Source organism: Anarhichas minor, unplaced genomic scaffold, assembly GCF_050575085.1.
Source record: "Anarhichas minor isolate MPS153535 unplaced genomic scaffold, ASM5057508v1 ptg000024l, whole genome shotgun sequence".
Lineage (NCBI taxonomy): Eukaryota > Metazoa > Chordata > Actinopteri > Perciformes > Anarhichadidae > Anarhichas > Anarhichas minor.
Genome location: NW_027466470.1, coordinates 3220500 through 3275903, shown reverse-complemented (window position 1 = coordinate 3275903; position 55404 = coordinate 3220500). Strand labels below are relative to the sequence as shown.

The 55404-nt window shown below is 41.3% G+C and overlaps 7 protein-coding genes and 1 long non-coding RNA gene across 8 annotated transcripts; 5 read left to right on the top strand and 3 right to left on the bottom strand.

Moving 5' to 3' along the window:
• Window positions 1-1598: 1598 nt before the first annotated feature.
• Window positions 1599-4138, top strand: LOC142956309 (tripartite motif-containing protein 16-like). Its single transcript, XM_076097833.1, has one exon. The coding sequence runs from the start codon at window positions 1727-1729 to the stop codon at window positions 3401-3403; it is 1677 nt and encodes a 558-aa protein (XP_075953948.1). The 5' UTR covers window positions 1599-1726; the 3' UTR covers window positions 3404-4138.
• Window positions 4139-8859: 4721 nt separating this feature from the next.
• Window positions 8860-11340, top strand: LOC142955925 (tripartite motif-containing protein 16-like). The gene has a single exon (XM_076097187.1). It carries the CDS (start codon window positions 8965-8967, stop codon window positions 10354-10356), a length of 1392 nt encoding a protein of 463 aa, XP_075953302.1. The 5' UTR covers window positions 8860-8964; the 3' UTR covers window positions 10357-11340.
• A 2716-nt stretch (window positions 11341-14056) lies between these two features.
• On the bottom strand, window positions 14057-15679 carry LOC142955926 (uncharacterized). The gene is made up of 2 exons (XR_012955980.1): window positions 15124-15679; window positions 14057-14961 (listed from the first exon to the last, which is right to left on the bottom strand). It is a non-coding gene; the product is annotated as an uncharacterized LOC142955926 (long non-coding RNA).
• Window positions 15680-16025: 346 nt separating this feature from the next.
• On the top strand, window positions 16026-22783 carry LOC142955967 (uncharacterized). Its single transcript, XM_076097234.1, has 3 exons — window positions 16026-17843; window positions 20178-20196; window positions 20349-22783. Exons 1-3 carry the CDS (start codon window positions 16168-16170, stop codon window positions 22047-22049), a joined length of 3396 nt encoding a protein of 1131 aa, XP_075953349.1. The 5' UTR covers window positions 16026-16167; the 3' UTR covers window positions 22050-22783.
• A 3702-nt stretch (window positions 22784-26485) lies between these two features.
• Window positions 26486-29083, top strand: LOC142955923 (tripartite motif-containing protein 16-like). The gene has a single exon (XM_076097186.1). The coding sequence runs from the start codon at window positions 26674-26676 to the stop codon at window positions 28351-28353; it is 1680 nt and encodes a 559-aa protein (XP_075953301.1). The 5' UTR covers window positions 26486-26673; the 3' UTR covers window positions 28354-29083.
• Window positions 29084-30397: 1314 nt separating this feature from the next.
• On the bottom strand, window positions 30398-37646 carry LOC142955966 (uncharacterized). The gene is made up of 9 exons (XM_076097233.1): window positions 37541-37646; window positions 35758-35798; window positions 35533-35608; window positions 34282-34890; window positions 33851-34013; window positions 32975-33339; window positions 32588-32664; window positions 32253-32315; window positions 30398-31827 (listed from the first exon to the last, which is right to left on the bottom strand). Exons 2-8 carry the CDS (start codon window positions 35773-35775, stop codon window positions 32259-32261), a joined length of 1365 nt encoding a protein of 454 aa, XP_075953348.1. The 5' UTR covers window positions 35776-35798; window positions 37541-37646; the 3' UTR covers window positions 30398-31827; window positions 32253-32258.
• A 781-nt stretch (window positions 37647-38427) lies between these two features.
• Window positions 38428-50247, bottom strand: LOC142955965 (uncharacterized). Its single transcript, XM_076097232.1, has 9 exons — window positions 50033-50247; window positions 44708-44859; window positions 43271-43326; window positions 41965-42140; window positions 41675-41865; window positions 40107-40289; window positions 39402-39488; window positions 38990-39081; window positions 38428-38443 (listed from the first exon to the last, which is right to left on the bottom strand). Exons 2-9 carry the CDS (start codon window positions 44810-44812, stop codon window positions 38428-38430), a joined length of 906 nt encoding a protein of 301 aa, XP_075953347.1. The 5' UTR covers window positions 44813-44859; window positions 50033-50247.
• Window positions 48267-54506, top strand: LOC142956861 (arylsulfatase I-like). The gene is made up of 11 exons (XM_076098623.1): window positions 48267-48496; window positions 48623-48678; window positions 48900-49039; window positions 49220-49369; window positions 49662-49736; window positions 50055-50229; window positions 51211-51447; window positions 52016-52162; window positions 52850-52990; window positions 53155-53712; window positions 53794-54506. Exons 1-11 carry the CDS (start codon window positions 48379-48381, stop codon window positions 54214-54216), a joined length of 2220 nt encoding a protein of 739 aa, XP_075954738.1. The 5' UTR covers window positions 48267-48378; the 3' UTR covers window positions 54217-54506.
• Window positions 54507-55404: the final 898 nt, after the last annotated feature.

Sequence of the window (55404 nt, the reverse complement as noted above, 5' to 3'; positions counted from 1 at the left end):
GGTCCTGATGTCAGATAACGGATCACAGTTTTCTGGACAAGCCTTCACTTCCTTTGCAGCTTTGTATGGGTTTAGGCATGTTACCAGCAGACGGAGGGTTCCGCAGAGTAACGGGGAGATGGAACGAGCAGTTCAGACCGTAAAGAATCTACTGAAAAAGGCAGGAGACCCCTACCTGGCTCTGCTGGCCTATAGAGCCACACCACTACATAGTGGTTATAGCCCAGCTCAGCTACTCATGGGGAGACGTCTACGCACCACAATGCCAACTCTTCCTTCTCAGCTGGACCCTGCACTGCCTGACAGCGTCACGTTTGCTTCGAAGGAGAAGGATAAGGGGATATCAGATGCTGAGAACTACAATAGCCATGTCAAAACTCTCAGTGTTTTGTCACCAGGAGAACAGGTTTGGGTAACTGATGCAAAGTTATCTTGAACTGTGCTTCAGAACCACTCCACTCCAAGGTCTAACTTGGTGGATCTACCTCAGGGGGTGGTGAGACGCAACCGCCAGCACCTGATACCTCTAAACACATCTGCACGAGACAGAGGTTCTCCATCACAGCAACAAACTCCAGAGACTACTCCTGAACAGACTCCTGTGTCACCTGCTGTGATACCCCAAGTCACACCTGCAGAGACTCCTACACTCAGATCTAGGTCTGGGAGAGCCATCGTTAAACTTGTAAATGAAAAAGAAAAGTGATGTGGTTGTTGCTGAAAGAAAATAAATTCAGTCGATGTTAATTTTCTAAAAGTGCAGTTTTGAGCACTTGTGAAATATAAGGAAATGTATCTTTGGTTGAATAATCACGGAGGTTATGTTAACAATGTTCTTCTTTCCAGGATTTATATAGGAACAGACCTTCCAACAAAAGAGGCAGAATAATCCTCTGCGGTCTGAGGAGACAAAGGCAGTCTACCCTTTGTTCTCTGGAAAGAGGAGAAGTGGTATTTGTTATAGATGTATGTTGGTACATAGATGGATATAAGCAGCTGTACATGTAGGCACTTAGGACCCACAAGAATGTAGGTGAAGCATGGCAACCTGGGAGAGAGTCCAGTAACGTGCCTGTGGAATTAAGCAAATAAAGAGTTGAGTTAAGAGCAGTTTGCTCTCACGTACTTATATGTTTATTTCATAACACGACAAACTCTTTTGTCAAAATGTTTAAAAGTTGATCATTAAATAAGAGAGAAAGGTATTATACGACAATTTAAATGTTTCATATTAGTTTAATTTGATAACTCTTTTGTCAGCCAGCTGTTTTTAAGCAGTGAAAGAAAGCTGAACAGAATTAGTCTTTTGATGGCTTCATGTTTGTCTATAACTCTTCCTCTGAGGAGACAAGAAATATTTAACAACTAAAGAAATGAAATGTTTTCAAACGTGGAGCAGGTTTTAACCGAGGCTCTGTTTGTAAATGAGGAAACAAAGTTCACATTCACAGCGCTGCTCCTCTTCCTGGAATGAAGCACAGCTTGATAACCCCTCCTTCTTCCTCCTGCTCTCAAACACAGCCGGCTCCACTCTGTCCACATATCTCCTTGTTCCCTCCCCTTCAGATCTACAGTTTTAAAGATGGGTGTAACCAACATGGCGGTGAAGCGATAGAGCTGACAGCCTCCATTCACTGAACAAACACATGTTGTTCAGATCAGAAGTCAAAGCAGAGTCGCTTCTAGTGAAGTGAAACTCAGACAGTCGTTGTTACTGAGAGGTGAAATGGCGCAGAAAGGAGTTCAGCTGGATCGGGAAACCTTCTCTTGTTCCATCTGTCTGGATCTACTGAAGGATCCGGTGGCTACTCCCTGTGGACACAGCTACTGCATGAACTGTATTAAAACACACTGGGATGAAGAGGATGTGAAGAAACTCCACAGCTGCCCTCAGTGTAGGCAGACCTTCACACCGAGGCCTGTCCTGCTGAAAAACACCATGTTAGCAGTTTTAGTGGAGGAGCTGAAGAAGACTGGACTCCAAGCTGCTCCTGCTGATCACTGCTATGCTGGACCTGAAGATGTGTCCTGTGATGTCTGCACTGGGAGGAAACGGAAAGCCATCAAGTCCTGTCTCGTCTGTCTGGTCTCTTACTGTGAGAAACACCTCCAGCCTCATTATGATGTAGCTCAATTAAAGAAACACAAGCTGGTGGACCCCTCCAAGAAGCTCCAGGAGAACATCTGCTCTCATCACGATGAGGTGATGAAGATTTTCTGTCGTACTGATCAGCAGTGTATCTGTTATCTCTGCTTAATGGAGGAACACAAAGGCCACGACACAGTCTCAGCTGCAGCAGAAAGGACTGAGAGGCAGAGAGAGCTGGAGGTGAGTCGACTAAACATCCAGCAGAGAATCCAGGACAGAGAGAAAGACGTGAAGCTGCTTCAACAGGAGGTGGAGGCCGTCAATCGCTCCGCCGACGAAGCGGTGAAGGACAGCGAGAAGATCTTCACCGAGCTGATCCGTCTCATGAAGAAAAGAAGCTCCGATGTGAAGCAGCAGGTCAGATCCCAGCAGAAAAGTGAAGTGAGTCGAGTCAAAGAGCTTCAGGAGAAGCTGGAGCAGGAGATCTCTGAGCTGAAGAGGAAAGACGCTGAGCTGAAGCTGCTCTCACACACAGAGGATCACAACCAGTTTCTACACAACTACCCCTCACTGTCACCACTCAGAGAACCTACAGACTCGTCCGGCATCGATATCCGTCCTCTGAGCTACTTTGAGGACGTGACGGCGGCTGTGTCAGAAGTCAGAGATAAACTACAGGACGTTCTGAGAGACAAGTGGACAAACGTCTCACTGGCAGTGACTGAAGTGGACGTTTTACTGTTACATCCACGAGCAGAGCCCAAGACCAGAGCTGAGTTCTTAAGATATTCAAGTGAAATCACACTGAATCCAAACACAGCAAGCACATGGCTGTTATTATCTGAGGGGAACAGAAAAGCAACATTTAGGAGAAAACAGTCTTATTCTAGTCACCCAGACAGATTCACTAAATGTTGTCAGGTCCTGAGTAGAGAGAGTCTGACTGGACGTTGTTACTGGGAGGTGAAGTGGAGAGGAGAAGTTGGTGTAGCAGTCGCATACAAGAATATCAGCAGAACAGGGAGCTCTAATGAATATGGATTTGGATTGAATGACAAATCTTGGGCGTTAGATTGTAACAAAAACAGTTTTACATTTTTGTACAACAATATCCAAACTCCCGTCTCTGGTCCTCAGTCCTCCAGAGTAGGAGTGTACCTGGATCACAGAGCAGGTATTCTGTCTTTCTACAGCGTCTCTGAAACCATGACTCTCCTCCACAGAGTCCAGACCACATTCACTCAGCCTCTCTGTGCTGGACTCAGGTTTCATTATGGTTATGGAGACACTGCTCAGTTCTGCAAACTAAAATAGTCAGAAGTGATTTAATGAACAGCAAATTAATTTTTGTGTTTTAATCTTGAAACTCATTTTGTCTCCATCATTGTCGCTTAATTGCTGATTGTTCTTCACCTGTCAATCAAACATTGTGGGCGGTGCTTTGACATCTTCTCATTATTGTTGTGTAAATGTTTGAGTGTCTTTAGGTGGAGCTCCTTTCTGTGTCTGTTTAGCCATGGAGGCTATCACTGCTCATGATGATCTTTGTTGACCTGAACTGATATTTCTCTTCATGAAAATGTAAACTGCTCTGAGGTTTAAATGTTTGATAAATATTAGTATTGATGTATTTGTTAGTTGTTGTTTCTCTTCCACTGCATGGCTCTTAAAGAGAGAAATCACCAGAGCTTCTTTTATCAAAGAGATTTAGTTCTCAGCACTCTTTGTAAAGATTTCTTTCAGTGAAATTATGTTTATTTTCTATAACAGATTAAATGTTGTTCTTGTTGTTTTCTTAATCGTTATACAAAAGAGGTACTATGATGTATTATATAACTAATTATTATCATCATAATCAATAAGTAAATCATTCATTATTCTCTTTTACATAACTGAGATTCTGGTCAAACAAATAGATGATGAGGATGAAGTGAATGTGTTCATGAAATCATTGAACAAGAGTCATTGAACAGACTTTACTGATGGGATGTGAACAAACTGAAGGTTTACATGATGAATAAAGTATTTCTTGATTCAAGAATGAACAAAGTCTTTTCTTCTTGTCTTATTTACAGGGTTTCATACAAAGCTGATGGAGAAAATGTGAAACTAATATGAGAGAATAACTGAGTCAGTTTTCCTCCTGAAACACCACAAAGTACAGAGTTCATGTTTAGAGCAGAAGAACATTAGTCAGTCAGTCTCTGTCCTTTAAACTGTCCTCACTAAAACATCTTAGTCACAGAGAAATGAGCAGAGTTTTATATCACGTGTCGCTTCTTACAACCAACATTCTGTTTGTGCACTTAGTCAATAAAGAGGATTTATTACACAGACATGAAATAATATATAAAGATAGTGAATTCATTTGGTGAAGTTTGGGTGTGAAGAAGTTGTATTGAGTCCTCCTCACACACATGAGACAACAGATACTGATGAAAGGTCAGAATGAGGTCATGTTGTTTCAGTGTTTATCTGTCACCTCACAGTCAGACCATGTTGTAAAGTTTGAATCCAGACTCGACTCAAACTTCTTGTGACTCATTTTGTCCAGGGTGAAATCTGTGGACCCAACAAACAGCCTGCTGAGCTCAAGAGTTTCTCTAATTTATCCTCAGTTAGTGTGGCACTGGCTGTTTGAGAACACAGGGAAGTATTAGCCCCCCCCTATTGTTTTGAATTCAGTAAAGCTATGGTCTCAGAAACATGTACTATGTCTTTGTCACTTACCTGTATCATGCTGTCATTAGGTCTTTCACTGGGATGTGTGGTTATTGTATTTCTGCTAAGCCCACCATTGTCAGCAGAGGGCGCTCTAGGCAGTATACTGAGCATCAGTAGCTAACGGAAGTAGAGCAGAAGAAAGCCGTCAGGACGTGATGAGCGAAGTGTCATCAGAACAGAGAGCGCTTCTCACCTGACCTCATGTGTTTTCATATATTTACATGTAAACTGACTTTAAACACAAACATGTTAGATATAACATCTGTATTCACTTGAGAAGCCTTAGTAACTATTAAATAAAGACATTCCGTTGTGGTCCGTAAAGAGTTTTTTTCGCGCTTCTATTTTTAAAATGGCGGAGCTCATTGAAATAATTCTGACATTCCGTTGTGGTCCGTAAAGAGTTTTTTTCGCGCTTCTATTTTTAAAATGGCGGAGCTCATTGAAATAATTCTGCTGACTAAAGCTAATCTAAAAGACAGCCCGGTTCTATTAGAGCTGAAGTTCTATATATATATATATATATATATATATATATATATATATATATTATTTGAGGGAATGTTTATAGCAACGTAGTTAAGGAATGAGTCAGTGTCAGGCTGGAGAGCTAATTACATGTACTGCTATTTGAATGCTAATCTCTGCTAGCATGCTAACGTATTAGCTTATGTTATTAATGCTACATGCTATCCCTCTAAAGCAGGGGGGGGGGGGGGCAATTACTTTTCCCAAGGGGCCACATGAGAAACAGGGACTGTTGTGGAGGACTGGACCAATAGACTGAACTCAATCCTGCTCAATATTATTCCACCTCTTTATAAAAAGCAGTAAATTGTATGGTTTTGATGAGCTGTGAGTGGTAAGAGTAAATATTATGATCAGTGGTGATATAAACTAGTATATTTGAGTACTGTACTCAAGTACAAATTCAAGGTGCTTTACTTGAGTATTTCCATTTTATTCAACTTTGTACTTCCACTACATCTCAGAGATAAATATTGTTCTCTTTACTCCACTACATTTGTCTAACAGCTTTAGTTACTAGTTACTTTGCATATTATAATTTCTCAAATCCTTCCTAACGACCCAAACTGAACAACAGTGTAAAGGAGTTATTAAATCCATATATGATAATAAAACACTGGCAGGGTTGACTGACATGTTTCTGCAAAATTAGTACTTTAATCACTATTGTTTGTCGTCCAATCACCTCATTTTCAGTTTTTCCGTTCAGTGCGAGAAATGTAGTCTGTGTTGATCTTGAACGAGTTCACTGAAGTCAGGTTGAATGTCTGAGCTGAGATGTGAAGGACAGCTGACAGGTGGTCGTCAGTGAGAGAGGATCTGGATCTGGATTTGTTAAACTTCATCACAGAGAATGTTTGTTCACATATGGAGGTCGATCCAAAGAGAACCAACATCTTCTGAGCATGTTGCTTTTGCAGCTTAGCTAGCAAAGCCTCAGATGTCCGTGTCCGCTCTGCATCAGTCAAGTGTTTGTATTTCTCCGTGTTTCGTCTCGTAATGGAGATTCAAATTGTAATCCTTAAACTCTGCGATCTGTTCTCCACAAACTAAGCACACGGCTTTACCTTTGACTTCAGTAAATAAACACTTAGAAGTCCATGTTTTACTAAAAACTCTACACTCTGTGTCAATCTTTCTTTTTTTAAACATAGGCTGACATTTTTAAAGATGTTAACAGCAAACTCACATCTCCCATAAGATCAGTTCACCAACACATTGCAGTGACGCTGCTGCTCGCACACATTCACTAACAAACATTAACTGAGAAAAGAAAACAGCAGCACTCTCCTTCAACATAAAAGCAATGCAGCTGTATTCTGTGCATGTTGCACACTTATTTATGTTTTATTTCTAATCTCCCGTTGACGTCCCGCAGGCCGGTCGGCAACAGCCAAAGGGCCGGGTATGGCCCGGGGGCCGTACAATGCCCAGGTCTGCTCTAAAGCCACGGGGTCAGATGAGAATGTTTTAAGCTATATCTTTTACAAAATAAGAGTTCAGTCAATATTCACTGTTGATATTTCTTTATTATCATTTCTGTGAGAAATCCTGTGAAAAGAGAATTTAGACTGGTATGGAAAGTAATGTGTAAGAGCCATTTTGTTATTGTTTTGTTTCATACAACCTCCCACCACTTGGGGGCGTAGTGCCGCTGTCAATGAGGCCACAGGTGAATATAATCAGTGGGGTCACTTGAGACAGGTGGTTGCTAGTGAGCAGAAGCAAACTGTTTTTGACCGTGCGACATTTAATGAATGTAAATGTTAGGATTTATTGGTCTATGTAGAGGGAATGGATAACGACAGATACAGTGGTTGGCCTCTGTTTATGTGAGAAATAAAATGCCTATATTGGAACCTGGACTTTGTTATTTATGGCACAAGTCAGAACAAACAATCAGCAACCGTGGTGACTTTTTTGATGAGCAACAGGGTCACTACAACTGTAAACTTCCACTAAATACACATTATGTTTTTCACATTGAAAATAATTTTAATGGTTTCTCCTACTTTTTCTATGTATGACCAAAAAAGACCAATTTTTTTTGTTTGTTTTACATTTCCATTGTTTTTCCATATTGTTTGTTTAACTATTTAGGTCCTGAAGTACATTTCCAATCCCATATTTCAATACATATTGCGGATACTTTATTAAATTTAAATCTATGTACATTTACAACAGCTGACAAAGTAGTATTAACAGCGTTCATGATGTGAAGAACAGACAGAAGCCAAAGAAAACCTCTACTGACTTCTTTCTGTCGTTGAGCTTCGGGCTTTCTCCAGTCGCTCCGGAAGTGACGCTGCTCTTCTTCTTCGCTTGTTTCAGGATCCTACATCTCTTCTTCCGGCTGAGTTTCGTCCTAAAACGGTGTTTCTTTTTGTCCGAGGAGAGCTGAGAGGAGTCTCCGTCTAAAGAGGAGTTAAGAAAGAGAAAATGTGCAAATCACTTAACTTAGATTATTACTCCATAACCAGTAGTGGAATAAGTTATTCTGATGTTTGTCGGTTTGTGAAACACAGCGTTAACAGTTGGCCCCTCCTCCCCGGCTCAACAGCAGGTGAAAGACAAACCCTGATTCACTCTCATGTCAGAACGAGCTTTGTCCGCTCGGCGTCTCGCCCCGCTGTGTGTCCGCCATTTTCATAGCTTCCTCTTGGATGCACCATTTCTATCTGACACCTGGTGGCTCAGTTTATTTAGAGGTTGACGCTCTCTCTCTGCAGAGTAAACCACTTCTAGTGGGTCAGAAGTGATCATTGAGACACATTGTTGTTATATGAGTCCATGCATTGTTTTTTAGGAAAGTCCTCCTCATTCCTGTCCACCAGTTTATGGTTGCTGGAGATTCATGTTGTTCCTGAGGAGTTTTCTCAGTCGTCACTCAACCAGTGAGTGACTCAGCTTTTACAACAGCTGGAATATTTTAACATCCACAACAAATGGAAAATGTGCAGATTATATCAGGTCCAGTCATGACGTCATGAAATGAATAAATGTGAATCTTGAAACGCTGCTTTGCATCAGAATCATATCTTGAAACTCAACTCTTTTGAGACAAATGTTTAAAAGTTGATCATTAAATATGAGAGAAAGGTATTATACGACAATTTAAATGTTTCATATTCGTTTAATTTGATAACTCTTTTGTCAGCCAGCTGTTTTTAAGCAGTAAAAGAAAACTGAACAGAATTAGTCTTTTGATGGCTTCATGTTTGTCTATAACTCTTCCTCTGAGGAGACAAGAAATATTTAACAACTAAAGAAATGAAATGTTTTCAAACGTGGAGCAGGTTTTAACCGAGGCTCTGTTTGTAAATGAGGAAACAAAGTTCACATTCACAGCACTGCTCCTCTTCCTGGAATGAAGCACAGCTTGATAACCCCTCCTTCTTCCTCCTGCTCTCAAACACAGCCGGCTCCACTCTGTCCACATATCTCCTTGTTCCCTCCCCTTCAGATCTACAGTTTTAAAGATGGGTGTAACCAACATGGTGGTGAAGCGATAGAGCTGACAGCCTCCAATCACTGAACAAACACATGTTGTTCAGATCAGAAGTCAAAGCAGAGTCGCTTCTAGTGAAGTGAAACTAAGACGGTCGTTGTTACTGAGAGGTGAAATGGCGCAGAAAGGAGTTCAGCTGGATCGGGAAACCTTCTCTTGTTCCATCTGTCTGGATCTACTGAAGGATCCGGTGACTACTCCCTGTGGACACAGCTACTGCATGAACTGTATTAAAAGCTTCTGGGATGAAGAGGATGTGAAGAAACTCCACAGCTGCCCTCAGTGTAGGCAGACCTTCACACCGAGGCCTGTCCTGCTGAAGAAGACTGGACTCCAAGCTGCTCCTGCTGATCACTGCAATGCTGGACCTAAAGATGTGTCCTGTGATGTCTGCACTGGGAGGAAACGGAAAGCCATCAAGTCCTGTCTCGTCTGTCTGGCCTCTTATTGTGTGAAACACCTCCAGCCTCATTATGAATCCCCTGCCTTTGAGAAACACAAGCTGGTGGACCCCTCCAAGAAGCTCCAGGAGAACATCTGCTCTCATCACGATGAGGTGATGAAGATTTTCTGCCGTACTGATCAGCAGTGTATCTGTTATCTCTGCTTAATGGAGGAACACAAAGGCCACGACACAGTCTCAGCTGCAGCAGAAAGGACTGAGAGGCAGAGAGAGCTGGAGGTGAGTCGACTAAACATCCAGCAGAGAATCCAGGACAGAGAGAAAGACGTGAAGCTGCTTCAACAGGAGGTGGAGGCCGTCAATCGCTCCGCCGACGAAGCGGTGAAGGACAGCGAGAAGATCTTCACCGAGCTGATCCGTCTCATGAAGAAAAGAAGCTCCGATGTGAAGCAGCAGGTCAGATCCCAGCAGAAAAGTGAAGTGAGTCGAGTCAAAGAGCTTCAGGAGAAGCTGGAGCAGGAGATCTCTGAGCTGAAGAGGAAAGACGCTGAGCTGAAGCTGCTCTCACACACAGAGGATCACAACCAGTTTCTACACAACTACCCCTCACTGTCACCACTCAGAGAACCTACAGACTCGTCCGGCATCGATATCCGTCCTCTGAGCTACTTTGAGGACGTGACGGCGGCTGTGTCAGAAGTCAGAGATAAACTACAGGACGTTCTGAGAGACAAGTGGACAAACGTCTCACTGGCAGTGACTGAAGTGGACGTTTTACTGTTACATCCACGAGCAGAGCCCAAGACCAGAGCTGAGTTCTTAAGATATTCAAGTGAAATCACACTGAATCCAAACACAGCAAGCACATGGCTGTTATTATCTGAGGGGAACAGAAAAGCAACATTTAGGAGAAAACAGTCTTATTCTAGTCACCCAGACAGATTCACTAAATGTTGTCAGGTCCTGAGTAGAGAGAGTCTGACTGGACGTTGTTACTGGGAGGTGAAGTGGAGAGGAGAAGTTGGTGTAGCAGTCGCATACAAGAATATCAGCAGAACAGGGAGCTCTAATGAATATGGATTTGGATTGAATGACAAATCTTAGGCGTTAGATTGTAACAAAAACAGTTTTACATTTTTGTACAACAATATCCAAACTCCCGTCTCTGGTCCTCAGTCCTCCAGAGTAGGAGTGTACCTGGATCACAGAGCAGGTATTCTGTCTTTCTACAGCGTCTCTGAAACCATGACTCTCCTCCACAGAGTCCAGACCACATTCACTCAGCCTCTCTGTGCTGGACTCAGGTTTCATTATGGTTATGGAGACACTGCTCAGTTCTGCAAACTAAAATAGTCAGAAGTGATTTAATGAACAGCAAATTAATTTTTGTGTTTTAATCTTGAAACTCATTTTGTCTCCATCATTGTCGCTTAATTGCTGATTGTTCTTCACCTGTCAATCAAACATTGTGGGCGGTGCTTTGACATCTTCTCATTATTGTTGTGTAAATGTTTGAGTGTCTTTAGGTGGAGCTCCTTTCTGTGTCTGTTTAGCCATGGAGGCTATCACTGCTCATGATGATCTTTGTTGACCTGAACTGATATTTCTCTTCATGAAAATGTAAACTGCTCTGAGGTTTAAATGTTTGATAAATATTAGTATTGATGTATTTGTTAGTTGTTGTTTCTCTTCCACTGCATGGCTCTTAAAGAGAGAAATCACCAGAGCTTCTTTTATCAAAGAGATTTAGTTCTCAGCACTCTTTGTAAAGATTTCTTTCAGTGAAATTATGTTTATTTTCTATAACAGATTAAATGTTGTTCTTGTTGTTTTCTTAATCGTTATACAAAAGAGGTACTATGATGTATTATATAACTAATTATTATCATCATAATCAATAAGTAAATCATTCATTATTCTCTTTTACATAACTGAGATTCTGGTCAAACAAATAGATGATGAGGATGAAGTGAATGTGTTCATGAAATCATTGAACAAGAGTCATTGAACAGACTTTACTGATGGGATGTGAACAAACTGAAGGTTTACATGATGAATAAAGTATTTCTTGATTCAAGAATGAACAAAGTCTTTTCTTCTTGTCTTATTTACAGGGTTTCATACAAAGCTGATGGAGAAAATGTGAAACTAATATGAGAGAATAACTGAGTCAGTTTTCCTCCTGAAACACCACAAAGTACAGAGTTCATGTTTAGAGCAGAAGAACATTAGTCAGTCAGTCTCTGTCCTTTAAACTGTCCTCACTAAAACATCTTAGTCACAGAGAAATGAGCAGAGTTTTATATCACGTGTCGCTTCTTACAACCAACATTCTGTTTGTGCACTTAGTCAATAAAGAGGATTTATTACACAGACATGAAATAATATATAAAGATAGTGAATTCATTTGGTGAAGTTTGGGTGTGAAGAAGTTGTATTGAGTCCTCCTCACACACATGAGACAACAGATACTGATGAAAGGTCAGAATGAGGTCATGTTGTTTCAGTGTTTATCTGTCACCTCACAGTCAGACCATGTTGTAAAGTTTGAATCCAGACTCGACTCAAACTTCTTGTGACTCATTTTGTCCAGGGTGAAATCTGTGGACCCAACAAACAGCCTGCTGAGCTCAAGAGTTTCTCTAATTTATCCTCAGTTAGTGTGGCACTGGCTGTTTGAGAACACAGGGAAGTATTAGCCCCCCCCTATTGTTTTGAATTCAGTAAAGCTATGGTCTCAGAAACATGTACTATGTCTTTGTCACTTACCTGTATCATGCTGTCATTAGGTCTTTCACTGGGATGTGTGGTTATTGTATTTCTGCTAAGCCCACCATTGTCAGCAGAGGGCGCTCTAGGCAGTATACTGAGCATCAGTAGCTAACGGAAGTAGAGCAGAAGAAAGCCGTCAGGACGTGATGAGCGAAGTGTCATCAGAACAGAGAGCGCTTCTCACCTGACCTCATGTGTTTTCATATATTTACATGTAAACTGACTTTAAACACAAACATGTTAGATATAACATCTGTATTCACTTGAGAAGCCTTAGTAACTATTAAATAAAGACATTCCGTTGTGGTCCGTAAAGAGTTTTTTTCGCGCTTCTATTTTTAAAATGGCGGAGCTCATTGAAATAATTCTGACATTCCGTTGTGGTCCGTAAAGAGTTTTTTTCGCGCTTCTATTTTTAAAATGGCGGAGCTCATTGAAATAATTCTGCTGACTAAAGCTAATCTAAAAGACAGCCCGGTTCTATTAGAGCTGAAGTTCTATATATATATATATATATATATATATATATATATATATATATATATTATTTGAGGGAATGTTTATAGCAACGTAGTTAAGGAATGAGTCAGTGTCAGGCTGGAGAGCTAATTACATGTACTGCTATTTGAATGCTAATCTCTGCTAGCATGCTAACGTATTAGCTTATGTTATTAATGCTACATGCTATCCCTCTAAAGCAGGGGGGGGGGGGGGCAATTACTTTTCCCAAGGGGCCACATGAGAAACAGGGACTGTTGTGGAGGACTGGACCAATAGACTGAACTCAATCCTGCTCAATATTATTCCACCTCTTTATAAAAAGCAGTAAATTGTATGGTTTTGATGAGCTGTGAGTGGTAAGAGTAAATATTATGATCAGTGGTGATATAAACTAGTATATTTGAGTACTGTACTCAAGTACAAATTCAAGGTGCTTTACTTGAGTATTTCCATTTTATTCAACTTTGTACTTCCACTACATCTCAGAGATAAATATTGTTCTCTTTACTCCACTACATTTGTCTAACAGCTTTAGTTACTAGTTACTTTGCATATTATAATTTCTCAAATCCTTCCTAACGACCCAAACTGAACAACAGTGTAAAGGAGTTATTAAATCCATATATGATAATAAAACACTGGCAGGGTTGACTGACATGTTTCTGCAAAATTAGTACTTTAATCACTATTGTTTGTCGTCCAATCACCTCATTTTCAGTTTTTCCGTTCAGTGCGAGAAATGTAGTCTGTGTTGATCTTGAACGAGTTCACTGAAGTCAGGTTGAATGTCTGAGCTGAGATGTGAAGGACAGCTGACAGGTGGTCGTCAGTGAGAGAGGATCTGGATCTGGATTTGTTAAACTTCATCACAGAGAATGTTTGTTCACATATGGAGGTCGATCCAAAGAGAACCAACATCTTCTGAGCATGTTGCTTTTGCAGCTTAGCTAGCAAAGCCTCAGATGTCCGTGTCCGCTCTGCATCAGTCAAGTGTTTGTATTTCTCCGTGTTTCGTCTCGTAATGGAGATTCAAATTGTAATCCTTAAACTCTGCGATCTGTTCTCCACAAACTAAGCACACGGCTTTACCTTTGACTTCAGTAAATAAACACTTAGAAGTCCATGTTTTACTAAAAACTCTACACTCTGTGTCAATCTTTCTTTTTTTAAACATAGGCTGACATTTTTAAAGATGTTAACAGCAAACTCACATCTCCCATAAGATCAGTTCACCAACACATTGCAGTGACGCTGCTGCTCGCACACATTCACTAACAAACATTAACTGAGAAAAGAAAACAGCAGCACTCTCCTTCAACATAAAAGCAATGCAGCTGTATTCTGTGCATGTTGTACACTTATTTACGTTTTATTCCTAATCTCCCGTTGACGTCCCGCAGGCCGGTCGGCAACAGCCAAAGGGCCGGGTATGGCCCGGGGGCCGTACAATGCCCAGGTCTGCTCTAAAGCCACGGGGTCAGATGAGAATGTTTTAAGCTATATCTTTTACAAAATAAGAGTTCAGTCAATATTCACTGTTGATATTTCTTTATTATCATTTCTGTGAGAAATCCTGTGAAAAGAGAATTTAGACTGGTATGGAAAGTAATGTGTAAGAGCCATTTTGTTATTGTTTTGTTTCATACAACCTCCCACCACTTGGGGGCGTAGTGCCGCTGTCAATGAGGCCACAGGTGAATATAATCAGTGGGGTCACTTGAGACAGGTGGTTGCTAGTGAGCAGAAGCAAACTGTTTTTGACCGTGCGACATTTAATGAATGTAAATGTTAGGATTTATTGGTCTATGTAGAGGGAATGGATAACGACAGATACAGTGGTTGGCCTCTGTTTATGTGAGAAATAAAATGCCTATATTGGAACCTGGACTTTGTTATTTATGGCACAAGTCAGAACAAACAATCAGCAACCGTGGTGACTTTTTTGATGAGCAACAGGGTCACTACAACTGTAAACTTCCACTAAATACACATTATGTTTTTCACATTGAAAATAATTTTAATGGTTTCTCCTACTTTTTCTATGTATGACCAAAAAAGACCAATTTTTTTTGTTTGTTTTACATTTCCATTGTTTTTCCATATTGTTTGTTTAACTATTTAGGTCCTGAAGTACATTTCCAATCCCATATTTCAATACATATTGCGGATACTTTATTAAATTTAAATCTATGTACATTTACAACAGCTGACAAAGTAGTATTAACAGCGTTCATGATGTGAAGAACAGACAGAAGCCAAAGAAAACCTCTACTGACTTCTTTCTGTCGTTGAGCTTCGGGCTTTCTCCAGTCGCTCCGGAAGTGACGCTGCTCTTCTTCTTCGCTTGTTTCAGGATCCTACATCTCTTCTTCCGGCTGAGTTTCGTCCTAAAACGGTGTTTCTTTTTGTCCGAGGAGAGCTGAGAGGAGTCTCCGTCTAAAGAGGAGTTAAGAAAGAGAAAATGTGCAAATCACTTAACTTAGATTATTACTCCATAACCAGTAGTGGAAGAAGTTATTCTGATGTTTGTCGGTTTGTGAAACACAGCGTTAACAGTTGGCCCCTCCTCCCCGGCTCAACAGCAGGTGAAAGACAAACCCTGATTCACTCTCATGTCAGAACGAGCTTTGTCCGCTCGGCGTCTCGCCCCGCTGTGTGTCCGCCATTTTCATAGCTTCCTCTTGGATGCACCATTTCTATCTGACACCTGGTGGCTCAGTTTATTTAGAGGTTGACGCTCTCTCTCTGCAGAGTAAACCACTTCTAGTGGGTCAGAAGTGATCATTGAGACACATTGTTGTTATATGAGTCCATGCATTGTTTTTTAGGAAAGTCCTCCTCATTCCTGTCCACCAGTTTATGGTTGCTGGAGATTCATGTTGTTCCTGAGGAGTTTTCTCAGTCGTCACTCAACCAGTGAGTGACTCAGCTTTTACAACAGCTGGAATATTTTAACATCCACAACAAATGGAAAATGTGCAGATTATATCAGGTCCAGTCATGACGTCATGAAATGAATAAATGTGAATCTTGAAACGCTGCTTTGCATCAGAATCATATCTTGAAACTCAACTCTTTTGAGACAAATGTTTAAAAGTTGATCATTAAATATGAGAGAAAGGTATTATACGACAATTTAAATGTTTCATATTCGTTTAATTTGATAACTCTTTTGTCAGCCAGCTGTTTTTAAGCAGTAAAAGAAAACTGAACAGAATTAGTCTTTTGATGGCTTCATGTTTGTCTATAACTCTTCCTCTGAGGAGACAAGAAATATTTAACAACTAAAGAAATGAAATGTTTTCAAACGTGGAGCAGGTTTTAACCGAGGCTCTGTTTGTAAATGAGGAAACAAAGTTCACATTCACAGCACTGCTCCTCTTCCTGGAATGAAGCACAGCTTGATAACCCCTCCTTCTTCCTCCTGCTCTCAAACACAGCCGGCTCCACTCTGTCCACATATCTCCTTGTTCCCTCCCCTTCAGATCTACAGTTTTAAAGATGGTGTAACCAACATGGTGGTGAAGCGATAGAGCTGACAGCCTCCATTCACTGAACAAACATGTTGTTCAGATCAGAAGTCAAAGCAGAGTCGCTTCTAGTGAAGTGAAACTAAGACAGTCGTTGTTACTGAGAGGTGAAATGGCGCAGAAAGGAGTTCAGCTGGATCGGGAAATCATCTCTTGTTCCATCTGTCTGGATCTACTGAAGGATCCGGTGACTATTCCCTGTGGACACAGCTACTGCATGAACTGTATTAAAAGACACTGGGATGAAGAGGATGGGAAGAAACTCCACAGCTGCCCTCAGTGTAGGCAGACCTTCACACCGAGGCCTGTCCTGCTGAAAAACACCATGTTAGCAGTTTTAGTGGAGGAGCTGAAGAAGACTGGACTCCAAGCTGCTCCTGCTGATCACTGCTATGCTGGACCTGAAGATGTGTCCTGTGATGTCTGCACTGGGAGGAAACGGAAAGCCATCAAGTCCTGTCTCGTCTGTCTGGCCTCTTATTGTGAGAAACACCTCCAGCCTCATTATGACGCAGCTCCATTAACAAAACACAAGCTGGTGGACCCCTCCAAGAAGCTCCAGGAGAACATCTGCTCTCTTCACGATGAGGTGATGAAGATGTTCTGCCGTACTGATCAGCAGTGTATCTGTTACCTCTGCTCTGTGGAGGAACACAAAGGCCACGACACAGTCTCAGCTGCAGCAGAAAGGACTGAGAGGCAGAGAGAGCTGGAGGTGAGTCGACTAAACATCCAGCAGAGAATCCAGGACAGAGAGAAAGACGTGAAGCTGCTTCAGCAGGAGGTGGAGGCCGTCAATCGCTCTGCCGACAAAGCGGTGAAGGACAGCGAGAAGATCTTCACCGAGCTGATCCGTCTCATGAAGAAAAGAAGCTCCGATGTGAAGCAGCAGGTCAGATCCCAGCAGAAAAGTGAAGTGAGTCGAGTCAAAGAGCTTCAGGAGAAGCTGGAGCAGGAGATCTCTGAGCTGAAGAGGAAAGACGCTGAGCTGAAGCTGCTCTCACACACAGAGGATCACAACCAGTTTCTACACAACTACCCCTCACTGTCAACACTCAGAGAACCTACAGACTCGTCCGGCATCGATATCCGTCCTCTGAGCTACTTTGAGGACGTGACGGCGGCTGTGTCAAAAGTCAGAGATAAACTACAGGACGTTCTGAGAGAGAAGAGGACAAACGTCTCACTGGCAGTGACTGAAGTGGACGTTTCACTGTCACCTTCACGAGCAGAGCCCAAGACCAGAGCTGAGTTCTTAAAATATTCAAGTGAAATCACACTGGATCCAAACACAGCAAGCACATGGCTGTTATTATCTGAGGGGAACAGAAAAGCAACATTTATGAGAGAACAACAGTCTTATTCTAGTCACCCAGACAGATTCACTTCATGTCAACAGGTCCTGAGTAGAGAGAGTCTGACTGGACGTTGTTACTGGGAGGTGGAGTGGAGAGGAGCAGTTTTTGTAGCAGTCGCATACAAGAATATCAGCAGAACAGGGAGCTTGAGTGAATGTGTGTTTGGATTGAATGACAAATCTTGGGCGTTACGTTGGAACAAAAACAGTTTTACATTTGTTTACAACAATATCCAAACTCCCGTCTCTGGTCCTCAGTCCTCCAGAGTAGGAGTGTACCTGGATCACAGAGCAGGTATTCTGTCTTTCTACAGCGTCTCTGAAACCATGACTCTCCTCCACAGAGTCCAGACCACATTCACTCAGCCTCTCTATGCTGGATTTTGGATTCATTCTGATGGAAACACTGCTGAGTTCTGTAAACTAAAATAGTCAGAAGTGATTTAAGGAACAGCAAATTATTTTTGTGTTTTAATCCTGAAACTCATTTTGTCTCCATCATTGTCGCTTAATTGCTGATTGTTCTTCACCTGTCAATCAAACATTGTGGGCGGTGCTTTGACATCTTCTCATTATTGTTGTGTAAATGTTTGAGTGTCTTTAGGTGGAGCTCCTTCCTGTGTCTGTTTAGCCATGGAGGCTATCACTGCTCATGATGATCTTTGTTGACCTGAACTGATATTTCTCTTCATGAAAATGTAAACTGCTCTGAGGTTAAATGTTTGATAAATATTAGTATTGATGTATTTGTTAGTTGTTGTTTCTCTTCCACTGCATGGCTCTTAAAGAGAGAAATCACCAGAGCTTCTTTTATCAAAGAGATTTAGTTCTCAGCACTCTTTGTAAAGATTTCTTTCAGTGAAATTATGTTTATTTTCTATAACAGATTAAATGTTGTTCTTGTTGTTTTCTTAATCGTTGTACAAAAGAGGTACTATGATGTATTATATAAGTAATTATTATCATCATAATCAATAAGTAAATCATTCATTATTCTCTTTTACATAACTGAGATTCTGGTCAAACAAATAGATGATGAGGATGAAGTGAATGTGTTCATGAAATCATTGAACAAGAGTCATTGAACAGACTTTACTGATGGGATGTGAACAAACTGAAGGTTTACATGATGAATAAAGTATTTCTTGATTCAAGAATGAACAAAGTCTTTTCTTCTTGTCTTATTTACAGGGTTTCATAGAAAAAGCTGATGGAGAAAATGTGAAACTAATATGAGAGAATAACTGAGTCAGTTTTCCTCCTGAAACACCACAAAGTACAGAGTTCATGTTTAGAGCAGAAGAACATTAGTTAGTCAGTCTCTGTCCTTTAAACTGTCCTCACTAAAACATCTTAGTCACAGAGAAATGAGCAGTTTTATATCACGTGTCGCTTCTTACAACCAACATTCTGTTTCTTTGAATTCAGTAAAGCTAAGGTCTCAGAAACATTTACTATTTCTTTGTCACTTACCTGCATCATGCTGTCATTAGGTCTTTCACTGGGATGTGTGGTAATTGTATTTCTGCTAAGCCCACCATTGTCAGCAGAGGGCGCTCTAGGCAGTATACTGAGCATCAGTAGCTAACGGAAGTAGAGCAGAAGAAAGCCGTCAGGACGTGATGAGCGAAGTGTCATCAGAACAGAGAGCGCTTCTCACCTGACCTCATGTGTTTTCATATATTTACATGTAAACTGACTTTAAACACAAACATGTTAGATATAACATCTACAGTTTTAAAGATGGTGTAACCAACATGGTGGTGAAGCGATAGAGCTGACAGCCTCCATTCACTGAACAACAGGAAGTACATGCTGATGATTCACTGAAAGCTGAGGCTGATTTGACTCTGTGTAGTATTTGAACATGAGGTCAAAACACACCGTTGAAAAGACGGACAAACCAAAACTCTGACGTCCAGTAAACGTTGGTTTCATTTCCTCATTCATTCATTCTGTATCAGTGTGTCTGACTGTGAGAGAGAGGAGACGGAGAGAAAGTCAGAGTTTGTTCAAGAAAACCTGCCAACGAGCAGCTTAACTGACTCAGAGTTTTCACTAAACCTGCTTTCTGAAACAGGGCCCTGATGGTTCGCTGTAAGTCTCTGTGTTCACTTTGTAAATAGAATAATATGAACCATTACCTCTACTCCTGTTAGCATACATCCCCCACTGCTTCTTCTGATCAATTCATATAGAGCTACATATTAATTATAGGAAATAACAAATGTAAAAAAGGTGTTTAATCTTTATTTCACTCCATCCAAATATCCAGTAGCTGATTTCGGCAGACTTGGGCCTCAGAGGCTGACGTAGAGCCAGTGTTGTCTTCATGGGAAGAGAGACTTGTTGAGGTAAACACAGAAATGGAGGCTGGAAAGAGGCTGCACATGCACCAACCAAAGCAGATGAAGCAGCAGGGCTGGAGGAAGCATCACATGTCTGTCCTTTTATAACAGCTAGTTGTTCATGTGTTTGTTTTCTTCTCCCCAGTTCTTCACCAGGAAGTCAGAAAACAAGATGACAACACTGAACAATGAAGCATAGTTTTTTCTTTAACGTTTCTGAAAAGTGTGAATAACATTGAAAGTCTAATTGTTATGAGCTGAGCGCATGGACTGTATATAAGAAGGCTGAGTGTCATAACTGTTCTTACTGCACGTTGTATTGACAGGTAACACACCCGGCCTCTCACATGAAGCTACACTTGTGGAATGCAGTAGAGCCTGAAAACTCCTCCCTGTGTCTCCTGCTCTCAAACACAGTGAGCTCCACCTCATCAAGGTATTTGCTTGTTCCCTCCCCTTCACAGGTCTGAAGCTCTAAAGTACAGATATAAACAGGATGTTGTGAAATGAGGGAGGTGATTCATCATTCACAGTAGCAAGAGAACACACAGATTGTTTCTGTTCAGAGAAAGCGAAACTATTTGACAGTCGTCACTGAGAGGTGAAATGGCGCAGAAAGGAGTTCAGCTGGATCGGGAAATCATCTCTTGTTCCATCTGTCTGGATCTACTGAAGGATCCGGTGGCTACTCCCTGTGGACACAGCTACTGCATGAACTGTATTAAAAGCTTCTGGGATGAAGAGGATGTGAAGAAACTCCACAGCTGCCCTCAGTGTAGGCAGACCTTCACACCGAGGCCTGTCCTGCTGAAAAACACCATGTTAGCAGTTTTAGTGGAGGAGCTGAAGAAGACTGGACTCCAAGCTGCTGCTGCTGATCACTGCTATGCTGGACCTGAAGATGTGTCCTGTGATGTCTGCACTGGGAGGAAACAGAAAGCCTTCAAGTCCTGTCTCGTCTGTCTGGTGTCTTATTGTGAGAAACACCTTCAGCCTCATTATGATGTAGCTCCATTAAAGAAACACAAGCTGGTGGACCCCTCCAAGAAGCTCCAGGAGAACATCTGCTCTCGTCACGATGAGGTGATGAAGATTTTCTGCCGTACTGATCAGCAGTGTATCTGTTATCTTTGCTTAATGGATGAACACAAAGGCCACGACACAGTCTCAGCTGCAGCAGAAAGGACTGAGAGGCAGAGAGAGCTGGAGGTGAGTCGACTAAACATCCAGCAGAGAATCCAGGACAGAGAGAAAGACGTGAAGCTGCTTCAACAGGAGGTGGAGGCCGTCAATCGCTCTGCTGACGAAGCGGTGAAGGACAGCGAGAAGATCTTCACCGAGCTGATCCGTCTCATGGAGAAAAGAAGCTCCGATGTGAAGCAGCAGGTCAGATCCCAGCAGAAAAGTGAAGTGAGTCGAGTCAAAGAGCTTCAGGAGAAGCTGGAGCAGGAGATCTCTGAGCTGAAGAGGAACGACGCTGAGCTGAAGCTGCTCTCACACACAGAGGATCACAACCAGTTTCTACACAACTACCCCTCACTGTCACCACTCAGAGAACCTACAGACTCGTCCGGCATCGATATCCGTCCTCTGAGCTACTTTGAGGACGTGACGGCGGCTGTGTCAGAAGTCAGAGATAAACTACAGGACGTTCTGAGAGACAAGTGGACAAACGTCTCACTGGCAGTGACTGAAGTGGACGTTTTACTGTCACATCCACCAGCAGAGCCCAAGACCAGAGCTGAGTTCTTAAGATATTCAAGTGAAATCACACTGGATCCAAACACAGCATACACAAAGCTGTTATTATCTGAGGGGAACAGAAAAGCAACATTAATGAGAGAACAACAGTCTTATTCTAGTCACCCAGACAGATTCACTACATGTAATCATGTCCTGAGTAGAGAGAGTCTGACTGGACGTTGTTACTGGGAGGTGGAGTGGAGTGGAGGAGGAGTTTATGTAGCAGTCGCATACAAGAATATCAGCAGAACAGGGAGCTTGAGTGAATGTGTGTTTGGATTGAATGACAAATCTTGGGCGTTAAATTGTAACAAAAACAGTTTTACATTTTTGTACAACAAGATCCAAACTCCCGTCTCTGGTCCTCAGTCCTCCAGAGTAGGAGTGTACCTGGATCACAGAGCAGGTATTCTGTCTTTCTACAGCGTCTCTGAAACCATGACTCTCCTCCACAGAGTCCAGACCACATTCACTCAGCCTCTCTATGCTGGACTCAGGTTTTATGGTTATGATGGAGACATTGCTGAGTTCTGTAAACTAAAATAGTCAGAAGTGATTTAAGGAACAGCAAATTCATTTTTGTGTTTTAATCCTGAAACTCATTTTGTCTCCATCATTGCCGCTTAATTGCTGATTTTTCTTCAGCTGTCAATCAAACATTGTGGGCGGTGCTTTGACATCTTCTCATTATTGTTGTGTAAATGTTTGAGTGTCTTTAGGTGGAGCTCCTTCCTGTGTCTGTTTAGCCATGGAGGCTATCACTGCTCATGATGATCTTTGTTGACCTGAACTGATATTTCTCTTCATGAAAATGTAAACTGCTCTGAGGTTTAAATGTTTGATAAATATTAGTATTGATGTATTTGTTAGTTGTTGTTTCTCTTCCACTGCATGGCTCTTAAAGAGAGAAATCACCAGAGCTTCTTTTATCAAAGAGATTTAGTTCTCAGCACTCTTTGTAAAGATTTCTTTAAGTGAAATTATGTTTATTTTCTATATCAGATTAAATGTTGTTCTTGTTGTTTTCTTAATCGTTGTACAAAAGAGGTACTATGATGTATTATATAACTAATTATTATAATCATAATCAATAAGTAAATCATTCATTATTCTCTTTACATAACTGAGATTCTGGTCAAACAAATAGATGATGAGGATGAAGTGAATGTGTTCATGAAATCATTGAACAAGAGTCATTGAACAGACTTTACTGATGGGATGTGAACAAACTGAAGGTTTACATGATGAATAAAGTATTTCTTGATTCAAGAATGAACAAAGTCTTGTTCTTGTTGTTTTCTTAATCGTTGAACAAAAGAGGTTCTATGATGTATTATATAACTAATTATTATAATCATAGTCAATAAGTAAATCATTCATTATTCTCTTTAATAAACAAGCAATATGCTTTATGAATATTTAGTATTTGACTCTGTTAATCAAACCAATTTACAAAATGGTTCCAGTTAATAAAAACTTCTCTCAATGTCAAAAAAATCACATTTGCTGAAACTCTTTAGTGAATAAGTGAATTAGCCACAGGTCTCATCCACAGGTTTCCTTTGAGTCCTGATTGATGAAACTCTGAGCTTGAAGAGTCATATTCTGTCTGTTTTCAATAAAACATCTAAATCAATATCGTTGGCAAGTTTCAAAGTTTGCTTCACCAAAAGTGTTCAACAACTTTCTATGAAGCTTCATTTATCCTGACCTCATTTCCTGCTCTGTGTTTTGAGGAGCCACTTATCCCGCTCGCCTTTATCAGCTTTATGTTTCTACAAAGAAGCACTTTGTATCAAAGTGAAGTGTGAACTATATAAAAATCACTTTGACTCATTTAAGAAAACTCATGTCTGACTTTAAGAGAAATAATATTTATTTAAAGAAACAGACGATTACATGACTAAATGAGGAAACCTAAAATACTAACAACTGAACATGTGCAACAGTTAAAATGGTCTTTGCAACTGAAAACAGTGAGCAGCAACATGAACACATCACTCTACTCTGTTGTCAGCAGGTTCAATGTGCCGCTCTTTAAAAACACAAATACATTTCACTACTTGTTTAGTTTTGGTCGACTAAATGAATTATCAGTGAATTACTATGTATTCATGTAAATGTTTAACTGATTACAAGAATCATAATGACTTGTTTTAGGACACAAATCTTTATGTAACATATTTCATACCAAAACATTAATCTGATGGAAACTTCAAACTTATAAAAAAGGTTAAATGTAAAGTTTTAATCCCTGAGCCTCAACTCTTGATGCATATATCGAAGATGAACACATTTTTGATCACATGCATAGTTTATTGTTTAGTGTCATTTGGGCCCCCTACAGCATAAACACAACCACGAACCTCCTCCCTCCATAGAGTCCGGGTAAGAAAAGATCACAAAATAAATATCATGCAGAAATCACGTAACTTACCCCGTAGATATATCCCCAAACCGTTGTCCTTTCCTTCAAATCAATCCTCACACGACCAGCTAAGTTTACCAGCGGTACCAGTAAACACAGGAATGAAGAAGCACGACAGCGCTCCAAACAAACTTTTACGCACCCGAGTAGCAAATCTCAATCCGACCCAACAAACGTAGGTTCCGATGAAAACCAATCTTCAGACAGTTTTTTACCGTTTAGCTGACCCAAACGCTGCGATCAAACAAATTCAAAACCGCACAACTAAGTACCAATTGCCAAAAAGCAGAAAACTACATGTTCCCAAATCTTACCTAGAAGTCACAGCACAAAACGGGAAAAAAGACGGACGAGCCCCCAATTTGTCACAACCTGGCTCCTAGGCTATGACAAATACGGCAAAGACACAACGATGGTTACGTAAAATATTTATTTTAACCAAATAAAGAAATAGTTAACTTTATGAAGCGTGTCAGTCAGTAACATCAGTAATGTCAACGTGGATGCGTGTGTGATAAAGTGTGTGTGTGTTGTCAGCAAAACCAAACATAACCGGCAGCAAATGGCAGAGATCACTCCATGTATACCAGAGAGACGACCCGCGCGCCCAGGGCAACACTGGAGCAGGGCTTTATGCTCAAGGACCAGGTGCTCTGCATCGGTCAATCAGCCACGACTGCTGTTAGAGGCAGGGCCGTCACATGGTGAAGTGCAAAGAGCGTGCTCGCAAGTCTGTGTGGTGGCCTGGACTCAGCCAGCAAGTGAACGAAATGGTACTCAACTGCAGGACATGCATAAAGGAGCGACAAAATCACAAGGAGCCACTCATGTCATCAGAACGCCCTGAAGGACCATGGCAAAAGTTGGGGGCGGACCCATTTGTCCTGGGAGGCAAATCGTATCGGCTTGTCGTTGATTATTTCTCAAGGTATGTTGAGATTGCACCATTGTCTCACACCAGGTCCACCGACGTCGTTGGCCCTTTAAAATCAATTTTTGCCCGCCATGGCATTCCAGAGGTCCTGATGTCAGATAACGGATCACAGTTTTCTGGACAAGCCTTCACTTCCTTTGCAGCTTTGTATGGGTTTAGGCATGTTACCAGCAGACGGAGGGTTCCGCAGAGTAACGGGGAGATGGAACGAGCAGTTCAGACCGTAAAGAATCTACTGAAAAAGGCAGGAGACCCCTACCTGGCTCTGCTGGCCTATAGAGCCACACCACTACATAGTGGTTATAGCCCAGCTCAGCTACTCATGGGGAGACGTCTACGCACCACAATGCCAACTCTTCCTTCTCAGCTGGACCCTGCACTGCCTGACAGCGTCACGTTTGCTTCGAAGGAGAAGGATAAGGGGATATCAGATGCTGAGAACTACAATAGCCATGTCAAAACTCTCAGTGTTTTGTCACCAGGAGAACAGGTTTGGGTAACTGATGCAAAGTTATCTTGAACTGTGCTTCAGAACCACTCCACTCCAAGGTCTAACTTGGTGGATCTACCTCAGGGGGTGGTGAGACGCAACCGCCAGCACCTGATACCTCTAAACACATCTGCACGAGACAGAGGTTCTCCATCACAGCAACAAACTCCAGAGACTACTCCTGAACAGACTCCTGTGTCACCTGCTGTGATACCCCAAGTCACACCTGCAGAGACTCCTACACTCAGATCTAGGTCTGGGAGAGCCATCGTTAAACTTGTAAATGAAAAAGAAAAGTGATGTGGTTGTTGCTGAAAGAAAATAAATTCAGTCGATGTTAATTTTCTAAAAGTGCAGTTTTGAGCACTTGTGAAATATAAGGAAATGTATCTTTGGTTGAATAATCACGGAGGTTATGTTAACAATGTTCTTCTTTCCAGGATTTATATAGGAACAGACCTTCCAACAAAAGAGGCAGAATAATCCTCTACGGTCTGAGGAGACAAAGGCAGTCTACCCTTTGTTCTCTGGAAAGAGGAGAAGTGGTATTTGTTATAGATGTATGTTGGTACATAGATGGATATAAGCAGCTGTACATGTAGGCACTTAGGACCCAGAAGAATGTAGGTGAAGCATGGCAACCTGGGAGAGAGTCCAGTAACGTGCCTGTGGAATTAAGCAAATAAAGAGTTGAGTTAAGAGCAGTTTGCTCTCACGTACTTATATGTTTATTTCATAACACGACAAACTCTTTTGTCAAAATGTTTAAAAGTTGATCATTAAATATGAGAGAAAGATATTATACGACAATTTAAATGTTTCATATTAGTTTAATTTGATAACTCTTTTGTCAGCCAGCTGTTTTTAAGCAGTAAAAGAAAACTGAACAGAATTAGTCTTTTGATGCTTCATGTTTGTCTATAACTCTTCCTCTGAGGAGACAAGAAATATTTAACAACTAAAGAAATGAAATGTTTTCAAACGTGGAGCAGGTTTTAACCGAGGCTCTGTTTGTAAACGAGGAAACAAAGTTCACATTCACAGCGCTGCTCCTCTTCCTGGAATGAAGCACAGCTTGATAACCCCTCCTTCTTCCTCCTGCTCTCAAACACAGCCGCTCCACTCTGTCCACATATCTCCTTGTTCCCTCCCCTTCAGATCTACAGTTTTAAAGATGGGTGTAACCAACATGGTGGTGAAGCGATAGAGCTGACAGCCTCCATTCACTGAACAAACACATGTTGTTCAGATCAGAAGTCAAAGCAGAGTCGCTTCTAGTGAAGTGAAACTCAGACAGTCGTTGTTACTGAGAGGTGAAATGGCGCAGAAAGGAGTTCAGCTGGATCGGGAAACCTTCTCTTGTTCCATCTGTCTGGATCTACTGAAGGATCCGGTGGCTACTCCCTGTGGACACAGCTACTGCATGAACTGTATTAAAAGCTTCTGGGATGAAGAGGATGTGAAGAAACTCCACAGCTGCCCTCAGTGTAGGCAGACCTTCACACCGAGGCCTGTCCTGCTGAAAAACACCATGTTAGCAGTTTTAGTGGAGGAGCTGAAGAAGACTGGACTCCAAGCTGCTCCTGCTGATCACTGCTATGCTGGACCTGAAGATGTGTCCTGTGATGTCTGCACTGGGAGGAAACGGAAAGCCATCAAGTCCTGTCTCGTCTGTCTGGTCTCTTATTGTGAGAAACACCTCCAGCCTCATTATGATGTTGCTCCATTAAAGAAACACAAGCTGGTGGACCCCTCCAAGAAGCTCCAGGAGAACATCTGCTCTCATCACGATGAGGTGATGAAGATTTTCTGCCGTACTGATCAGCAGTGTATCTGTTATCTCTGCTTAATGGATGAACACAAAGGCCACGACACAGTCTCAGCTGCAGCAGAAAGGACTGAGAGGCAGAGAGAGCTGGAGGTGAGTCGACTAAACATCCAGCAGAGAATCCAGGACAGAGAGAAAGACGTGAAGCTGCTTCAACAGGAGGTGGAGGCCGTCAATCGCTCCGCCGACGAAGCGGTGAAGGACAGCGAGAAGATCTTCACTGAGCTGATCCGTCTCATGGAGAAAAGAAGCTCCGATGTGAAGCAGCAGGTCAGATCCCAGCAGAAAAGTGAAGTGAGTCGAGTCAAAGAGCTTCAGGAGAAGCTGGAGCAGGAGATCTCTGAGCTGAAGAGGAAAGACGCTGAGCTGAAGCTGCTCTCACACACAGAGGATCACAACCAATTTCTACACAACTACCCCTCACTGTCACCACTCAGAGAACCTACAGACTCGTCCGGCATCGATATCCGTCCTCTGAGCTACTTTGAGGACGTGACGGCGGCTGTGTCAGAAGTCAGAGATAAACTACAGGACGTTCTGAGAGAGAAGAGGACAAACGTCTCACTGGCAGTGACTGAAGTGGACGTTTTACTGTCACATCCACAACCAGAGCACAAGACCAGAGCTGAGTTCTTAAGATATTCAAGTGAAATCACACTGGATCCAAACACAGCAAGCACAAAGCTGTTATTATCTGAGGGGAACAGAAAAGCAACATTAATGAGTGAACAACAGTCTTATTCTCGTCACCCAGACAGATTCACTACATGTCAACAGGTCCTGAGTAGAGAGAGTCTGACTGGACGTTGTTACTGGGAGGTGGAGTGGAGAGGAGGAGTTTATGTAGCAGTCGCATACAAGAATATCATCAGAACAGGGTTCTCTATTGAAAGTGTGTTTGGATACAATGACAAATCTTGGGCGTTACATTGTAACAAAAACAGTTTTACATTTCGGTACAACAAAATCCAAACTCCCGTCTCTGGTCCTCAGTCCTCCAGAGTAGGAGTGTACCTGGATCACAGAGCAGGTATTCTGTCTTTCTACAGCGTCTCTGAAACCATGACTCTCCTCCACAGAGTCCAGACCACATTCAATCAGCCTCTCTATGCTGGACTTGTGTGTTGTTATGGTTATGGAGACACTGCTGAGTTCTGTAAACTCAAATAGTCAGAAGTGATTTAAGGAACAGCAAATTAATTTCTGTGTTTTAATCCTGAAACTCATTTTGTCTCCATCATTGTCGCTTAATTGCTGATGATTTTTCTTCAGCTGTCAATCAAACATTGTGGGCGGTGCTTTGACATCTTCTCATTATTGTTGTGTAAATGTTTGAGTGTCTTTAGGTGGAGCTCCTTCCTGTGTCTGTTTAGCCATGGAGGCTATCACTGCTCATGATGATCTTTGTTGACCTGAACTGATATTTCTCTTCATGAAAATGTAAACTGCTCTGAGGTTTAAATGTTTGATAAATATTAGTATTGATGTATTTGTTAGTTGTTGTTTCTCTTCCACTGCATGGCTCTTAAAGAGAGAAATCACCAGAGCTTCTTTTATCAAAGAGATTTAGTTCTCAGCACTCTTTGTAAAGATTTCTTTAAGTGAAATTATGTTTATTTTCTATAACAGATTAAATATTGTTCTTGTTTTCTTAATCGTTGAACAAAAGAGGTACTATGATGTATTATATAACTAATTATCATCATAATCAATAAGTAAATCATTCATTATTCTCTTTTACATAACTGAGATTCTGGTCAAACAAATAGATTGAGGATGAAGTGAATGTGTTGATGAAATCATTGAACAAGAGTCATTGAACAGACTTTACTGATGGGATGTGAACAAACTGAAGGTTTACATGATGAATAAAGTATTTCTTGATTCAAGAATGAACAAAGTCTTTTCTTCTTGTCTTATTTACAGGGTTTCATACAAAGCTGATGGAGAAAATGTGAAACTAATATGAGAGAATAACTGAGTCAGTTTTCCTCCTGAAACACCACAAAGTACAGAGTTCATGTTTAGAGCAGAAGAACATTAGTCAGTCAGTCTCTGTCCTTTAAACTGTCCTCACTAAAACATCTTAGTCACAGAGAAATGAGCAGAGTTTTATATCACGTGTCGCTTCTTACAACCAACATTCTGTTTGTGCACTTAGTCAATAAAGAGGATTTATTACACAGACATGAAATAATATATAAAAATAGTGAATTAATTTGGTGAAGTTTGGGTGTGAAGAAGTTGTATTGAGTCCTCCTCACACACATGAGACAACAGATACTGATGAAAGGTCAGAATGAGGTCATGTTGGTTCAGTGTTTATCTGTCACCTCACAGTCAGACCATGTTGTAAAGTTTGAATCCAGACTCGACTCAAACTTCTTGTGACTCATTTTGTCCAGGGTGACATCTGTGGACCCATCAAACAGCCTGCTGAGCTCAAGAGTTTCTCTAATTTATCCTCAGTTAGTGTGGCACTGGCTGTTTGAGAACACAGGGAAGTATTAGCCCCCCCCCCCCCCCTATTGTTTTGAATTCAGTAAAGCTAAGGTCTCAGAAACATGTACTATGTCTTTGTCACTTACCTGCATCATGTCATTAGGTCTTTCACTGGGATGTGTGGTAATTGTATTTCTGCTAAGCCCACCATTGTCAGCAGAGGGCGCTCTAGGCAGTATACTGAGCATCAGTAGCTAACGGAAGTAGAGCAGAAGAAAGCCGTCAGGACGTGATGAGCGAAGTGTCATCAGAACAGAGAGCGCTTCTCACCTGACCTCATGTGTTTTCATATATTTACATGTAAACTGACTTTAAACACAAACATGTTAGATATAACATCTGTATTCACTTGAGAAGCCTTAGTAACTGTTAAATAAAGACATTTCATTGTAGTCCATGAGTTTTTTTCGCGCTTCTATTGTTAAAATGGCGGAGCTCATTGAAATAATTCTGCTGACTAAAGCTAATCTAAAAGACAGTCCGGTTCTATGAGAGCTGAAGTTAGATATAGATATAGATATATATATACAGTATATATATGATTTGAGGGAATGTTTACAGCAGCGTAGTTAAGGAATGAGTCAGTGTCAGGCTGGAGAGCTAATTACATGTACTGCTATTTGAATGCTAATCTCTGCTAGCATGCTAACGTATTAGCTTATGTTATGTGCACAAGTATGAAGGTAAAGAAGCAGAACTCACCGATACTGCAGAAATTAAAGCCGTTAGGAGTTTTATTTTCTCTCACACGCATGTTGGTCCTCAGAACAGCAACAAATATCTCAGCATTTCCTCCCAGAGATTTAATCAGATGCATAGTTTATAGTTTATGGGATTAATAAGAAAAAGTGTGTAAACGACAGAAATGTGTCAACAAAACCATTTCCAAATACAAAGAGAATTTCACAGCTTATGACTGAGAGAAAACTAAAAACAATTCTTATGTAACGTTAGTTTCTACCTCAAGACAAAACTGAGAAACTACTTTACTACAAAGCTCAAACAACGAAGAATAAACATTTAACTATCAATATCAGTTCATTCACCGACAGAAAAATATTCAAAAACCTCAGAAATGTTTCCGTTTCACAGCTTGTTCCCTTAAAGCTCATCTGTCGTTCCCATCAGAACAGTGAACCAACAGAGGACGCCTTCAACGAGACATTCAGTGTTGAATCACATTTACAAGAACACAAACGGTCTGATTGTGAGTGTTGCCCTTTATAATCTTCATCATCAGTTAGTTTTGATGGGATGCAGATTGCCTCTGAGAAGTATTTGTATTATTAAAGCTGCAGAGTAGCAGTAATACCGAGGGCAGAATATCAAACCTTCTGATTTGACAGATTAAAATGTCTTTGCAGCTCCAAGTATCACAAACTGTCAAGCCCCTAAAGTTGGTCTTAAATGTCAGATTCATATTCAGAGCCAAGGAGAAAGATGAATTGAAGTCAAATGAATTGTTTAAAGTAACAGTGTGCATCATTTAGTGGATCTATGAGCAGAAATTAAATTATATATATTGTGGTTCTCCTACACGCTTGGCATACAGGAGAAGTTTCAGTTGCTTCATCTGCAACCTCACCACTAGATGCCGCCAAATCCTACACACTGCACCTTTAAGTATTTATTGAAGAGCAAGTCCACCAGTGAACTGACAGGATGACTTAAACACCAACATGTCCTGTTCAGTATGCGTCTTGGTCAAAAGTATTTAAAGAAACGTGTTGTGTAGGATTTAAAATGTATAATTGTCTTATCATATTGTATATCATATTTAACCTAATCAGTACTGACCTCAAACATTGAGCATCAGTTGGGCGATACTAGGAAGCTCATGTTATGAAACGCATCTTTGAATTATAACAATTATCTTTTTCATAGCGGAGCAGCTCTGCCTTTAAGGATAAAACATCAATCAGCTGAAGGTTTGTTAGTTGTATTGTTTTCACAGTTTTAGAGCACAAGACTAAAAACACTGATGTTCCCTCAGAAATATCTCTTCTTCTGAGAGCAGATGTTCTTTCATCTCAGACAGAAATAAACAGGAGTGAAGGCACAGACATGAAGCAGATCGTCTTGTTGTTTTGGGGGTTTTCAGGTCCAAGATGCAGTCGTTCTCCTGACCGATCAGAGAAATCACTGGGGGGGGGGGGAACATCCTGATTAGTCATCACTACAGCAAAATAGATCTCTGTGCTTCAACTGAAAGGTGACGAACAAAGCATGATGTGTTTGTAGTAAATTATTATTATTTCACTTCTGTGCTCAATTATGGTTTTCCATTTCATTCTACTGTGATTTTGGGCATTTTATTATTTATTTTTTATTTCCATTATGTATTTTAACAATAACTCCCTGAAGGTAAAAAACAATAAATCCATCTCAGGAAATGTTTGTTAATCATAAGTGAGATGATCCATGGATAGCAGCTACAAACACAGAAACAACTATTGTGCTTGAAAAGTTGCAACGCTCATTTTAAAGGATCTAAAATGTAATAACATAAAACAAGCATTGTTCCAACTTCTGACCTCATAAACAAGAAGTGAAAACATTCAACTTACCAACATTCATTCAGAGATGATCGTCTGTTGGGAGACTTTCTTCTTTTTGGGGGATTTCTTTTTCTGGAAATATCAAAAAGAAGAAAAAATAAATATCAAAAAATAAATAATGATACGATATATGAAATACAACGAGCACTCAGGAAATAAAAAGTGTCTCAAATCTGCTTCTAAAACTAAAATCGATCCTGCTCTTCAACCTTTGTAAAAAACATATTGTTCATGTTTTGTTCAACGCAGTCAAACACACACAAGCGTGTGAATTAAACCTCTCATGAGAGTATTGTTCCTGAAAGTCAGATTTATTTGAGTTTTGTTTCAGACGTGTTTCTCACCGTAGAAGAAGCCGGAGGAGTTTGTTCATCTGCAGCCGGTTCCGTCTCTTCCAGTTTCTCCTTTAACCGGTTCCTCTCTGCAAATCAGTCACAAACCATGATCAGTTATTATGTGTGATCCACAAGAACAGCAAGACAATTTAATTCATGGATCCAAAACCACTCATTTGTGTCCACGAAGTGCTTCAGTTTGGTACTTCTTCATGTTCAATGTTGTTGACATTTCACAGCTTTATTAATTGTTAAAAAACTAAAATGTTAAGATCACGTTTTACCACAAAATGCTGATGAGCACTTTCATTTCATTGACTAATCAATAAGTCAATTAAAGTTTTAACAATGAAGATAGAATTCATTCTAAAACGATGAACAATGAGAAAGTCTCACTCGTTTTCTTTGCAGGTCCGTCGTGGCTCACAGCGATGGGAGTTGAGCTCTCCGTTGTCTCCTCACCTTCAGTCTTCATCATCTTCTTCTTCTTCTTCTTGCTTTTCTTTGAAAGTGGAGTCGAGTCCATTTCAGGAGGCTCGGAGCTCACCGCACCGCTTTCATCCTCCGTCACTAATCTCTTCTTCTTCTTCTTTGGCGGTTGGTTTTCCTTTGAGGAGTTCTCTTCTTGGTCCGTGTTCACTTTAATCTTTTTCTTCTTCGTTGGTGTGTTGTCGTCGTTCTCCTGAGGAGGATCAGGTTGAGGTCTTTTGGCTGGTTTTGGTCGAGGCGTCTCCTCCGCTGCCTCTTGGATCCCTTTTTGTCTGGAAGAATGAATCTTGTTAATTTCTCTGACAATATTTACAATACAGATATTTGGTAACTGCATATTTTATTGTCTTTTCTAAACGTCAACTTTGTTAGATGTTGTACATTTTTACTGTCTGAATATTTTGTGTTAATATATATTATAATTGTTATGTTAATGTTATGCTAATGATAATTGTTTATTTCCTTTTTAACACTGTAAACTTCCACTAAATACACATTATGTATTTCATATTGTAAATATGTTTTTAATAGTTTCTCCTACTTTTTCTATGTATGACCAAAAAAGCCTACATTTTTTAGTTTGTTTTACATTTCCATTGTTTTTCCATATTGTTTGTTTAACTATTTAGATACTGAAGTAAATTTCCAATCCCATATTTCAATACATATTGCGGTTACTTCATTAAATCTAAATCTATGTACATTTACAGCAGCTGACAAAGTAGTATTAACAGCGTTCATGATGTGAAGAACAGACAGAAGCCAAAGAAAACCTCTACTGACTTCTTTCTGCCGTTGAGCTTCAGGCTTTCTGCAGTCGCTCCGGAAGTGACGCTGCTCTTCTCCTCCTCTTGTTGTTTCATCATCCTACGTCTCTTCTTCCGGCTGAGTTTTATCCTGACACCGTATCTCTTTTTGGTCGAGGAGAGCAGAGAGGAGTCTCCGTCTAAAAAGGAGTTAAGAAAGAGACAATGTGCAAATCACATCATTTTCATAGCTTCCTCTTGGATGCACCATTTCTATCCGACACCTGGTGAATAAGTAACTAGAAGTAGAAATATATATAGTAGCTTGAAATGGAAAGTACATAACATTGTACTTGAGTATAGAACATAAATTCACGAGTACTGATGATTAAAGGGTCATCAGCGTTGAGACTTAATGTATTCAAGAGAAGGAGAGAAGTATGTCTGAAGTATATTTTCTGACTCTACCTGTGGCTTCCTTCTTTTCTGAGTCTTTGTCTCCCCCTGCTGGTCCTTTACCAGACTGCATCTCCTCCGGTGTCTTCTTTTTCTTCTTCTTTTTCTCCTTCGTTGTCTGGGCTGGACTTGCAAGATTCTCCACCTTCTCCTCCACCTTACTCTTTTTAATTTTATTTTCTGAAGGAGTGACGGGAGTTCCCTGTTCGTTCTCTTCCGCTTCATCTTGCTCCTTTTTCCTTTTCTTAGTCTTCTTCTTCTCTGGTGAAGCGGCCTGAGACACGACCTCCTCCTCCTCCTCCTCCTCCTCTTTCTTCTGATCTTTCTTTGCCGCCTCCTCGGCTCTCTTTTTGTCTCTCTTCTTCTTTTTGGCACTCTTGGTGGAAAGAGGAGCATCACTGGATGCATCTACGGTGGATGAGTCGGTGATCGGTGCATCTGCAGTCGGTGCCTCTTTGCTCTTCTTCTTCTTGGGAGTTTTGGCATCTTTGGCGGACTCTGGAGCCTCCTCGGGGAGCGGTTTGCTGGTTTCCTGCATGGTGGCGTCGCTGTCTTCGACTTCGATGTTGAGGATGATGGAGATATCCGGGTCTCCTTGCTCGTCTGCCGCCGTTGCCTTTTCTACAACAGAACAGAGAGACATGCAAAGAAAGAGACTTGTGACGAAAGCAACAACACTAGAAACATGTCCAACGATGCAGGAATAGAAAATAAGAAAGAAATAAAACGGCACAATCCTTTGAGCTCTTTATTCCCCAAATATTTCCAGATATCTTGACTTCAGTCATGTGACTTAGAGATCACCATAGTTTTGTATATTTTTACTAATAAAAATGTAATATTTACACCTGCTGGTTACTGACATTTAAAAATACATTTTAATAAAATAGAAAAATGCAATATTGTGAAATAATCTTAAGTAATAAATCTGCAAGATCAACTACAGGTAGTATTTAAATTAGTGCTATTAAGGGGTTTGAGAATACTGTGTTTCATTATTCAAGGTTTAAGATAGAAAAAGGTTTTATTTGGTATTAAATAATGTCTTAAAAAGTTAGTTGTAATAGTTTGTTTTGGGTTTAGAGCACAAAGTGTTCGTTAGTTCACTTCCAAACCGACTGAAACCTACTAAACAACAATATCCAATATATAAAATCCATGTAAATAAATAAGACTTCTATTAATTAGATCAATATGTTGAAGTTCACTGCTACAACCTGCTGTGAACTATATTCAACATACTCCAGCTCTACTGTCTGTTACCAGTGTCGGTGACGGGGTCCTCCGGGGTCGTTGCCGTCTGTGTCTCGTCTTCAGGCTTCAGCGGAGAGCTGAGGTTCTGAGTGAACACACACACACACACACACACACCACAACTCAGTATTATTACCATTACAATTAATAATTATCACTAATTGTGTTTGTTTAGATCCCTAACAAGACTGTACTGTTCTCGTGAAGGGCTAATAAAGTAATGGTTTATTGTACCTCAGACGTCTCTTCCATATTTGGATTTTCAGAATCAGGTTCTGAAGAAAAGATGAAAAACATTGTGTCATTATATTGTGTTTATCTGATGTATTCTGTTGGTACTTCAGGAGAGTAAGAGGTTTTTACCCAACAAGACACTTAGAGACATACTGAAGAAGTTTAATCTTTAATCTGAACCACTAAAGAGCAGAAACAATGAGAGTGAAACTAACAAAGAGATGAGACCAAGTCGAATTTAAGGTGAGATTATAAAACAGAGTGAGCCAATTAGAAACTAATTCTACCACCTCACCAAACTCCAGTTTCAAATAGAACATTTAAAACTTTTCTTCCCGTCGGCTTGAATCCACACAGTACTTTTCTAAAAAGAAGAAATTGTTACTTTTAAAGCTGGTTCTCTTGTTATTTCATAACAGTGGTGACGAACACCAAATGTTGAGTTTTCATTAGAACAGAAATGTGACTGGTGTGTTAACCACAAGGCCAACCTGCCTCCTAACTCACCACATGACCGGTGGCAGACCAGCTTATTTTTAACAGTTATATTTCCACATTAGATTCTGTGTAAATAAACAAGAGACTCTGCAGCTCTGATGCCGATGTGTCCCGTTAAGCACGCGAGGCTGATCGGGACGTCATTCGTTTTGCAGGTATTTGGTGATAAAACAAAGTATATGAAAGATGGAAATGTTTGGTCTGATGGTGACGCTGAAATTAATGGGAATGAAATTCATCATTGTTGATATATCTCACTAAAAACAGGACATGTCATGACGGTGGAGCACGGCTAATAATGTAAACGTCATTTAAACTGCTTGAGTTATTCTCTGAGTAAATGTTGCTTCTCTGAGTTTAGATATCTGAGCGCTCTCATCTCTTTATCTTCATCTCTCTCAATCTCAGAAGCCGTTTTCACAGCAGACCGTTTCATTGTCGGGGCAACAAAAGCGCAGCTGGAACCAATTAACTGTTTCCCAATTACAGCAATTATTCCAATTCAACGCAGCGATTAGTGACGTTCCTGCCGGTAGCTTGACAAGTCAAAATGTCTGCTGAGACAAAAAGGCTTCTGCCCTGAAGTCAGGAATCCATTTCAAACACTTAAAATGAGGCGACTGAGTTCCAGGTGTAATTCTCAGACTCATCGTCACTCCGGTTTGCTTAACGAGCTCTGACAAGCTTAAAACACACACACACACACACACACACACACACCTGAGAGAAGTTGAACAAGTGACTGACGATGTGGAAAAGTGCTGTGAGCAGAGCTGCCGGAGCGGTTTCTCTCGGCTTTGGCAGCGACCCTTCAAACTCTTTACAAGTGTTGACGTTCAGTCCACGTGCATGATGGTAAAATATTCAACTCCATGTTTTACTCTTTTCTGTTCCCTCGTTTCCCCTCAAATGAAATCAAATTATCCAAAAGTTCTGCATTGAAACAGCAAGAGACAAAGTGCTGCCAATACAAAGGAAATATAGTCCGTTTGTAGTGTTCTCGTTCAGTGTCGGAACTCTGATTCAAACACAGAGATAAACCACCGTCAACGAAGACAGAGTTGTAGTAACTTTCACCCTTTTTACTGTCACGCTGTTCCTTTAACATGTTGTGGTGAAAACTGAAAACACAAACATACATAGATCATTTGTACATCAAACATTCATGGCATTGTTCCGAACATATAATACAAACCTATTTAAGTGACCCATCCAACCCATTAGTCAAGACATCTTTACCGATATAGAATGCCCACTGTGTCCAATGTCAAGTAGAGTAACTTACAGCATTGATCCTAGGATGCTTCCACGTGGATGCGGGCAGATTTCTCCTCTGAGCATGCGGCTCTATTTTGTTTGACTTCAACCAATGAAGCTACCAAAACCGGAAGTGGCAAACCCGGAAGTGATATCATGAGGTGAACGGAAAAACAACATTACAATAACCATCTTTTCGTCTTGTAATGAGCATAAACAAACTAAACAAAGTAGAAAGATGCCTTTAAAAGGCAACACAGTTTCTTTTTAACTCCAAAATAAAATAGAAAAAACTGAAAATTAAATGACACTTTTACTGCATTTCAAGATTAGTGGATATCTTTTAAAGGTCTGTTCCAAATAAATCTAAACACACTTGCAGAATACAGACCATAATGATCCACCATTGATTCATTGATCATTTAAGTCAGTTTGAGTAAAGATGCCACGTTGTGAGTCTTTGTCTTCTTTTATGGTTAAATTAATGTCTTAGTTTGGATTGAATTGTATTCGTAGAACAAACTATTTATTGATTCATCTGGAAAATAATCTGCAGATTTATTTGCAGCCCTAAAACATTTATTCTAAAAACATACATTTATTTTTCTTAAATCCACAACCTGACTGTGACGGCCGCAAACTAGCCCCAAACCATCAACCAGGTTCTGTTTCACTGTTCTTTAAATCATGATGCGAGACATGAACACACCTGTTTTGACTGACTTTATATTTCTAGACTGAGTGCACGCAATCAGATAATATTAAGTTAAAGTTGATAAAAGTTAACTTTCCTGTCAGTGTTTCTGCAGCCGACCATCCTTCTGGCAAAATACTGAGCAGCTGCATCACACCTCGCAAAGTAGATCAGCACGGACAATTGGACCGTACCATTCTACAACAGCAAGAGGGGTGTTGTCAGGAGCCTTTACATCTGCACCACAGCGGAGGAATGTCTTCACACCCCTGCAATTAACTATGGACTGGCCAGCGTAGTATATATCATGCAGTTAGGAGATGGGGAGGAGTGACCCTTGTTCAGAAGAGCATCCACTAAGTTCTGTTTCATTACGTTGTACTTAGACTTTAGTGCAATTATGATAAGTTTATATAGTTATTCTGATTTGTCACTTTGGCTTGATTTTGTTACCCTAATTATTGTACATACTTTGGGTGGATAAAAACCCTATTTTTCCCACTTTACCTGCTCTCCCAGCTTCATGCGTACCCTGTTCTCTCACACTTACAATGATTTTAATGCATCAACAGGTAATACCTGTGGAAACAAACCTGGACACCTGATACCGTCTTATTAAGCATCCTTCCTGTCTAGATTTTCATAATAAATCTAAAGACCGTCGTGTGGTCTTTCCTCAGCAGCTTTGAAATCTGCTGTAAAAAAGGAAAAGACCTCTGAGCCGTTTCTTCACAACAGCTTGTGATTCCTGTCAGTGCGGTGAGAAAAGATGCCCCGCATAACGTAAAGAACAAGCCGGGTATCAAACGTCTCATTGGTTGTTCCTTACCTGCAGGGGGCGGGGCTTCGCTCTCTGCCGGCTGGTCATTGGTCACCTGCCAAGAGGAATCAACAAACACACAGAGAGTTTCTTTCTATTCATTACACAGATTGGATCCTTTCAGTCACTGTGAGCAACAAAAAGCTGTTGAGCAGCAGTTTATTCACTCCTGATTCAAACAACGTGGACATGAGCTCGAAAATGAGAACCAGAGAAGTGTGACCAACATGCTGCTCGTACGAGAGCACGTTGATAATCCGGATTCTTTGGCAATAATTACATCTTGTACAATTCGATTTTTGGGAAAGTAAACATCAAACAAAGGGTAAATGGGTTCTGTCCAAGATAAATATTAACAAATATGTAAATATCAACCGATTCTGCAGCGCTGCCGTCCTCCTCCTCTGAGACCTCATCTTGATTGACGGCTGTCTGTTCACATGCAGGCGTTTCATCCGTCGCCTGAGGAAAGAAAACAGAGCAGAGAAACTAAAGATTAAATATGAAACGATACAGCTTCTCATTTTTTAAAATCTTTTTCTTTTTACTGTAGGGTTAACAAGTATGGTGATATTCAACCCCAAACCTCCCCTGCCTGAATATTCTTAAAGACCTGATGACTCGGCAAAGAATAACTGCTCTCAGTGTTTCCTCCTGGAGGCTAAACAGCAGAAACAATGCCCCTCAGAGCGAGTCACAATCCTCTGCTTAATAGGTTTCAGATGTGCAGAGAGTGAGCCGAGGGGGAAAAGAGGCTCGGCCGCGCCAGGAGTCAACAAACACTCCAGTTTCTACGAGTTGTGGTGGAAACTGATTAACATTTCTGCTCATTTCTGTAGCAGGACGGAGAATATACAGAACAGAAAAGCACTTTTAAAAGCACTTTTAACTTTGACATCTTTACAGAAAAGTTAGGAGTAATATCCTCTCCTGTCTGAGGGTAGCAAAAAGAAAATGCAGGCATTTAATAAACTATCAATACATGTGAATATTTTGGCAGCACTTTAGAGTAAAAGCAGGTTTGTTGGAGGACGGGTCTTTCACAATCACATGCTTTGGATTCAGCCTCGGGTCACTAACCTGTGTCAGCTCATCGTCGTCCTCTTTACGCTCCTGGCTGCTGTCGCTGGAGGCATCAGGGGCCACGAGCTGATCCTCAGCCTCATCAGAGGCAGCTGGTCCGGGCTCGACCTCCTCCTCAGAGTCGGAGCTGGAACTTTCTGCCTCGTTAGAGGCCTCAGCAGACACTTCGACGGGAGCTGACTGCAAAATATCAACAGGTGGGCGATTAGAAGACCATGAAAGGACCTTCAGTCTCTCAATACTTTCTGACTTCCCCACAATGCCTCGGGGTCATGGGCAGATTATGAGACAATGAGGCCCCAAGGCACAGACCTGCAAGAGGCCCCACCACCTCTCCACAGGACAGAGACTCGCAGACTTTAGAATGGATTGGCCTCTTTATAATTGTTGTGGTCTTTTAGTTATTTTTGTCTGTGGTTGCTTTGCCCTCTTTTTGTTGTCGTTTTGAGTCTTTGTAGTCGTTCTGTGTCTCTTTGAGGTTGTTTTGAAGAATCAAAGAAACTAAAAACTCTGCTTTTAATTTAATTCTGTTCCGTAGAAACATTTTTGTTACGTTGAAAGTAAAAAGTGTCACGTCTGAGCGGAGAGAAAAATCTATTGAAAACTACAAATCTTCTGCTGTCAGACACAAACCAAAGTGACTGTGAGTTTGTAGACAGAACCACAGAGACATTAACACACAAGAGCGTCATTCTGTCCAAACAGCATCATCTGCTGCATCACTGGTCCGACAGAAAAGAACAGACACACACACACACACACACACACACACACACACACACACACACACACACACACACACACACACACACACACACACACACACACACACACACACACACACACACACACATTCTTGTAACAACAAACGAACACAAACTTACAGACGAGACGAGCAGACATGAAATGAGTCTGTGTGTATTTCAGAGTCATATAACAACACTGGAGCTACTGTCCATCTATCAGCACATTATTACAGTGACTGGACAACAGCTATGTGTGTGTGTGTGTGTGTGTGTGTGTGTGTGTTATTGTGAGACAGACCAGAGAAAGACGATGAAAGACAAGTTACTATTTGAAACTTCCTTTTTTAGTTTCTCCATCATCATTTGTCATTAATTAGAGGATTGTTTCAGCAGATCGATCCTTTAATGCCCTCAGAAGCCAGTCTGTACGCTCACAGGAAGCTAATTCATGCATGCAAATCATAAAAAACATGATTTCTGATATATTGTATTATAAGCAAGAAAAAGAGAAGAAATCAAAGATTGATGTCACATATGTTTAGGGTCTGGATGAAGGGTGCTCGCTATCTTTCTACTTCTGCAGACACAACTACCCGTTTCTTTAAAAACTAAAGTGTGAAGGCATACCAGATTAGGGAGAAAAAGGGGAATCTCTCTCTGTCTCATCTGGCTGCAGCTGAAGGTTTGATGCCCGAGATGGTTCAAGGATTCAAACTGGTGACCATCCAATCATAAGCCTGCTTCTGAATCTGTTGATTCTCGGATATATTTCGATTGATTTTTTTTAGGATATGTTCATATCTGCCTCTCTTTGCTCACCTCTTGCTCTGTTGCTTCCTCGTCCTCTTTCTGTTCTTCTTCTTCTTCTTTTTCTTCTTCTTCACTGTCTGACTTCGTTGTTGTGGTTTCCTCTGCAGGATGCAGCAGCAGCGGCTCAGAGGCCGTGTCAGCGTCTGCCTCCTCACAGGGGAGCTCTGCAGTGGATGACTCGACACCATCTGTCCCGGACTCTGAAGCACGGGCACAAAATACATCATAGTTGTTCAGGAGTTATTGCTTAAAACGTATAAATTATAAATCTGATTACAATAACAACGTAACTAACGTACCAGGTAGAGGTTTGGCATCCACATTATTTTCCTCTGTGACGTTGGAGAGTTTAGTGTCTGCGCCTCCTTCTCCTTCTTCTTCTTCGCTGGTGGCAGGTTCTGGTTTGATGTTGTTCTTCTTCACAGTAGTGAGGTCTTCCGTCTCCTGCTTGGCCTGCTGAGCCAGAGAGCAAAGCCTGCAACACGACACACATTACATTTTAAATACCTACGGTCCCGTAAACATATATACTAATTATAAGCATGTTTTTAGTATGTTTACAGTGGAAAAACAGGCAAAATAAATTCAAAGCAGACAGCGTGCAACCGTATACGCTTTGTTTTTGAGTGTGCCACCGTATACGCTTTGTTTTTGAGTGTGCCGTTATGTGATACTTTTTTCCCACAATGCAATGCACAAAGGAAATGGAGGATCTGCTCACAGCTGGAAACAATTAAGATAAATAGAGGAAGGTGGCTAAACAGCTCTAGAAAGATCTCAAAAAACAAATATAAGTTATCAATCTTAAGACTTTTTGCTTTATTTGTTTATCAAGCTTAACAACCACGCTTTATTAGTGTGTCGTACATGCTGTACAGAATCAGTGAGCAGTATGGATTCGGGACACAGCTCAAGCACTCCGTCATTAATGTGTTTAGAAGTTTCTGACAGCTCGTGTAACGTGTTCGGGAGGAAATAAATTCCTGACGAGTGAAAACCCGTCGAAAGCTTTTATCTGCAGAAAGCTGACTGGGGACCATCGAGCAGCCAAGAACTACAGATGTTTGTGAGAGTCATGATGTGAACAGCCAGAATACATCAGTGTGACAGGAGGAGATGTGTTTGTACATGACTGATGAGCAGAAGGAAGAATAAGCTCCTGAGAGTGAACTGATTTGCATAATTCTGCTTTGATTGAAGTATTGACCTTTACGACAGAAATGAGCACCGTCTTATCTTTGGGATCTCAGGGAAACAATATTTATCTAAAAACAGCTGTTGAGTTATAAACATGAGTTTGAGAGCTTTTCATTGACTGGATTCGTGTGACTTTAGTGCGAGATTCACGGCAGGAAATCATGAGCTGATGTCATCCGCTGCCTGTTTAATCCCTTCCAGGGCAGCGAGGATTTAAAATCCCAGAATGCACTGGGCCGAACGCCAGGCAGTCATTCACACGGAGACACGCTAACAAACAGTGACATCCTGTTCACAGACAGCTAAGCTGCGTCTCTTTGGACGTCGCTACCTGCGACAATATACATACTGAGACAATATAGGTGATTAACGTGAATAAAAAAGGTCCACACTTCCTGTTTGACTTACTTAATCCAGCTGGTGTAGATATCATGGAGGCTGGAGCTCTCCTCCGATGTCTCCACCTACACACACACACAGACAATATTCCTGTAACTCAACTGTGACGACGTAGATAAAACAAAAAGAAGAGTTCAAAGGGAAACGTCAAATTTCCGGTGGTTCGGGAATGCTTCCACTTTGATGCCACAAGCTCCCGGAAATGAACTCATGCAGCAACATAGAAGACAATATGAGAGAGAAAGAGAGAGAGGATAAAAAGATCAGACGGGGGAATGATGCGCAAACATAACATGGCCTCTGTGAGAGCATCAGAGGGATGGCAGGTTTGAATTTAGAGAATGTTTGAAAGAATAGTGTTGAGACCCTTTTTCTCAATTCTAGTCTTCCTAAAAGTCTGTCAGCAACTTTTAACGATATTTATACCTGAAACCTGAAACTTGTGACTGACAAAAGCTCAGTGTTCCTAATGTTAGACACAAGTAATAAGACATAAGTAATCTTTTTCTATGTAAGTTTAAGAGCAATAAAATAAAAGTAGCATTAATGAAAACGTGCAGAGCAACACAGTGACTTCACATAAAGGTTTGATCGTTTAACAAACCTGAACAGGTCGGGTTTTAGGTTTAAATTGAAACTTGCAGAGTTTATAGAATATACTGAAAAAAACCTTAATTATGCATTGTTTAGCTTTTGTTACTGACTTAATGTCTGTGGTTGCATCGTGACAATGTATATGTAATATGTACACTTTTGGACTGCAACTAATAATTGTTATAATTGATTATAGCTAATTTATTAACATAATTTAGTCGTTATTAGGGTTTTTGGGCTCTATAACAGATTAAAAAAACTGATTTTCTGTTGTAAAACCAACATCTAAGATATTCTGTTCGCAATGCTACAGATATCCACATTGTGGAAACTGATTCAAGCCGATTTTGTGAATTTTCTGCTAGAAAAATGACCGTAGCGATAGTGAATAGTTGCCGAGTCAATTACTGTAGACCAACTAGTAGATTAGTCGACTAACCGTCGCAGGTCTCGAACATTTAACTAAAAACTAACAGCTTTTATGGTTAAAGGCTCCATGAATGTGAGGAGGCTCTGAATGGGGGTCAGTGTGCAGAAGCAGGCCTGCAGCACCCTTGCTTTTACAGCCATGCAGCTGCTGAAACATAATGTTCTTTTCCTCCAGGAGGCCAGAAGAAGGAGGAGACACGTGCTTTTATACACGAAGCTGAGCAGCAATTTACTGACAGCACATGAAAAACACATTCATATTTAATTCTGCTGTCTTATAAAACATGCAAGAGGCGCAAGAAATGTCAAATAAAACCATCAATATGACCAGAAAAACTAAAGTTAGCGAGGTAGAATGACGTCTGGTCGGTTTTAAACTACATCAGGATGTAATGTGTTCATAATTAGACTCAGACTTGTTACCTGCGCGACGTGTTTCTGCAGCACCTTTGCAGCTTTCTGGTATCCGTTCACCTTCAGGTGCTGGAAGATCAAGAGCAGCAGAGCGGCGTCATCCTCCGAAGCCATGCTGACCGTCTGGATCGACACACGAGGCTGGGAACCGGGACCGAAACCTGGAATATTATTGAGTTATTAACAGCTCAGTTCATGCACGCTATGCTGCGTGCAGCCATGAAAGCCGGTGACGACGCCCCCCTCGAAATGCAACATGGGAAATGGAGTTTTTATTGTGTTTGTGTGTATTTTTTAAAGGGCTGCAAAAGCATCTTTTGAGATTAGGCGCATTATTCACAAGAAGTTAAATTAATAAATGACTCGGAATAGAATTAGGCCTGAAATAATAATTATTACAGTTACAACATGAAAATAATACATTTTTACTGTATCATTTTCTATAAGGCTGGTATTAAAAATGATTAAAACTATTGAAAAACACGTTGAAATCAATTTCTCCTACATGAAAGCTAAACCCTCTTTAAATGACTTTAGTTTGTTAGTCATCCTCTCATCCATCCATCTCATTTCTCAGTTGTATGGTTTAATAAAAGGCTCTTAGCCTTTGCTAATGAAGCAAAACGCCATTTTCGATGTTAACATGGTCTGAATGTTTAGAGTTTGTTGATTATTTTTGTGTTATTCTTAACCTGTTCCTTATTGCTGAAGAATACACTTCTCATACAGAGGGTTACTTGAGCTTTTATTTCTTGATTAGTCTGACGTATTTCCGGTCTCCCGCTGGTTCGTCTCCGGTGACTTGACGCAGTTTCGCATCTGTACAGTTCGTTGCATAAAGAGAGAAATTCCTGGTTTTCTCCTGAGTGCCAGCTGGCTCTGAAACAGACCGCAGTCAGTCACCGTCCGACTGATGTTCTGTCCGGGATCACACTGCCTCATGGAGGGGAGTCTGTTACGATGACAATCATCAATAAATACAATAAGAATAGTATTAAAGCAGCGTACAGCCGTTTAAAGGAATGGTGTTAAAGGATTATTACAGTTTGTCTCTCTGTCAAGTTACACAAATAAAATGAAGACTAGCGGATGTTAAGCGTTTTAGCTTTAAAAATAAAACTATCACGATAGGAAAATGAAGTCAAGTTTTAAACACGGATAATTTACCATTTTATATCAATGGATGAGGCCAATTTTTACATTGCTGTCATTACAAAGGATCACTAATAATTTGCTGAATTAGCTAGATTATATATTTTTATAATCTAGCAAAGCCTCAAATAATTAAAACATATAATAGAGAAGTAGCTAACCTGGAAACAACTAAATCTGTCCAGATAACTAATGTAACGCTGGCTTAGTTTCACACCGGCATTAATGTGTCGTTGCAGCGTTTTAACGCCCTGTTCGACCGTTGGCCCCCTAGCCGTTAGCCCCTAGCCGTTAGCCCTCTAGCCGTTTGACTAGCTATGCTAGTTAGCTAACTAGCTAGTGTGGGGACTAGCAATACTACGCTATTGGATAAGATGAGGGCAGTTCATTTTATTTCTTCACATATTTGCGGAAAGTAAACATTAATGCGAGATATGAATGAACGACTAAAGGTTGTTAACGGTCAAAGTTGGGAAGCTGCATAGCTTACAACGTTAACTGTGGATGTTTTTTTTATTTTATTATATTGTCGGTGGGATGGAACTATCATTTAAAACCAGATTATTCATAATAAAAACTACCCCTCTCCTGATCATTGCATATTTTCTCGCTGCTTTGTGTTTTATTTTGGCAGGTCAGACCGGAAGTGTTGGCGCTGCAGCTGCGTTGTCTTGACTTTGATCGTATTTCATTGGGAGTGTGTGGACGCTCCGACTGGAAGGAAGAAAGGTTTCGTGGAAAATTGAGGATATGCGGCGTCTTCTGCAAACTTTAAACTCCAAAACCAAACTTTGTGCGAGCTGAAGAAGGACCCGGAGTGTGAAGAATGGACTGAAGAGTAGCGGAGAGGAGGAGAGGAGGAGGAGGAGGAGGAGAAGAGCCATTCACTTCCATTGATCCAATATCGAGGTATTGATTTAATTTGAAGGCCTGGCTTTCTGACCTGTGATGACCTTATTTAGAATTATTGTAATTCTAAATAAGGATAATATGAAACTATACAGGCTGCAGATTTCAGCAAAAACTAATTTAATGCATGACCAGACTTGCACAGTCTGAACTTGTCACAGGAAAGAAGTTCATGTACAGCATGTGTGTGTGTGTGTGTGTGTGTGTGTGTGTGTGTGTGTGTGTGTGTGTGTGTGTGTGTGTGTGTGTACCATGGGAAACCAGTTCAGGCCTCAGTAAAGGAGTAAGGTTGGACTGAGACATGCTTTTTAGTGCACGTCTTGCAGATGAAATCTTCATGCTTTGGTAGTTTGTAAACATGTCATAGAGGATACAGATGTGTATACAATCTGTTTTCCCCCTCTTCCTTCCTCCCTGCATGTCAAACTGAGAAAATGAAGGTTTTAGGGCCGTAAAAACAACCTGTAAAATCAACCCACCAAACCTCCGCTGAGAGGACTAAAGCTGTGTTTTTAAAGGATGAACAACCGTTTCTTCTCCAAAGAAGCGACATCGACGTCTGGCAGCATTCCTCCATGTAGTGCTCACTGACGGTGATTCAGCCTCCTCAGTAAATCACACTCCACCTCTGTCACGACTTGTGTTTATTGGGAACGTGGATTCATCGTCTGAGCGTCTCTTAAAAACAGGCAGAAGGTCCCACTATGACTGAGACGCTTAAAGTTTACTACGAGATTTACTTTGTTGTAAATAAGTAGGTAACGTTTTTTATATACAGTTTATATAATATATTAGTGTGGGAACATGAATGACATCACGGAAAGGTTAGTTTTAGGACAATAGTTTCTTTGAGAATAGGAGCGTTGTGATATACAGATATTGGTGATAACCGTGACATTTAGTAATAACATATTTATATCATGTTAATAACACACGTGATAGTATCGCGTGAATGCTCCAGCGCCTCTTAAATCATTTTAAAATGAAAGTTATGGCTACACATTCTCTCTCCAGCTCCCTTCAAATTACAAACTCCCACATATTTTGATATTTTTCTGTTCCTTTAATATTGCAAATCAACGAGCAGGACTTCTTTATTCCTATATTGGATTTCTACACGATTTCAAATTAATTCAATTCCTGAATATGTCACTTCATTTGCAGCATTACGCAATCATTTCTACAGCTGTTGCTCGTTTTTCAGGACAAAAAGACGTCAATATGACATATTTGATATCATATATATATAAGAGGAGCGATAAAACACAGCAGGAAATGGCTAAAGAATAGTGAGAGTCACATTCAAACTGCTCTGTTTCTGCTCTTATCGGGTTTTTATTGGTTTTATTCGGTTCCAGAGACGGAACGGTTAAAAACAAAACGACCTCCTCAGAGGTTTGGAGCTCTCTCTCCTCCAGATGGATTTACAGCCGATGTTGGCGAGTCCATCTCAAATGTGGTTTCATGATCTACAAGTTAGTCCACAAGATGTCATGCGCGTGTGAATTTGTGCTGACTGAAACATTTGTAAAGCTCTTCTTCGCTGGTGTTTTTGTTGGTGGAGGTTCTCTCTTTATTGTTGCGTTGTCATTGTTTTTTTTTTGTTCCCGGCAGTAAAGATGCAGACTGTGGCTCTCACCGTGCTGAGTGTTCTCCTCAGCCTGGACTGTCTGTCTGCTCACCGGGCCGAACAGAACCAGACCCAGAACCAGACCCAAAACCAGAACCAGAACCAGAGCCAGACCCAGAACCAGACCCAGAACCAGAGCCAGAACCAGAGCCAGAACCAGAACCAGAGCCAGAGCCAGACCCAGAACCAGAACCAGAACCAGAGTGACAGAAACACTCACAGTGATGAGTCAGAGCCGAAGAAGAAGAAGAACCAGCCGCACATCATCTTCATCCTCACGGACGACCAGGTCTGTGTGTGTGTGTGTGTGTGTGAATGTGAATGTGTGTGTGTGTGTGTGTGTGTGTGTGTGAATGTGAATGTGTGTGTGTGTGCGCATGTGTGTGTGTGTGTGAAGCATTAAAACCGTCCATGTTTAAGTTGGTTTAGTCTCTACGATGGATGAGCCGAATGTTCTGTAAACCCTCCGTGACCTGAGACATTTAAGCGTGACTCTGTCGTGACTCTCAGGGCTTCAACGACATCGGCTACCACAACCCGACCATCAAGACTCCCACTCTGGACAAGCTGGCGGCGGAGGGCGTGACGCTGGAGAACTACTACGTTCAGCCCATCTGCACGCCGTCGCGCAGCCAGCTCATCACCGGCAGGTAGGCACACGCCGTACGGGGGTCCGGCATGACAAGATACGGTAGCACAGGCTAAAGAAGAATTCAAGATTGATAGATTAAACTGACAGAAAGAAACTCAACTTAAAGCTCTCTCAGCAGTGAGGCTGAACTAGTCTCTGGTTCTACAGCAGACCGTGTGTTTGTTTCTTTGTCTTCCAGATATCAGATCCACACAGGACTCCAACACTCCATCATCAGACCCAGCCAGCCGAGCTGTCTGCCGGCACACATGGACACGCTGCCCGAGAGGCTCCGCGAGGCCGGCTACGCCACTCACATGGTCGGCAAGTGGCACCTGGGCTTCTACAGGTGAGGTGGAGACTTTCCCAGGTGGATGGATGTGACTGTTAGTAGAAGTGTTTTGATGAGTTTCCTGTTTTGTTTACACTGCGGTCACATTCCTGCCATTGAGTTCACTCTATTCCTCCGATCTCTGATTGTGATACACAAAGAAATGTAGGAAAACGAGACGACCGGCAGGCGAACAAACGTGGATGTAAACACTTTTAAAAGAATCTGCTTTGCAAACGTTTTAAGTTGTGTTTAAGCTGCTTTTGTAGACCAGAAATCTGATACTCAGTTTACTTTGTGTTTCCTCCAGGAAGGCGTGTCTGCCCACCAGAAAGGGTTTTGACAGTTTCTTTGGTTCTTTAACAGGAAGTGTGGATTACTACAGGTAAAAGTGCATCATTATTAACTTTTTTGTCATTTTAATTTTACATTTTTTTCATTTATTTATTTTTAAATGTATATTTTTTTCATTTATTAATATGTATTAATATGTATTAATACTTATTAATATTTATTATATTTATTACTATTTATTACCATTTATTACCATTTATTACCATTTTGTAATATTTTGTAATATTAAAAAAATATATATATATATATTTTTATTCATTTTTTTATTATTGAACTAACCTTAATTCATTGTCTGTGTTTTTTCCACTACCCGTGTCTATAACTCACACGTGTCTCCGTCTGTCCACAGTTACGGGTCCTGTGACGGCCCGGGGTTGTGTGGGTACGACCTCCACGAGGACGAGGACGTGGCCTGGGGCCAGGAAGGAAAGTACTCCACCACGCTCTTCACCCAGAGAGCTCGGAAGATCCTCGAGAGTCACGACCCCACAGACAAGCCGCTCTTCCTGCTGCTCTCCCTCCAGGTACCACATCAGAAAGAAAATAATAAAAGACATCTATGAGAAACATCTCTGGAACATGATTGAAGGTTAAGCCCCTCAAAATGAAAAAAGATCAGAGAGAGAGAGAGAGAGAGAGAGAGAGAGAGAGAGAGAGAGAACTGTAGTTGCAGCCTGACATGTGTTTTGATGCTGCGTTAGTCTACGTCTGGTTAACAGCGAGACCACATTAAAGTCTGTGAGCATCAGAAACATATTCACAGACTGTTTGGTCAACATGGAGCTGAAACTATTCATTACTCAGAGGTTTAGAAGTGTTTAAACTCATAAGAGCGATATTTGTTTTCTGTTGATATTTGTGGGCAGCCATGTTGTTTTGAGAAAATCTAGCTGACAAGGAACGGAAAAACAACGAGCTGTTTTATTTAAAATGTTCCCGAGTAGGGAGCACCGAGTTCCTATTTGAGCACCATGAGTAAGTGCTGAGGGGCATTCTGGGAAATGTAGGAAAAGACTCACTAAAGTTGAAGATGAAAGGTTGAAGAAAGCAGGTTAGCTGATCACAATTACAGAGTTTTATCTTATTTTACAGTTTATATTAAATATCTACAGTCAAAGGAAATGCTTTTCCCTTTAAATTAAAAATAGCTGATCTTATAATATTAATAGTTTTAATAAGAAGTTAATCTTATAGGAGATGTTGCTTGCTTTGTGTATTTTACTTTGAAAAGCACCTTTTTTTATTTAAAATTATGAGTTTTAGTTTTTCAACTTTCTCCCATACATCTCATCTTTATCAGATTTCTCCTGAAACATTTGGTTATTTCACTGATTTAAATCATGGTAACTGCATGATATTATTATTGTTATAATAATTACTACTCCTGGTTTAGTTTGGTTTGTAGTATGTATGCATTATGTTGAGTTCTGCACTAATAAATAACAATAACCAGGTACAAATAAATAGATAGAATGTAAACACACAGTGTTATTTTTTACCTCCAGGCGGTTCACACTCCTCTGCAGACTCCCAAGTCCTACATCTACCCGTACCGCGACATGGCTAACGTCGCCAGGAGGAAGTTTGCCGCCATGGTGTCCACGGTGGACGAGGCGGTCCGAAACGTCACCTACGCTCTGAGGAAGCACGGATTCTACCGGAACAGCGTCATCATCTACTCCACCGACAACGGAGCCCAGCCGTTCACGGGAGGGAGCAACTGGCCGCTACGAGGCCGAAAGGTACAAATGACTTCTCGTATCTCGGACGTGGAGGTTTCGCTTATGAACGTGCGTACATTACCACATGTACAGTTCATGCTGACCTTAAAAAGCTTACATGTCTGACAGTCTAAGTGACCACTATGCATAAGATAAACCCTTATTCTAGTGACAACGTGGCAAAGATCTAAGAATAGCAGAGTTTTATTTTTGGAATAATTCAGCAGTTGTTGCATGTGGTTATAGACTTTCAGTGCTTTTTAAAACATGTTTTTACAGTTGACTTGTGCCATATAAGGAGGAGTTCCATACCTATGAGCATGAGACGTTTAAAGTAACATTCATGGAACTTGTTTCCCCCAAAAACAAATGAATAACATCCTCAATACTCGATAAATACATACAAATCCTTTATAGAGTATTTGTAACATTTCCTTTATTTGATTTGCCTTTCAGTGACGGCTTCTTATCTTGGCTCAAATAAACTATTGTTTGTATTTCTACTATCCAGATGAAGTGTTGCTGAGATCTCTGCTAACTCTGAGGGCAGAGAGAGCTGTAACTAAACGTCCCGGCTGTGGTTTTTTAGGGTACGTATTGGGAAGGTGGCGTCCGTGGAGTGGCGTTCGTTCACAGCCCCCTGTTGAGACGCCGGAGACGGGTCTCCAAAGCCCTGGTGCACATCACCGACTGGTTCCCCACGCTGGTGGGTCTGGCCGGGGGAAACACCAGCGAGGTCAGTGGAACTCTTTTGGCTTTGTTGCCTGTAAGTTGCATGTTTGTCATCGAGGCCTTCTTTATTAACGTGTAAACACCGTGGAGAATGCACTCTCACCCAGTGCACTGATGACCATGTTATTGTGCCGTAAAACAGAGCAGATTTACAGACGTTTCTCACCGCGGCCGGCCACCCAGGCTCCTGATGCGAGGGGGCTCCTCAGAGTGTTTGGGATCAGCGTGTTTTCCCGATTGTCTCCCACTGATTTCACGTTCATGCATGAGTTTATTTGTCGTCACGGTTAGAGCTCCGTCTGCATTACGTCGTCCTCATTTTGGCCTCAGGCTGAACTCAAGTCTCAGGCTGCAGCGCTTCTGTAAAACTTTCTTTATTTATTATCTGGTAGATAAGAGTGCTCTTGACCTCTTATGATAAGTGGACTATTTCTAATCGTTTAAGTTTAGAAATAAATTACTTTTATTGCTAAGTCAGTGCAGTCTGTGTTGAGCTCCCAGAGAGGTTTGTTGGCAAAGTGTGCAAGATGGTTTCCATCGCCAAAGCAGATAAACAAGGAGATTCTGGCTACTGTTTTGGCCTGTTTTGGAGATTTACTGTTATTCATTGCTGTGTGCTCATGAAGAGATCTGTCACGACTCTACATGTGAATTCTTCTCTGTGATGTGAGTGCACTTGTTTCCCTCTCAGAGCCACGGTCTGGATGGTTTTGACGTCTGGCCGGCCATCAGTGAGGGGAGGGAGTCACCTCGTCAGGAGATCCTTCACAACATCGACCCTCTGCACAAACCTGCTGCAGCCTCGGGTAACGACCACAATAAAACGTCAACAGTGACTTCAGTCTGAGTCAAAGTGGAAGGCTAACAATAGGGCTGCAACAAACGGTTGTTTTCTAGATACAAAAGGTTAAAGAAGTGTTAACTTTGTATCTGCTAACTTGTGTTTTCTTGAAAGGCCCAAAGAAGCCAAAGAAGAAGAAGAAGAAGAACCAGAAGAAGAAGATCCAGAAGAAGAAGATCCAGAAGAAGAAGATCCAGAAGCTGAAACCAAAGCAGAAGTCAGCGTTCAGGTTGAAGACTACGAAGAAACCTCGGACGTTTTCCCATCATGCAGCTAAGCCTAAAATCAAACCTAAACCCAAGATTAAGCCCCTTCCAAAATCAAAACTCAAACCCAAACCCAGGACCAAAGTCCACCCTCAGAACCGGAGCCTGTCGCACCACAGTCCACGTCCTAAGTCCTACTCCAGCGGCGCTCCGCCAGTGTCGGGAATGTCTCGCCCGAGGTCTCAGATCCAATCGCGTCTAAAGTCAAAATCCAGGCGGAACATATCCCAGAAACAGACCCTGTCACGGTCAAGACCGCCTCAACCAAAGTCCCAAACACAGCTCACATCACATCTCAGGAACCAGAACATGTCCCAGCCGACGTCCCACCCAGCTGTCCGGCCGTCCGAGCCCCCGTGGGACGCTTCGGTCCAGGCTGCCATCAGAGTGGGCGACTGGAAGCTGCTAACAGGAGACCCGGGTCACGGAGACTGGGTCCCCCCGCAGGTACTGCAGCACATTTAGACCCCCACTTTAAGCTCTCCTGTTTCCAACTGATCATGACTAATTGCCCATTTTGATCCTCAGGTGCTGCCCACTCTCCCCGGTCGCTGGTGGAACCTCGAACGTGCCGTCTTGCTGTTCCCCAAATCCTCCGCCCTGAAGAACGTCTGGTTGTTCAACATCACGGCCGACCCGTGCGAGCGTCGGGACCTGGCGGACCAGAGACCAGACGTGGTCCAGCGGCTGATGGCCCGACTCGCCTACTACAACCAGACGGCCGTGCCGGTTTATTTCCCGCCCGACGACCCTCTGGCCGACCCCAGCCGGCACGGCGGGGCCTGGGTGCCCTGGGTGGACGAAGAGGAGGACGAGGAGGGTAAATATCACGGAGTGTACAAGAAAGGCAGGAACAATAAGAAGAAGAGGAAGAAGCCGCGATGCCCGCTGTGCAAGCTGAAGTCCTTCTTCCTGAAGCTGAACACCGGGATGATGTCCAATCGGATCTGAGGGGTCGACTTGAAGCGATCGTGTCAAAGACTTTAACTTTGACATGTTTGTACGTCGTTACATCTTCGCTGTACTAAAAAAAAAAATTTAATTGTCAAGTTTTTTTTTGCACAACATGGAGTCGGAGAGTCGCCCAGATCCTCTAATGCCAATAAGATCACAGACATGATCACTTCAGCTCGCCGCCATCTTCTCACGAGTGCCCGATATCTACTCTGAATGTGAAAAACAACAAAACCTGATCAAAGTGCTGCACAGCGGTGAAAAAACAAACAATACAGTATATAAGAAGTCTCACTCAGTAGCTACCTCCATCAACGGCTCTGGAGAAAACGTGTTTAATTCTACTTTTGCTCGATTTACCAGCCCGGGTAGCTTTTTTGGAGCGTGGTTCTGGTGTTGAGATGGCTGCAGAGGTGACCAGGTGGCAGTCATACGCAGAAAGATACTACTAAGTGCAGCAAAATGTTTGTTTTCTTTTATTTGTTTCCTTTAAATTCCAACCTATTCTGATTAGAAGGTGGTTTTCTTTACTGTGGCTTTTCTCCTGATTTATTATGTGAATCTATAAATTGCGTGTCCTCTGTTTCCTCGTTATTTCTTCTTTTTTTTAATCGTCAATCAAACCGACAGAGTTCTTGACTCGAGAGCCGCCGCCGTGCGGCAGTAAGATGTATTTTTACACTGTAACTGATTTATGTTTCTTTAACTTTGAGCAGAAAGAAACGAGACTCTGAATCTGCGACGCAGGTTTTAACAGATCGAACTTAAACATCCCAGATTTAGGTTTCCAAGCAAACTATTTACTTTTCACAGTGAACCTGCACGAGTGTGATGATTGTTTCTGTAATCGTGTAACTGGTTTTTCTTTGTGGTCTCTGTCATACACAACATAATAGAACAAGGGTTTTATATTTTCACATTTTTAGTCACGTCGCAGCGAATACAGATATGTTTTTTAGTATTTGTTGTATTCTGTGTGTTGTTGTGTCTGGAACAGGCCTCTGGATTGTGAGGCTGTTTGAATGTAGAGCCGACTGCAAGACTATGAATTTACAGAATGTGTTTTTAATTCACTACGTTCTGCTGTGATCAGCAGAAAACATCTCTTCAGCATGTTATTTCACAACTTATTCAGCCCCCTAAATACTCATTTTTAAGTTTCTTTGGAAGACATCAAGTCCTAAA

Bases quoted from the DNA above. Each gene is read 5' to 3' on its own strand.
- LOC142956309 (XM_076097833.1), top strand. From the start codon at position 1,727: ATGGCGCAGAAAGGAGTTCAGCTGGATCGGGAAACCTTCTCTTGTTCC.
- LOC142955925 (XM_076097187.1), top strand. From the start codon at position 8,965: ATGGCGCAGAAAGGAGTTCAGCTGGATCGGGAAACCTTCTCTTGTTCC.
- LOC142955967 (XM_076097234.1), top strand. From the start codon at position 16,168: ATGGCGCAGAAAGGAGTTCAGCTGGATCGGGAAATCATCTCTTGTTCC.
- LOC142955923 (XM_076097186.1), top strand. From the start codon at position 26,674: ATGGCGCAGAAAGGAGTTCAGCTGGATCGGGAAACCTTCTCTTGTTCC.
- LOC142955966 (XM_076097233.1), bottom strand. The intron at 33,340-33,850 runs GTCAGTAGAGGT...TCATTCTTCCAG, and splicing joins AAGCTCAACGGCAGAAAGAA to ACAAAAAGGGATCCAAGAGG. The intron at 32,316-32,587 runs GTGAGAAACACG...TGATATTTCCAG, and splicing joins CTCCTCCGGCTTCTTCTACG to AAAAAGAAATCCCCCAAAAA.
- LOC142955965 (XM_076097232.1), bottom strand. From the start codon at position 44,812: ATGGCTTCGGAGGATGACGCCGCTCTGCTGCTCTTGATCTTCCAGCAC. The intron at 43,327-44,707 runs GTAACAAGTCTG...GTGTGTGTGTAG, and splicing joins TGCAGAAACACGTCGCGCAG to GTGGAGACATCGGAGGAGAG. The intron at 40,290-41,674 runs GTGAGCAAAGAG...GATATTTTGCAG, and splicing joins AGGAAGCAACAGAGCAAGAG to TCAGCTCCCGTCGAAGTGTC.
- LOC142956861 (XM_076098623.1), top strand. From the start codon at position 48,379: ATGCAGACTGTGGCTCTCACCGTGCTGAGTGTTCTCCTCAGCCTGGAC. The intron at 48,679-48,899 runs GTCTGTGTGTGT...CGTGACTCTCAG, and splicing joins TCATCCTCACGGACGACCAG to GGCTTCAACGACATCGGCTA. The intron at 49,370-49,661 runs GTGAGGTGGAGA...TGTTTCCTCCAG, and splicing joins TGGCACCTGGGCTTCTACAG to GAAGGCGTGTCTGCCCACCA.